The sequence below is a fragment of the Motacilla alba genome, chromosome 6 (genome assembly GCF_015832195.1).
Source record: "Motacilla alba alba isolate MOTALB_02 chromosome 6, Motacilla_alba_V1.0_pri, whole genome shotgun sequence".
NCBI lineage: Eukaryota > Metazoa > Chordata > Aves > Passeriformes > Motacillidae > Motacilla > Motacilla alba.
Window position 1 is genome coordinate 17,171,212 of NC_052021.1, and position 72,089 is coordinate 17,243,300.

Genomic DNA, 72,089 nt, shown 5'->3' on the forward strand with positions numbered 1-72,089 from the left:
AATATCTGCAGGAGGGACTGAGGTGAAACCCAACATCAAAGGCAAGAGGCTGTCAGCACATTTAACTTTACAGAAAACCTTCTCCTAATAAAAAAGGAATGACCTCGTTACTACGGACACTAACAGTTCCCAGGGGAACACCAGGAGACTGCTGCCTGCACTTTTAATATTCACTTTACAAACAAATGGGAAACCTTGAAAGAATTTCGGTGTTGTTCTTGGCAAGTTGTTACAATGCTGTGTCCTTATAAAAATCATTTAAGAATTTATGTAGTGTGAGTTTACTTTTCATCTGCTGCTTTTCATTGCTATAAATCTCCCTCCCTCTCACTGCCTGTGCTCCTGTGGGAAAGCCCAGGATGCCCACGGAGTGAGGTGCTGGCCACGCCAGCAGGTTCAGCAGGAGGCACTGTTAAGCTTGGTTCTGACTGATGAAAGACAGAGGACCCGTTTCAGGAGGAGATGCTCAAAAACTCTGTCTGGATCTGGGCCAAAGAGAGCAAGCCAATTCCTATCAGGAGGGTGGAGGGCAGGAGAAGCTTTGAGTTGGCTGTAGAACTGGGGCAGGGGGGCAGAGGGGAGAGCTGGGTCGCTGAAAGCTGGAAGGATCCTGACTGTGACAGTCCTGCAGGCAGCCAGGTGTGCAGCACTGTGGGGATGCAGGGTGGGCCAGTTCAGAGCTCTACCCCTCTCAGCTTCTCCTGGCAGGGGTCACCAGATGCAATAATGCCAGGAAAGCTCGAGTGGAACAAATCTGTGTCTCTTCCAAGACTCTGTGAAAGAATCAGGGAGAAAATGTTGCTGCAACCCGAAAGAATACTTGCAGAGTGCGAGGCTGTTCAGTCAGCCAAATATCTCTGCAAATTACACGAGCGGTTTCTTTTCACAGGCTAGGCTTTCTCCTCAAGTTACCACAGTCTGAGTGACCAGAAATCTTCCCCAATGTTTCCTTCGTGTTACATTTGCTGTGTGGCACCTGAGGGAGGTTTGCAGAAATGGTTTCATTAGCAGGGGGAAATACTCTGCACTGGAAATAAGCCCTTATAGCTGATGCCTCAAGCTATTCAGTATCTGTCCAGAAACTCTTACCCACACTTATCTGGTGCGCAGCCTGGGGAGTAGCCCTTTCCCTCCTGGCACGTGCCCACAGTTATGTGCAGAGTCAGGCACACCCCAACACACTTGAAAATGCAAATAAGCATACACATATGTAATTTAACTCCCATGTTCCTATCCACACATACCATGCCTCTGTGCATGTCAGTATGCTCTTTTCTCATTTCCATTTACTCATACAGAGCAATCCAACCCTGGTGCAGATTTGCTTCTAATTCTGAGAGTCATGTCAAACACAACTTTATGCTTTGGGTTCATCAGCCCTGACACCAAACTGTGGGAAAGGCAGTCATATTTGAATATCCTATCTGTAATTCATACTTTATCTGGTTCTCTAGACATTTGCTTAGCATCCCTTCATCCCAGACTCTGTCTGAACTCAGGTTTCCTGACTACTCCTGCAAGGCAGAAGGCAGATACCTGCTGCTCCTTGAGGCTTTCTAGTGGAAGGATGAAGTACAGAAGAGGAAAATGTAATGATGGTAAGTAGGTTGTGGGAATGACACCATTCATTGGTACTCTAGGTATCAAAGTACTCACTAACGGGCAATTTACAAAAGACACTTTTGAGCCATTTTGAAGGAAATCGCTGGCTGCTGTGGGCAGGAGAGTGCAGGCGGCTTCACGCAAGCGTGAGCTATCGCCCAGGAGCTGCCCTTCACAGCTGTGAGCTACACGAGAAATACAAGCGACTCTTTCCATTTCCACACTCCTCTGCGGATGTCTGGGAGCAGGAGTTTACCCTTTGCAGAATCCTACCAGTTGCCCGTGTCAAGTGGACTCAGCAAGGCCACAGAGAAGTTTAAGCCAACTGTCTTCTAAAGCCAGGAAAAGGGGAGGCCTCTTTCCTTATTCCAGCAGAATATCTCAAATAGGCATGCAGATCTAGCATTTTATTTGCCTTATCTTCCTCAGAGCAACCAATATGAATCACTGAAATGCTGTTTTGCAAAGGTCCTAGGCATTTCCATAAAGTTGTACTTCACCAGGGTTTTCTCTTCACTTGTTCTGGCATGTTAACTTATTGTGATTAGCTGTTGTGCTAAGTTTCACCTAAACACTAACAGAAATTTGAAGATTTTTATTAAAGAGGAAGATACCTCAAAGTGCAAATGCACATTTGTGCACATGCCCACATATTTGTAAATAATACCACATGTGCTGGTGATCATTTTGCCTTTGGTGGGACACACCAGCACAGCTCAACCTCTAGGTTCACTTTATTGCTAGCAAGTGAAAAGTAGGAGGATGAACTTCCATAGACCATCCTCATCAACTTCACTTGTTCCGAGATAGACTTTTACATGCATATCTTTATAGCACCTTCCAGTTCCTAGAGGCACCTACAGGTAAGCTGGAGACAGACTATACAAGAGCGTGTAGTGGTAGGACAGGGGGGGTACAGCTTCATATCAAAAAGGTCAGGTTTGGATTATATGGCAGGAAAAAATTTTACTGTGAGGATGGTGAGACACTGGCACAGGCTGCCCAGAGAAGCTGTGGATGCCCCATCCCTGGGAGTGTTCAAGGCCAGGGTGGATGGGACTTTGAGCAGCCTGGACTAGTGGAATGTGTTACTGCCCACGGCAGGGGGATTGGAACTGGAGGATCTTTAAGGTCCCTCCCAGCCAAAGTATTCTGTGATCTAACCTGAGCAAAGATACAGCTCGGCAGTGAATTCAAACCCAGTGAGGTGTGTGCCCAGAATTGCAAGTGCAAGTGGTCATACAAATGCTGGACCACAAAGAAGGATGGCTTGTAACTAGTGGTCCAGAGAGAACTAGCAGGAAATCTGGGGTCACTGCCTGGCTCTGCCACAGATTTCCTTTATGTCCTTGCCTCATTCACTTACTTTAGCTGTTCTCCAGCTGAAGGAGACAATAGTACCTCCCTAATGGTCTTGGGAAGGTCTCTTGAGACTGTGAAGAGGAAGGACTTGACTCTGTGAATATACTCCTGAGCAAAAGGAATTCCAGATTAGAACTGCCTGGGTCTGCTGCTGCTCCCTAAAGTAATTATATCAAATATCTGAGGCAATAATAAAAGTTCACAATGTTTTCCCATTTGGGGTTGGAGGACATATTTTGTTCAATAACCAGGAATGCAAAGTTTGGCTATAGTTGTGATCCTTTGTTTCTTTGTGTGTTTGTTTTTTTGAGGTTGTTTTGGGGTTGATTTTTTTTAATGTTGTTTTTGTTTATGTGGGGGGTTTTGTTTGTTTGGGTTGGGTTTTTTAAATGATTTTTGGTCATTGAAGTCAAATTCAAAGTGATTACCTCCTCCATGTTTTACATCAAGAGAGTGCTCCTTTATAAAACAGTTAACAACTCATTCAAATTTTCTTCTGGATAATTTTTGTGTCTTTCTTCCTCTAACTCAAAGTTTGCAGTGTGGCCACACACTTGGCAGAAGTTCTTTAGTTCTGTCACCTACAATTTTCCTGGAAAATCTCCTTGCTGGATAATTCCAGGCTGTAGGAAATGATGAGGCTGCAGGAAAGGACAGGTTTGTTTAGCTGTCTGAATTGGAGTGGAATATTGCCCTCTTCCTGCACTTGTCTGTTGGCTTTAGAAGTGTGGGACACTGAATAACCCAGCAGAGAGGTATGACCTGGGAGCAAGGAGGTAAGAGCACGTTCTCTTGGTGAGATGCTGTTATTCTCTGGATAGATCTTCTGCCTTTTTAGGTGGAACAGTGTGGCCTCTTTAACCCCATCACTGGATCAGTGTTCCCAAACTACACTAGTGTGACCATCCCACTTGAATTAAGCAAGTAGCTCCCGGCTTCTGACTCCACAATCCAGCCTTGGGTACCCCCCTCTTCCTCCCTCTCCCCTGAAGCCCCCTGCTTGTGGGCTCCTTGATATTTTCCAGTCCTTCCCTAATGAGCACTGCAGAATTACAGCTAATTAAGGATGTAAATGATGCTGGAGAGGGAGAGAGGGGGAGAGGATGGGAAGGGGCGGGGGGGGGGGGGGGGGGGGGAGGGCAGCTACTTGCTGTGTGCAACTCTGCAGTAAAGTGTCTCCTACCTCAGCAGAAAAGTTATCACGGCAGACAATGTCAACTTTCCGGAGGGGGAGGGCCCTTTGCACGGCTCCGTCCCCGCCTGCAACAGCCGCGCCTCTCTTTCAGTGTCAGCGCTGCAGATGTGATGTCCTTCCTCCTCCCAAATGCTGCTTTGTCAGCCGAAGCTGTCAACGAGCCCTGGTCTCCCTCTCTGATACTTGCCACCCACACCTGTGTGTCACCTGAGAGGTGAAGGGCTCACAAGACTTCAAAACCTGCTGGTGCTCTGGGTGAGCGACCTGTTGTGTTCCTCTTGCTTGCAAAGGGATTTTGTCCCTCTGGTGTGGGCCAGGCCCACCTCCACATTGAGAGGGTCAGGAAGGACACCAGTGCTTGGGGCAGGAGGGCGGATTTTGGCCATTTCTCTCTGGCACTGGAGCACCTGCCTCTCTGGGCTGCCAGTGCTGGCCCTCAGCCCCTGCTCCCCAGGGGAGGATTAGGGCAAAGTCCCTTGTCTCTGCAGCGGAGGCCAATGACTGGGACAACGTGTGCGGGGTGACAGGTGCCGGCGGCAGCCTGAGCTGTCAGCTCCAGCCACGCGACCCTGAGATACGCGGTTGCTCACACGTGAGCTGGTCTGGCTTGCTTTAGGAAATGCTCCTAAAGGGAGCAGCAGGGCCACTGGAGGAATGCAGGATTCATCCAGCAAGGGGCTGCAAACCCTCCATCCCACCACCAGCCTCGGCTGGCAGCTCCTGCCCACAGCAGGGAGCCAGGAGTCAGCCGGCTGGCAGCCCTGCTTTGGGGGGTGATGATTCTGCTGGCGACGAGCAGCTGTTTGAACCCATTCCAGTCTTGCTGGGTCCTCCCGAGCGCGTTTCCAAACGCTTCGGGTCCCTGTTGGCATATTTCTCTGCACATTGCCCAGATCAATGAATTGCAAAGGGACGCCTGCCCTGGCACCACAGCCAGTCCGTCTGTCTGTCCCCTCTCGGCTGAAGCAGGACGCACGCCCCAGGTCAAGGGGACGTGGCATTGGGTGGCAACAACGGCAGCAGCGGTTTTTGTTGTTGTTTCCCCAGAACGCTGTGCAATATATTCCGATTTTTTTTCTTGTCATTAAGCCAGTGCCTCGGAGATGATGATGTAGTCCCTATGTGGGCCGCAGAAAGCACTTCGAGCCGTGCTGGAGTCGTGCTGGGTGGCTCTGATAGCAGAGCTAATGGGAGCGAATGGGATGCAACGAACTGTTCTAATGACACCAGCCAGGGAAGAGACAACAGTAAGAATAAATAAATGTTAACTATTTTCCTCTTCCAGACATTTGCATCTATTGCCATTAAGTTCATTTAAATAAGAGAGAGAGCGAGAAAGAAGGGGAAACTTACTACTACTCTTAATAACCAGTGTCTAAAAATAAATTAGGATGCTGGGATGCACTTAAGGCATTTTAAAAATAAGTCTGATTTTTCCCCCCTTTCCTCTTTTTTTTTCTGAAGTGTTGGAGGGTTTTAATTTGGGCCAAGTAATTTTGGTACAAACGCTTGGGCGCCTTTCGTTGGGAAATTGGGAGGAATGCAAACAAGATTTCACTTCATTAAACAGGGGCAAACAGTAGAGAAATTGCACTTACTTATGGAAATGACTTTTAAACATGAACAGCATTTACTTGCATTGCCTTGTGCTGATTTTTTTTTAAAAGATTATACATGTGAATAATTCACTGCAGGCCAATTAGATGATGATTTCATTTTTAACCTCCCTTCCTTGCCATCTTGCTGGTTGTCCCTTTCATTATAATTTCCACCCTCTTCCTTCCCTTCAATAAATTAATAAAGATCAAATAATCCCTCTTACTTCAGTGCCATGAGACAGCTTCTTGGAAAGGGTGTAAGGTGAGAAATTGGAGGATCCCCATCTCTACTGAACTGCCCTGGGATGTGGCAGGAATAACTCCATGGGATTTATACAAGCAGAGCTGCACCCATGTGTGCAGGAATAAGGAATGGGAGGAATGAAAAATGGACAGGAATGAAACGGGGAGATGGAGAAAAAAAGATCTTTGTGTTCTTTGCATGCAGAATCAGGTGCTGGAGAGAGGCTGAGCATGCAGGACTCACCCTCTGTGAGGCTCCTCTGATGCTGACAGGATCACACTGCTGTGACTTGGCTCTGGCCAAGCTAAAAGCAGCACTCAAGTGACTCTGTGACGTTGCTGGGGATAGAGTGATGCCCTGAAACTCTTCAGCATCCCTGGGCCAGATGCAGGTAACAAAGATGTGGGGCCACTGCTAAAACAAGGGAAGAATAGGCTGTAAGAGGAAGCCAGAGGAGGGTGATGCTGACTTTTGCCAGAGGCCTGTGGTAGGTGGACCTAACAGCAAGTGGACAGAGAGAGAGTTCTCCATGGGGCCTCACTGTTTTTTCGGTATTCTACAGATGATAGAGATTCTTGCTGTTATTCACACGTGTCAGGGGTTTCCCCAGCTCACTGTGGAAAGCAGTCTGTGGGGTTTCATGCCAGCAGGGTCTGGTCACAAAACTTTCAGGGTGCTGGGAAGAAGGAGGTCCTGAAGACACTGGAGTCCTGGCTCCCTCTGGTCCCTAGTTTTCGCTTCTGCATATCATCAGATGCCTGCCAGCTTAAAGGGGCATTGGCAGACTCTGTCCATGAAAATCCTAGTCATGCTTATAGGAAGGCAACACCTGTCCTCAAAATAGTTTTTTCCCCAAATATTTAACTCCTGGAACTCTTTCCAGTATTTAAATTATGAAATACAGAGCCTAAAAGCCTCTAAAAACATAATAACAAAATACGTAATTATTTCTATGTAAAAAATCAGCTGATCTGCCTGTTTAGTTTCTTATGTGACTTTTACCTGTATATGAAACTGCTATCTTCCTTTCATCTGACCAAAAATGAAGGAGAAACTTGGGTGCCTTCCCAGTGAAACTTCCAGTCCCCTGTCATTGCAAGGGCAAAGGTAAATTGGAATATGTCCCCTCTTTGCATCACCAAGAGTATACTTTTCTTCTTTGCTAAGAAAGAGGTTTTTCCCTGATGCCAATGGAGTCACACTGCAGAAGAGCCACTGCTGATGGGGTCTGTTCCAGCCTGTGGGGTGCCTGTCCTCTCTTCTCTACAAGTGGTGAAACAGAGGCATGGAGCAGGTAGGACACCTGTTTACTCCTGTATGCCCTGGCCAAGCATAAGCAGTAGTGTGATGCCTGGGACCCTGGTCAGAAGTAGGACTGTCCATAATTTCATTTCTTCTGCAGCTCTCACTTAAAAGTTTATTTTATGGAAAAAGGTCTTTCTGGGAAACTCCCCTCCACATTGCTGGTAGTTGTCACAGCACCGTGTCATCACTTCCTTCACCCCTGTCTCTGAAGCCATCACCATCTTCCTTCAGGAGCTCTTATCTTGCACTGTCCCAGCCTGATCCCTCCAGACTGCTTCCCACGATGTTTCATGCTCATTTTGTCAGTGTGTTCTTTCTCACCAGATCAGATTCCCAGCCTTTCTGTGCTTCAGTGTTTTTATGGCTCTTCACTGGTTACAGTTTTATTGGGAAAGAGGTGGCTGCAAGCAATGACCTGTGATTTCCAGGGAAGGGGAGAGCAAGGAAACTTCAAGCAGCATGGCCTCCCACTGGGAGCTGTCCCTTTTAGAGGCCTTGTGTCAATTATTACTTCCCTACTCTATTTGTTTACCCTGGGGAAGCCCAGCATGCTCCCTTCAGGGCTTGAGGCAGGCAAATACCCTGTCCCAGCAATAGCACAAAGGTCTTTCAGCTGAGGCTCAGGAACTTTGCATTGCCTGTTTCTAAGTCAACCTACAGCATCAGAACCTAAGCTCCATGGAACAGATTCCCTAAGGAAAAGGTGTTCACTTTCACTCTGGCATCTCTGTTGTATCTGGCATCCTCCAGCTGGGGCTGAGGAACACAGAGAGCAGTGAGCCCACACGACAACAGCCACTGCTGCCTTATCCCTGTGACTGATGCTGCTGGCTGTAATGTAGAGTACAGGACATTTTCTGGCTGTTCCTGACAACTATTCCAAACCACCTCCAACACAGACTCTTTTATCCTGCTTGCAGTCATCCAGAGACATCCTTCTGAGAATCTTTGTGGAGAGATTAGCCCAGAAACTCCAGCTATGAAACAGCAGTTTGTGTGCTGAGCTCTCTTTGTAGGAGAGGTATTTCCACCTGGCAGACACCTCTGGAATTCAAGGATAGGACCCTTCAGGCTGTTTGGTATCTCTGTTGACCTCAGCAGGTTTATCACTGGGGACAAGGTTAGCTCCATGCACTCATTAACCTGCTTCCCCTGAAGGACCTTTGAGGCCGAGGGCTATGTGGGGTGGGCACCCACATCAGCCCTTCCCCATGGGCACCCTCTTGCTGATCTGCTTGTGCAGCACTTGGAACCAGGAAATGGTCATGGGTCCTGACCATCCCCGTGCCTACGACAGCCATGGAGGTCATCTGCTGGCAGGGCAAGGCAAGGCAAAGCAAACATCCTCTGTGCAGTCAAGAAATGTTGGGCTAAGGAGGACTTCAGATGTGTCTGACTCTGAAATGAGCTTTATTCTTTTCTTCAGCCTCTAGTGACAGAGACTGTCTCTGGGCAGTGAATCAACAACCTCAAGAAGAGGTGAGCAAGTGTCAGGCACCATTATTGACATTCTTGCTGACACCCTCCCTTCAGAGAACGCATCCCTGGGGGCTGGAGAGGTCAGGGCTGGGCTCCCTGAACAGGGGTCAGAGAAGACGCTGGACTGAGACCTCCCAGCAGGATTTCTACCCACAGCTGCAACTCTTGAGATCCCATTTGTAGAGTCCTTGTTTCCCATATGGACTCTACAGAGAATTAGCAGTGGCAGAGTGCTGATGGCACTGGAGAGCTGCTGGTCATGCTGTCAGATACCATCAGAGCTTGAAAAGCAATGTCAGCAGCATCCCCTGGGTGTTATATACTTATTTTCTAAGGCCAGCAGGTGTTAGCCTTGAAGCAGGGTGAGCACATCCATTTCACCCCATCACTGGTGGAAACCATACTATTAAGGACTGGCCAAAACATGACATTTTCCACAGTGAACTTCAAATGATGTTCAGTTTGGGCAGAGCAGGGAGAATTTTCTCTCACCAATATTTCTATGGGAGTATATTTTTGATAGCAGATGAAAAATCCTTCAATTTAAGGAAAAAAAGAAATCTTTTATTTAGCTTTTAAAAGAATTTGAAGTATTGGTAGGTAAGAAAAAAAATCTGGACATCTTTTCCTATTTATTGTATTTAAAATATAAATGTAGGGTATTTTTCTGGAAATTATCTTCAATTTGAGAAAAAACTGCAGGGCCTGTAGGTGGCCTGTAGGGGTTTGTAATAATAGAAGAAATATTTAGTGAAAAGAAGAAAAAAATGGCAGTGTTTCTGGAAGAAGTTTGGAAGGAAACATGGCAAGTATAAATTGGAAAATGTAGAAATACTCCCTACCTTTCAATTCTCAAAGTCTAAGGAGACTTTGGATATTAGTGACTCTGCTTTATAGATACGATGGTGCCATACTGGTACTGTGCCCTCAGTGAGTGTTTCAATTCACATTAAAGGAGCGCACAGACTTCTAAAAATGTATTTTCTTCTCCTTCATCTCCTCCTTCCAAAATACAGATCAATTTATCTTCTTTGTGCGAGTGTGAGAACACCAAGACACAGAGATGGGAGTGGTCTTACCCAAGGTCACACTGCACAAATCATTGTGGCAAGAGTCACTCCTTAGTTCTGTGAGGAACAGCAGAGGAAAATGTTGTCCAGCATCCTGGGTTGGACTGCCACTATGGCACTGTCTTTCAAATCCATCCTGTGATCACCAAATACTCTTGCCAGCTCTGACAAGCAGAAGAAACAGAGGCTGGTCCAAACTGACTCCTGGTGCTACAGACGCTGAAATCCTTGCAAAAGGAGAAACTTGAGATGTCACTGGCTGAAGATACCCCAGGTTACTGTGAAGATATTACAAAACTGAGGCACATGCATATTGTGGCTGTTTTTCCTGACCTTGGGGTCACATGCAAGGAAACAATCGGTGGGAAAGCAAAGAGGAAAAGAACAGTTATTTCTCTGGGGCCCTGACAGAAGGAATGAGAATGTGGGGGCACCTGGGATGGCCACGGAACAAAAAACCTGAAACATCTCTTCACCCATTTGTTCTTATTTTTCCACTCTGTGGGTCCTGCTCCCCTCTTTCCTCACCCTCCCCCAGCTTGCCTGGTGATTCAGGAAGAAGAGGCCAAGGAGAGTAATATTGTGCTGAAGACAGGACTGGAAGGGCAGTAATTTAGACTCAGAGGCTTATAGTATTATTGCCTGCAAAGCCATTCATGGGAAATGATTCCACCCGTCCCCATTCCGCTCCCCCCCGCCCCATACCACTCTCCTTGCTCTGCAATAACAATAACAGAAATGCCTTCAGGAGGCTTTTCTACTCAAAATGCAGGCAAAGGAGCACTTTTCTCCACCACCCCTCTTCTTTCCCTTCTCTTCTCCCTGCACTCGCTTGTCCCCCCTGCCTCTAAGCCTAACTGCTGCTCCCTCCCTTCTCCCCTCCCCCCCCACGGGATAAAAAAATAAAAATAATAATAGGGGTAATAAGAGAGGAGGTAATGGAACGTTCTCCAACTGGGCACATGTCAGAAGCCATTATATGTGGTGCAGATTTGCATAATTCAAGAAGCATCAAATTAAATTTGCATAATTCCTTTGATTACACTTGTTATTAAATGTAAGTGACATTGATTTACAAAATGGCCCAATATAAGGTTAATAGCAAATGTCACCTTCCAGCAGGGTGAATAGGGTGCGTGTGTGGTGGTGGTGGTGACGGAGGAGGGGGAGAGGGGGGCCTGGGGAGGAAGGCGAGCAGACAATTGATTTCTGCTCCTCTCTCCTCCTTAAAGGGCTCAGGTCTCCTTTGCAGAGGAGCCCTCGACTCTCGGAGGGCTGCACTGGGCTGTCATCGAGACACCGTGTCATCAGGACACCCTGCCGAGTGGCATTGGTGCCATGCCTCTGCTGCCTCCTGCTCTGCACCGTGTCACAGCATGGCCACTGAGCCAGTTCCCAATGGGAGCTAGGCTGGGTGGAAGGAGCAGGGGAAGCCTAAAAGTGTCTCTCCCAGGCCCAGGCACGCTTGGTGGGCAGGAAAAGCAGCTTGGATGGCATCTTTGCAGGAAGATCTCACTGAGGCAAGTTTTCTAAAATAGGATGTGAGCTGGATGTGGGCTGTGCCCAGCTGGCAGGACACCCTGTGTGTCTGCGGGGACAGCACTGGGAGGGAGGGAGAGCCATGGTAGGAGCAGTGCCTGAAATGCCAGCTCTGATGGCAGAGATTCCACAGTGAAAACACATTTGTGATTACAGCAAGACCTGTAAGTTACATGAAGAGCTGCTTTCCATAAATGAAAGACTCTGTGCCATACATACAGAGCTGCTGATGATCCAGGCCCATCACCACTGTCCATTTTGCTAACATGGGCCTCAGACCATCTTGAACACTTGCCTTGTGAGTAGATTCCATCTCTGAACGTCTTTTTGCCTCTCTTCATTCTGTGTTTTTCTCCAGAAAGGGCATGTGATTTCATGCAGGGAAGCTGACTGGTAAGTTGTGTGGGCACCTGAGGACTGTAGCGATAAAATAAAGTCATAATATGTGTACCAGAACAGGATGAATATCAGACTTCTAGTCACAAGCAGTTTCAAAGACACACAAACCTAGGCATAACCTGGTTTTGGTTCAGCAGAAAATTTTTTTGCAAATCAAGAGACTGGCTGAAGGGGGAACAGGGACCCACAGCTACCTTTTTGGTTAAACTCTCTCACTCAAGGTGAAAAAGGATGCTTCTTTTGGTGTCTGAGCTCTGTAAACATTGTCTAATAGCATCCAAACAAAATTAGAATTAAATCTATCCCTGAGCCAACTGTCAGAAGGGTTTTTCAGAATGTTTCAAAAGAAGTAGCACTCACTATTTGTAGCAGGAAGGATACGATGATTGGTATAAAATTCCAGGTAGCTGCCATTTACAGCTGATTTTTGAACTCTCTTAAGCCTTCTGAAGCTCTAGTAGTCCATGCCCAGGATGAAATCAGTGCACCCATCTTTCAGATCCCAACATAATCACATGAAGCCAGGTTAATAATCTAGATTATTATCTACTGAATGAGAGACATGAAATGTATTTTACAGGCCTTTGGGCACTCTAAAAGGAAGCTGCAGTATGAACATTTCTAATGCCCTACATAGTGTCCCACATCAGTTGAAGAGCATTGCTTTTCTGCATCCCAAATACCCAATGCTTGCTCCACAGCAGAATTTATTATAACCCTCCTGAACCCAGATTCTCAAAGGTGCCCAGTAGTGCCAAACTTCAGACAGTTGAAGAAAATATCTTTTTGAGGCTAAGCACATTTATAGTGGCTAATGGCTCAGGCCTGGGTTCCATTCCTGTTGTGAGGAAAGAAGATGAAGTGTCTGGGTTTGGTGGACAGACTTAAAAGGGTGAATGGAATACGCAGGACCACTGTGCACACCCCAGATTTCTTGAGAGCATGCAGGAGGTGTCTTTGTGTAGTGTCAAGGGATTGGTCTTTATTTTGAATATTTGTGTCTTCTGAGCAGGTGTTTCCTTCCCTCTGCAAAGCAGCCCTCCCCTGCGGCCTGGTGACAGGCCCCTTAATGCAGAAGACGCAGGTTGTATTCCCAGCCCTGTCAATCCCGTGTTCTCTACTGCATCCCCTCCACACCCGGGCACATCTTGGCTGGTGAGCCTGCAAACTCTTTGGAGTTCTGCTTCAGATCCCTCTCTGTGCTCTCACAGACTGCTCGACACATTGGTTCCCAAGTGTGCGTCTCTTGCTTCCCTTCTGAGGCTGGCAGGGGTGTTTGAGCAGGTCCTGACCCAGACCCTGTCAGGCTGCATCAACCCTTAATGCATCACGTGAAAGCCGGCTGCTGGCAGCACAGGTTTGCAGGGCATTGCAGAGGGGGTTCCTCTGCAAGAGCTCTGTCTTGAAACTCCGTGTCAATCACAGATGGTCCCTGGCCATCATGCCCACTCTGACATGGGGATGCTGACTTGAATGAGGAGAGTGAGAGCCTTGTTTTCACCATGGATTGGTGAAATTTGCTGCCCAGGTTTGGAGGTACGAGGGATCCCAGCCCAGACGTGGCTGGTGCTCACGTGTGCACTTGAATCCTGAGCTATTTTCATGCCAGCATAAGCCCTAACTCTCTCAGGTCAAAGTTGGCATGGGCAGAGGCAGTTAGCACTGGCAGCTGCTCCTGCTGCTTTGCCAGGGGAGAGGGGTCATTTCTTTTCCCTTCCTCTTGCTAGTTTGGCAGCTGCCAGGCTGGTACAGAGCTCCCCGCACCGTCAGAAGGATGGGGAGCCGGGCTGCAGCCTCCGGAAGCTGGCAACAGGCAATCAGGCAGCGGTGAGAGAGCCTCTTATTAAGGGTAACCCTGGCTCTGGCTGACAATTGCTGACATCGTCATATTTAGCACCCGCATGCAGCGAGCCTGAGAGACACTCACGCACTGGGTGAGCCAACTGCAAATTAATCGTCAGTTCATTACTGCTCTGCGCCTTTCATCCTGACAGCAGCCTTTCAAACGTGGATATAATTGGAAGGGTCCATGTGGCAGGAATTTGGTGAGGGCTAGGAGGGAGAGACCTTAGCTCCCCCTCTCCTTTCCTCTCTCTCCCTTTCACAGGCTGAGTTCTGGGAACAAACAGCAAGCTTAGGACAGGCTGATGAAGGAAATTAATCTCTCCTTCCCCTGTATCTTGTCCAAGCCCCCTACATCCCTTGACATACATTGAGATTTTCGTACCAAGAGATCTGTTTGCATCCAGGAGGTTCCCTCAAGCTCTAATTGTCCTCAGCTTGCAAACAAAGTGTACACACTGGTAGGATTGCCTGTGAGAACTTGAATATGTGCATCATTGTTATTGCTGGTGGTGGGTATTTCTGCTATGGTTATTACTGTGCTGCTGGGAGGCCCTGGCTGCACAGGCACAGTGGAAAGTGAATCTGCAGCCAGGAAGGTTTTACAGGAAAGGGCCAAGGCTGAGGAGGAGAGTTTGGAGGAGGGCTGTGGGGAGAGAATTTACTTCTATCATCCTTGGGTATTCATTCTCTGAAAAAAGACACAGACCCTTGGATTTTATTCATTATGGCATGACATGGAGCACCATTCTGTGCCTCAGTTTCCCTGATGGTCAGTGTGATGTGAATATGCTCATCCTTGTGATGGGAGCAGCCACTCCCAGGACACTGTGAAGTTATATCTGCTTCTCTAGAGTGCATGGCAGGAGAAGACTGCTCTGATAAAGCCATGGGGCAGGAAATTACCTCAGGGGTGGACTCCACGGCACTAGGAGTGTGGTGTGGGCTTGAGATTTTGTTCGGCTTTTCACTGACATTAGGAAATGGTATTAAAGGAAAATGTTGATGCAATCCCAATGTCCTGTTTGCCATACTTGAAAACAAAGGGAAGAGGTTCCTCAAAACTCTGGTTTTTTAATAGGAAGCAACACTTGTGAAGTGATGGAGCTGGTGAGGGGCAATCAGGGAAAAAGTCTTTCTTTAGAAACCCCTTTAGAGGGAAACAGCATTGGAGCACTTCTGGGAAATTGTTTTCCTCATTTTTACAACTTTTGCTAGTTGATGTGCAGGCATCTTCCCAATGGCCTGTTCTGGTGGGCCCATCCTCTCCAAGCTCCCTCTGCACAAGGGTCCAGTTCTGCCGTGAGGGATGCAACAGCTGAGGGTCTAAGGAGGGGACCCGGTCTCAGAGATTGGCTGAGGGTCTGTGCTGACCAGGTGCCTACTGGAAAGGACATGGGAAGGGTTAAGCACTTCCAAAACCCGTTTTGTGACTTCCCGAGTTGTGTTAATTTGCTTCCCTCAATGGTCTAAAGGATGAGGCTGTGGTGCTTTTCTAGGAGACAGAGGGAGTCATGCCATGGGGACTCTGGCCCCCCTTCACCGTGTCCCCCCTGCTCCTCCCGTGCAAAAGTTATTGTCGTATTCGGTGGAGTCTCAGGTAGGCAGATGAATGGGAAATGTTCCTCTCCATTACTAGCTGCACTTGACTGGAGTCTCATTACATTACGATGGCGCTTTAGCAGGCGAATGGGCCTTGCGTCTGGGTTCCCAGCACCCCTCATACCTCCCTGATAACGTAAATTACCCTCCGCCTCATTGCCTCAAATGATCAAACATCAAATTGCTAGTAAAAAAAAAAAAAAAAAAAAAAGGAAAAAAGAGAGGAAAAAAGGGAGAGAGGAGGGAAAGGAGAAAAGCTGAACAGAACCATGGGTTGAATCTAGGTGGTTTGTCAGCAGCAAGAGACGAGTCAGTGGCTCTTAAACACTTGCTAAAGATGAAACCATTGAAGGTTCTGAGCACAATAATTTTGCTGACAATAAGTACACCTGTAAAATCCAAACAATGCTTTATAATTCCAAATTACACCAGTCAGGACCTGCTACTTCATTCTTTTGATCCAGGGAGGGGGGACCCACACTTAGCCTGTGTTTCTCCATCAACAGACTTCAGCAAATTCTGAGAGAGACAGAGGCAGAAATATGCGCACAGTACAGATCTGTTGTTGATTTTGTGGTTGAATAATGTGCCAAATCCTCTGACCCCCTTTTATCCCTTGCTTCCTGCCCCCTGATGAATTTTCCAAGCCAGAAGAATAGGTCCAGGATGAACAAAAACAAGAAAGAGGAGAAAAAGAGAGGGAGAGGCATCGGGAGGGGAGGGAACAGAGCAGGTACATGCAGGGCTGGTCGAGTCCAAGCAGAAAAATATGGATCTTGGCAGGGTAACGAGGCGCAGTGGGAAGAGGAGGCTATACGTCTTTTCCCAGTATTTAAACGTGTGCTTAATATGGCGCTCAGTGGAATGGTTAATCTGCTAATGCTGGTAGTGTTTGCTGTAGTACTCAGAGAAATGTTTACTGCAGTATTTCATGGGGATTGTGCTCGGGATGGCACAAAAGGAGGAACCACTCTAGCGTACCAGGAAAATGTTCATTGCAAAATATACTGGAATATTAAGAGGTTTATTTAGTGGCGTACTTAGTATAATATGAAAAGAGTTAAGTACAGGATGTTTTATTAATATTTTTGGGGTGTGGATGAATTTCAGTGCTCAGGAAGGTTATGGAGAAGCAATTCCAGCAAAGGCTGGTTTTATTCATAGATTTATAGATCTTAAGACCATAAAGGATTCTTGGATCAGCTAACCTGACCTTCTGTATAACACAGGTATATACAGTGTGGACATACCTCCTGATTCAGCAAAGCACTTTAAGCACTTGCTTAAATTTAAGTATTTCAGTTGCCCCATGGAAGGCAGAGAAAATAACCCTATTGAATCAATGGGACTATTCATGCTCTTAATGGGAAGTGGGTGTTTAGACATTTGCTGAATTTGGACCACAAGAAGATAATACAGCTAAATGAGTAATTCATAGCCACCCATTTATTCAACTGCTTATGCTTTCTTTTCTGCTTGTGGATTGCTCTGGAGCCAATCGCCATTTCCTGCAATGTATTCATTGTTTGAAGCCATTCACTGAATAATTTCAGTGAAAACTCTTTCTTGATAGCTTGCTCATAAACAGTTCATTGTGAATACAGGAATATATGCACATACATTTTAAGAATGTGTGAGTGCCCGCACTTGTGTGTGTTTGCATTAAATATGTGAACACCCTGGATGTATGTGCACAAATGCAGGGTTGGGATCTTCAGCTACAATAAAAGACACAGTTCCCTGACACTGGTGAGGTTGCACTGACTCTGACCACTTCCCAGTCCCAAGCTGCCTTTGTTTTGAGTGGACTTGTAATGTTTCTGACCTCTGGTTGTGGGCAGTGAATCTTGAAGTCTAAATATTTACCCAGGAAATTTTTAAATGTGTTGTTGTGATTTTTCTCCTCTCCTCTATTCATTACACTCTGGTTTGCAACACATCCCTTACCATAAAGTGATTTGCTGGGAATTTTACAGAAAGTGAAATGGAAGAAGGTACAAAATTAGTTGGAGTGAACTCAGCAAATTCTAACCACAGCCTGTGCCAGGGCCTCCATTCCCTCTATTTGCTCAACTTGTCATTAATCAGCTTGGAATTATTTTGAATGCACTGCATAGGGATTTTCCAAATCAGCCAGGGCATATCTTCTTCAAACAAGTGTGTTTGCAAACTGCTTGTGGCATAGAGTGTGTCAATTAAGTGACATGGCATGTTTTAAATGGGAGCAGAACTGAAGAGCAGGTACTATGAATGAGGCTGGAAGCTTCCTTAGTGGAATTGTGTTTGTGCAGTGGCCAGCTCCAGTTCTCATGGAGACCTTACTGAGCATTATGCATTACAACATGGGAATGATTTGTTTCTGGTACAGGATGCCAAAAAGTCACACTGCTTTTTAGTATTCATTACATTTTCAGAAAATCAAAGGAATTACCATGACATTTAGAAGTAGAATATGAATGTCTATAAATTAAGAACTGAACTTGTCATTTCCTGCATCCAGTTTATTTTTCTATTTTATATTTCCCTTAGCACCAGAGAGGGTTGTGATGGAAACTAGATGTGAGCTGGGCAGTGGCAGCACTGGGACAGTTCATCTAAGTGTGGTTGATCCGTGTGAGATAAGTGAGAGTTTGAGATTTTCCAGCAGTGACATGCAGAGAGCAGGAACACTGAAGACACTGTAGGACACGTGCTGGTGATGCTGCAGAGCTGATGGCATGTTCCACATTCTCCTTTTGGGCTTCCACCAGCTGTGGCATCTGAAATTGCTACTGAATATCCCTATCATTCATTTTCTTTCATTTGTCCAACTGAAAATTAAGAGAGGTTTGGTTTTTCCTGGTTAAACTAAGGTGGGAGTTTTTCAAGATATTCCAGTAAAACAGAAGGACACTGTAATTTTTCCAGCCTCAATGGGATGTGTTTTTACAGACAGCCACTGTCCTTTCTAGAAAAACAGTTGTGTTTCACAATGGGAAGTTATTTCAACACATAAAATCAATTATAATGATTCCTTTTCTAAAATATAAAAGGAAATATTTTGACTTTTCAAAATTACCTCTTCATTTTCTATTCTTCCCTTGTGGGGGATCATTGGCCAAATTCAGCAAGAGCTAGCACAGCTGAGGCAGCTAAAAACACAATTCAATCTGTAGATAAATTTCATTTGGTGAAGTAAAAAGAGAAACTGCAAGTCCTGAGGTTGCTCTCCAAAAAAAGTTTGGTTGTATGGCTGTATCTGAGGTATCTTTAAAACAGAGCATGTGTCCTTCTGCCAATATTTGCATAGCATTCAAAACAACAGGGAGCATTTGGAGCTATTTAATACTGAGGGAATAGGTTGCAAGCATGGGAGGGATGGCATTTGCATGGGCCCTGGCAGAGGTTTATTTACACTGTGGCTCAGTTGTAGCCCAGTCTGCCTCTATCAATGTAGCTCTCTTTTTAATGAAGGGTTTACAACTTGTACATGCAAAGAGACATTTAGGTGTTAGTTTTGTTTGCCAATAAAGACTGTCCATTAGCTATCTTAATCCTCTGTCTGTCTGAACAGGCTGAATCACAAAAACAAAACCTAGGAAAAAAGAAGGTCCATCTAAAATACTGTTGTAAATGAAAGAAATCCCCTTCTCCTTTTTCTTTTTGGTTTCAGATTGAAATAGCTTGTTTTACTCAAGCTTCTCCTTCTGAAAGTTGATGTCGTTTTACTGAAAAAAATGGAAACTTGTGGCAGAGATTTTGCAAAAGCACTAAACCCATAGACTGCTTTCAATATTTTACACAGAAATTAAAACAATTTCAGGAGCTATTCTAGGCTGGGCTTTCAGCAGGTACAGAGATAAGTGGGACTAGTTTTTGCTTATCCTACTCATAAACTTCCCAACATTATTTTGGATGAAATGCAAAATCAAATTCTGCAAGATGTGATCATTTAGGGTACTGTGGCATATTTTGAAACAGTAGGACTGTTAGTTCCAGCATTTTGGCCAAATTCCAGCCTGGATAATTGCATTCTGCCGGCCTATATTCAAGCCTGCAGTTTGAATGGAAAAAAAATTCAAAACAAAAAAAGAACCTCCCCAAAAAAGAGCTATCATTTCTTCTCCAAGAAATCCTGCTGTGTGATGACCAATGCTTTTCCACCATAGAAGTAGCTGTATTTTGGGAAACATTGCCTATATAATCCTACTTCTTTTGCCCATTGGATAAAAACTGCTGTGGAGATGACCAGTCCCTTTGTGGGAATAAAGCAGCAGAGCTGACCAGGATGGAGCTGTGGTGCTTTATGCCAGCCCTGTCATAACTGCACAACCTTCACTCAGTAAAGCCCAGGTCCTGTGTAAGGGCTGGGTGCCCTGTGATCTGATGGCCTCTTTGTCTTTCCAGTAGCCATGAGCTGGGGGTACTGGGAGGATGCACAGCGAGAGGAGAGGGCAGGCTGGCATCAGATGGGAAGAGCGAGGACTCACCAGCGGGCTTGACCCGTGTCTGTAATTTGTAAAGAGCATTTTTACACCAGATCAATGCTTTCCTCAGCATTTTAATGCACCCCATTGGTGTCCTTAAACTCTAATGATGCAGTCTGTGAGAAGCTGCCATTTATTACCCACAGATGGGGCGATAATTATTGACAAGATTGTAACTAATAATTAAACCCATTTGCTCCTTTAAACAAGTTGGTGTGAATTATTTGCAGGGAGTTCTTTAGCAGGCCTGTGGTCACTCCCGCCGCGCGTGGGGTGATGTGTCCAGGAGCAATCCCACTTCCAGGGAGGAGGGCAGGCTGCTGGCAAACCTGGGCTGCTCAAACCTCTGGCAGAAGTCCTTCGTCTCACCTTCTGTAGTGCCTGTGCTCTCAGCTGTGTTAGCGAGAGGTGAGTGAGCACCACCATGCTCCTCCCAGTCTCCAGGGCGGAGCCTTCTGGATCCCAGCTCCTTCCAGGACTAGCACTGGGGACTCGTACAAGGTCTGCTCAAGGGACTTGGGCCAAACACGGAGCCATGATGGAAAAATGTGTCCATGAGAACTTTTCTGATGCTTTGTCAGAAGCACTTTTCACTCTGATGCTTTGTCAAGAGCACTTTTCTCTTCCTCAACACTCTTTCGCCTGCCCCTTCCGCAAGCTGAGGATCAGTAGTTACACATTGCCTGTTGTTAGGTTTATTATTCCTCAGGTCAAAATCCCATTCCCATCCCAAAGCAAAGATGCTGGAAGGGAAGAAGAAGGATAATTTCTCCACGCTTTTGTTCCTTGGGTGAGCTGAGATTAAAAAAAAAACTGTTTAACCCTCTGTAGTACAGTGTGTTCCCACGGTGCTGAGGACTGCAGCACGAGCTGCTGCCCAGCACCCATGGTGGGGTGGTGAGTACACGTGAAGGAGTGAGCTGGGGGCTCCCGTGGGACCGTGCAGGGGAACAAGCGCTGCCCTGTTCCCCACTGCCAAGGGGTACTGCCCAGAAGAAAATGTGAGCACTCCTTCTCTGCAAACCCAGGCATGGCAGATGTGGGGAGCAGAACAGCCTGTGCTGGCCAGTGTGGAGGCCAGTGGGGACAAGGCAGGGTGAGCAGAGAGCAGCTCTTGCAGCACCACGCTGTTGGGAAGGCAGCCTGGGGGAGCTGCCTTCCCCTGGTGTACATTTAGAGGGAGGGTGTAAATCTAATCTCAGTGCTAGGGTCCATTAGCATTAGAGGGGAGTACTGTCTATGCATTCATTCCGTGCTCTCACCTCTGGATGACAGAGTACCCCCCTCTGTTGTCTGCTTTAGCACAGGGAAAAGGCTGCCCATTAATTCTCCAGTGGCGGTGGATAATGCCATCATAAGTCTTAGGTGCCTATGAATTTTGTGAGCATTTTACAGTAATAAATACCCCACACTTGTGCATATAATTAGTTGTGTATCCCTCGGTTGTTCCATCTGCACTATGATCTATCTGTCCTTTTACAGAGGTGGGCCTGGTTCCTCCCCTTGCACTCCTGCTTTAGTAGTGGTGTGGCATGACCTAGTGGCTGGAACTCAGGACCTGGCAGAGCCATTTCTGTAAAGGGAAGCAGAGATGCCTTTCTGGACTCAGGGATTTATTGTGCTTGAAGTGGAATCCTGAACCGAGAAGCTGAATGCAAAGCAACCAATTTGTCCCTATTAAGTCCCACTATGTCTGTATTATCAGTGCCAACTCAGACCCCCTTCCCACGTACCAGTTTGTGCAAGCGATGAAAAGACTGTAAAAATGTACATCTACAAAAGTTTATCTGCTTATTTGTCTTCAGTATCTTGTGCCTTCCCTTTCTTAAGTGAAAAAGACTATGGAAAGACTAATAGCCTCACATCTAAACATTACAGGATTTTGTCTCCCTTTTTAAAAAACTCCACTAAAGCCTCACACCAGCAGAACTTACTGTGCAAAGGTAAGCAATCACCCTGCTGTCTTAAACCTACTGAAGCCTGGATTCAACAGGCGAGAAAGTCAGGCTTTAGGGCTCCAAATACTGGGTCAGAAAGACTGTGGCCACATGACACAAATGCTGATCTGATGTGAAGCTGATCTGCTAATGCAGATCCTTTCAGGGAGTGCTGACAGGTTAACTTCTGACAGACTCAATGTGCATTTGGTGTTATTTGTCTGTGACTCTGACTTTATACCTTAAAATATCGCCTGTCATCCCCCTGTAGCTTGCAGAAAGCTGAAATAAAATTGAAGCTGGCACAAAAGCTTTGCAATGTGTGCTCTGGCTAACTTGGTAAGATGTGATGCTGCAAGGATGCCTGACCTAGGCCAGGTCTGTGCAGCTGGCTGGCCCCAAACTGCACATCTGGCAGCAGCACCCACCAGAGTACGGCTGAGGCAGCCTCAGCCCCATCAGAGGATGCACACAGTGTTAACTGTAACCATCAGAGAGGCTATTTACATGCTTAAAGTTAATCACAAGCCTTTAGGATCAAGGCTGCAGAGGAAACTAAGAGAAGACACTTGAAGAAACATATGTCAGCTGGGGCTGTGGTCAAGAGCTCACTGAGACTTACACATAACATTTGAGAAAATGAGTCCATTTGTTTCAGAGGCATCCTGAACATTGGCATATAGCAATTCTGTAATGGATCTATTCAACTAGTCCTAAAGCTGAAATATCCTTAACAAATATTTCCTATAATAGCACTTAAAGATGGAGTGCAAGGAGAGAAATTTTAAAACTTTATTGCTGAGTTCCAGTTTTGAGGGCTTTCAAAGTACCAAGGTAATTTTTCTCCAAATTTGGCTCAATATTTAACGAATTGAGTGAGATCAGGAAGTAACCTGAGGTCAACAGTTTTAACCTGAGTTGTTTGTTAAATTGTTGCAGCTCTGCAACAGCAACAAGAACAAGTACATGCTGCATTCAAAGGTAATTCAAACAATCCTTGGAAACTTTATAATAAAATCACTAACTGGGGAGCAAGACTGAAACAATGGAAACAAGGAAGAAACCTTTCTGTGGGAGATGGGAAAAGCTCACAGACCTGGGATCTGGAATCAGAAGAAAAGTCAGATTTCAACCTTAGCTGTAGTGATTAACTACCTTAACTGTAGTAATTGTTAATGAGTGTTCAGCATGAGCCAGGCCAAATTGGCATTTGTAGAGAAGCAAGATGGTGAGGTTGCATCCAACCAGAAGCAGTCCAGAGAAGATGGAAGTAAACCATGTAGTGTGGAAGCAGCAGTGTTCAAAGAATTTCTCAGACGCGTGGCAACCTTCACAGTGGTTGCTGGATCACTGGTGCTAAAGAGAGGTCTTCAGGTATGGTTGGGTGCCAGCTTTGATGAAAAGCAGCTCTTTGCAGCCTCCCTCTTGTCGGAGCCACCTGGACCTCTGGGCCTCCAGGATCTGAGAGTGAACATTGTCCCTCAGGTCACTGCAACAATCGCTCATCGTGGTTTAGCAGGTAGATGTTAATCGGGCTGTCCACATCACCTAGCCCTTTGCAGATCACCAGCAAGGGCTCTCTAGGCCACCGGTGGCACACAGCCCTGTTTCAGAGGCAACGTGCTATAATAATGTATCCCTAACCATGCTTTATACCAATAAGTAGGCTATAACCCTGTCAAGGTGTGCTGGTGACTCTATAAACCATGAGACCTGAATGGTCAATGGTCGAGTGGTTTAAAGCTGTCACCAGAATACTGAGATAGCCTTATAAGCCTTGTGCTGCATGGCTGGGGATACATTATTCACTATAATATATGGTAAGAAATACCTGCACAGGGTCTGAAATGAACTGCTTTAGCCACTAGCCAGCATGGCTAGTGATCAGGGAAATCCGTCAGCATTTTCATGTGCAATGGGAGGCAAAAAGAAACAGACACTGGAGGAGAACTCATTTTCTCTTTGTATAGAAATTGAGTTTGGGGCAGAGGATGCAGGTGAGCAGAACCAAGCATGGCAAAGCCTCTCACCTGCACTTTCTGTCATAGGGGAGCACCCAGGGCTGGTGGCCTTCAGAGCTGTGTGGCTCCCCATGCCTTCACAGCCCTTCTTCTGTTTTGTGGAGAACACAGGAGTACGAGCGCTGTCAGTTCAGCCCTGCTGAGGGAAAGCAAGTGGGAACCTGGTGTGAGGCCCAGCCCGAAGGCAGGAGTGTGAGCAGTGGCCAGAGATGTTGTGAGAAGGACCATGGTCTAGTCATTGGCCAGGAGCCTCTGCTTTCTGTCCTGACTCTACACAGTACCATGAGCACTACAGGGAAAGGTCTAAGAGGCAGCTACATCAGTGGGGGAACAGGTGGGTTGCCCCATCCATACACCAAGCTTGTCTTGGGTAGCCCCAAGAGGCAGGGGATGTAGGCAGCTGCACAAATATGTACATGCAGGCAGATAGTCCCACGGCCAGGACCTGGGGCTCTGAGACGATATCCAGCAATTTTACACCTTCATCCCTCCAGCCACGGCCAGGCTTGGTGTGCATGCGTGTTACTGCAGGGGTGAGGTAGGAGAAGACAAAGGTAAGTTTGGGTGAAATGGGGTGAAGGGATGCCCTAAATCAAATGTCCAGAAAATGAAGAAAGCAATGAGAGCTTTGAAGGGGCTCTGGAGGGGTATGCAGCTAAGCCTCTGTCACCAACAACCTTAGCAAATAAAAGATTGCCCCATCATGGGAGCCTATCCTGCTCCAACCACAGGAGACAAAATCCCTGAGAGCATGCCTGTGTGAGTACCCTTTGGCAGCAGGGGGTGAGGGGGGAGAAACAAGGAGGGCTTGGGGGATTTCATTAGGAGATGGGAGGGGAGGGAGGAAACCTCTCCTCCTGAACAATACATGGAGCTAAAATTGCCTGAAGGGCTTGTCTGGCTTGCTTTATTTATTGCATATGCATATATACGTACATATATACATACAGTTATATATGTATTTTTTCCCCCCGGGCTTTATTGGTCTTTGTCAGGAAAGGACCCAGGGCATCCTTTCCCACTGCAGCAGCTAGGAGACAATAGTGCTGCCCGGGAAGCAGGGAAGAGCCCAGCGATTGATTCCTGGGATCAGTAGCTGGGAGACAGGGCTCTGGGCGGAGGAATCCGGGGGCGCCGAGCACAGGGCTGGCCGCCCCCTCGGCTCACTTGTTATGTTAAGAACCCGTCGGCGGAGCGGAGGCTGTGGGTGCAGGGAGGAGAGAGGGACAGGCTCTGAATGCGGCCGCCCTGGCATCCCTCTGTTCTCCATATGGGTACATTGTCTGTCCCCCTCCCTCTGCACTGCCTCTCCTCTCCCTACTGTGCTCACGTCAAATGTTGGTTTCCCTTTTTTTTTTAAAACCCTCGGAGCAGACAGGGGGTGACAGGCACCAGGAATTTGTGAAGGATGGAAGAGGAGGAGAAACAAGTTTGTGTTTGTTGAGTGGAAGCTGTGTCTGTTTGTCCCCCTCCCCAATGTCCCTCGTGGCTCCCCATCTGGGTTGGACTGTGCCTGGGGATGAGCCGGGTTTGAAGCTGGGGCTCACGAGGCGGCAGGAGACACAGTGCTGGGGAGGGCTCTTCCCAGTGAAGTCTGCCCCATCCCACTCACTGCATCCCAAAACCACAGCCCTCTGTCACACCCTTGTCCCTGGTGGGGTGAGGTACTGCTTCCTACCATCCCTCACCACAGACCAAAAGCCTCATCCAATAAAGGTTTCCCCTGTAACATCCATTTGCCCCATCTTGCCAGTAGGATCAGGTCAGTGGGCTCTCAGGACCAGGGAGGGACTCTATGTCTCCCTTTGTCCAGCTCTGGGCAGGTCCCATAGTTTCTAGTTCTCAATATATTTTGAATCCCAGTTCTTCTAAAACCTGCACTGAATAAGATCTCACTTCAAGCCCATGCTTTTCTGCCCTACCTGATTTCTTTTTTAGCAATTTTTTTTTTAAAGAGCTACCATGCCCCAGAAAATACTTCTTGTTATTACCCACCCAAAATTAGTACAAAATACATTAGAAAGTCTCTTCTCTAATGGTTTTTTATATTTGATGTCAGTTAAGATAAAACTAATGGTGTCAAACAATATAAGGAAGGGGAAGATTAAACAAAATCTATCCTCTGCAAAAACAAAACAATCAATATAACATTATGCTGCTGTAGTGTCTTTCAACTTGCTTTGATTTGTGGATCCCTAGAAAGTCTCTCAAGAAGGCTCTGCAACCCCCTAGAAAATTCACAAGCCCTAACCACTGAAGAGCATTGGTGAAATTGCTTTTTTCACCCTCCTTGCAAGGAGTCCATGTTCTACCAGGAATCTGCAGACCACAGGTTGAAAAATACCACTCTACAGGAAACCAGTTCAAATGTAATTAAGACTGACTAAATAAGGACCAACTGAATATGACACTATTGTTATTGTAATACTCTCAGGTCCATCTTTCTTGGAGAATCTGTTTTGCCATCTCTGGGAATCACACACAGGAGCTTCATCACTCTGGTCCCATCTTGCTGGCTTATCTGCTGCTCATAATATCTAGTTCCTCTGTTCACCACATTAGAAAAATGCAAGCAATTATAGACAGCTGGAAAATTTCTGAACATGTTTTTCTCTTGTAGAAAAAAAGGATTTTGATTCCAGATGTACTCTCCCCTCACCTTCAACAACCATAAAAACAAATTAATGTTCAAACCAACTATTCACTTTTATTTCCTATTTTTGATGCTGCTTTGTGTTGTCTGTTCATTTTGCATCTCTGGCTGAAGTTAAATATTTCTGGACAGGGGAATATCCCTTGTTTTTTAACTCACCTAGTACAAGAAAAATAGGAAAATAGGAATAAAAATAGCTTGATATTTAGGTTACAAAATATTTTAGTTCTGTAGGCCATATGCTGATACTGTCAACGTAACACTCACGAGACCTTGAAGAATTCAAGGTGAGAAGTTTAAACAGCTAAAAAACTACAAAACTTCTTCAGAATTTCCTTTTCATGAAAAGAAAATGGAAATACAGCAGTAGCTATGCTTGAAACTAGATCAGACAGCATTCAGAAATATTGCAAAAAATGTCAAAACAGAAAAGCTGGGTTTTTTCCAAGTTGTTCTACAGATCTTTAGAGATGCTGCTCCATGAAATAACGAGTGGTTCATTCACCAACTCATCAGCTTGGGAAATATATGCAACACAAATTCATTTGTTTCCAGCTAATTGCACTTTCATTTCCTCCTCCCATCGTTGCGAGGCTGCGCAGGCTGGGTTCGAAGCGGTGCTTCCCAGGCTGTGTTTCATGCACCACCCCCTGTACCCAATCCCCACCACAGAGGTACCCAGCCCAGCTAGGAGGCACAGTGCCTTCTTTGCTTGTGACATTCTGGGAAAAAAATATTTGGAACCCACAGTTTTAGAGCAGGAAGGGACTGACAATCAGTCCTCTTATGTTTTATTTCTGGCTCCTGTCATTGGCACGCTGTACAGCTGTACTCAAACAAATGAACTTCTCTACATCTTAGTTACCCTTTCTGTAAAATGAAGGTAATAATATTTATCCAGCTGGGATGCTGCAAGGAGTAATTAATGTGTACAAATCACTGTGAGTTCCTCTAACAAAGTGCAAATTGCATTAGTCCCCACAGAAACTGGTAATAGGTTTGCGTCTTCCTTCACTGAAAGTCTGACCTCAATCCCCTGGGGTAATCTTGAGGAAAAACTCTTCCCACTATTTGTATTATAGCAGCTCATAGGACTCCTCCAGTGCCAGAAGCCCCATCATGCTCAGGGCTGCATGTTCATGCAGTAACACATACCCCACACTCTAAGCCCTGATATGGAAACTGAGGAAAGCCAGGAGAAGGGAAGAATTAACCCCATTTCAAAGGTAAACAAACAAGGCACAGAGAGGAAGCCTTTTCCTGGTAATAAGTACCAATATAAGTCTTTTCGGAAGATTTACCTCACACTGCCTTCCTGACTCAAGCTGAGTTTTCACTTTGTTTTGCTGGACATCAATCTTTCTCATTCTGGTGACAGACCAGACAGATGGCAATGGATGGAGCTCACTTCTTACGGGTGCTCAGAGATAGCACTGTTAGGGCAAGTCAAGGCTTGCAGATGGAGGACATAAAGTGGCCTTGGGGACAGGTGGCCACCGGTCCAGTTCTTCGTCTCATGCTCTTTTGGAGATCTGGATACATTTGATCTTCTAATTTCTTAACACTTTCAGGCATCCTTCTGCTACGGGAAAAGGGAGACCAAGACAATCCAAGAAAGACTGGTAAACTGGTTTTGTAAATCTTTGTGCATAAATATACATTGAAATGTGGATCTCCAACAGCTCTCTCAAGTGCATCACTACTAAACCCCTTCTAATGCCAGTACCCAGATGGGTCAGCAGTCTTTTTCGGTGAAGATACCACTGCTGTTACTTCCCCTGCTCTCTGAAAGGGCCACAGGCATTTGTGGTACAGAAGTCCAACCAGCAAGGGGACCCTCTAATTCCCAGAGGCTACTCACTGGTTTTAGCACCAGGATGCAAGATAAGGAGGTATGGCCCACGTCATCTCACAGCCAATGGCATGAGATGAAGGATAAAACTTGGCATGATCAAACAGCTGGGGACATAAATACAGGATTAAAGGCTCTGGTGATGCAAGTAATTCCCATTTCATGGAATTTAGAGAGCCATGTTGCTGTGCACCGGTAGAAGACCTCACCCTCTAGTGCCATTAAGCCATAGACTCCTTTAGTGGCCAAGCAAACACGTGTTGGAAAGGAGCCACCAAGAGAAAGGGCACCTTCCCCTGGGAGATCCTTCCAGAGCAGCCAGCAGAAGCTGAGAAGGACTTTCCTTCCTCCCCTTTCTTCATCTACCTGCTAAGTGCCCACACTGCACGCCTCGCCGAGCTGGGGTTCCTTCTCCACTGGTCAACCTCTGGCCAGAGAACTGGGAACTATACCCTTTATAGATGGTATCCAAAAAGGCCTTTTTGAACATTGCATGTGCAAGGATGGGAGGAGGAGGGGAGGGGGGTGGGGGAAGAGGAGAGGTATAGACACAGCACTCCTTGGCAGTGATTTATAGACTGGGTCAGGCACAAATTGACTCGTATGCAAGAAATGTAAATGGAATCGAGACTTTTGATGGAGAAGCTCATTTTCAGACTTAAACGCTTTAGATTAAACACACTCACACACAAATGCTGGCGGGGAGGGTGTTTTATATAATTTACATTACAAATCAATTCATTATCCACAGAGGCAGGTTGCACTGATTTTCAAGGATCGGAGATTTGATGAAGAGGATTCATTTCAAGAAATAAACCTTTTAAATTAACCGCAAGATGAGGGAAATTTCTTTATTTAAAAAATGCGCCAGCCCCTTCTTTGTTTCTTTTATTATTATTAATATTATTTTCCATCCGGCTCTGGGTCATTAAGGAGGGTCCAGAAGTCACAGATTGCCTTTCTGAGGGAGGAGAGCTGAGAACTTCGAATGTCACACATTTTGTCTAGCTCCAAACCTTTCATTTCTTGCAACACAATTTCTTACCTGTGGTTGGCTCTACACACCACTGTGTGCTGTGTGCCAGGACTGATTTAACAGGGAATGTCCTCTCCACCTTGAACTTGAGAGGAGAAAAATCCATTGAGAGTGGCTGTGGGAGAATCATGAAAGACAGACTTTCAGCAGCCTCAGAAGAGAAATGCCCCTCAATCTCTGGGTGAAGTCCCTTAAGGCTTTAGCCAGGTGTGGGATTCTGAAAAACCCAGCTATAACAAAGGCACATGGCTTTGTAGGGCAACATTTGAGAAATAGCGGTAAAGAAATGGAACAAAAGGAAACTCCAGAATCAAGTCCTCACATCCCATCCTGCCCTAACAGTGTGCAGATCACAGTGGGCAACAGCCACACTGGAGGCAAAGCAGGAGTGAAAATGATTGAAGGATGTGCAGCACATCCTCTTCTTCCTTGGCCAGGCTGCAACATACCACCTTTGACGAAGACTGTTTCTCACTTCCTAAACCTCCTAATTTGCTCCCTTCTAGTGATTCCTGGCTACAGCTCTCTCATAACTCCCAACAACTACCCCTATAACCTGGCTGCAAACACAGCCTCCCAGTTGCCCAGCATTCTGCCTGGAAGAGAGAGGCAAAGCAAGAGTGCTGGATGGAACACAAGCACGGCCTGTCTTTCCTGAGATTTTTTTTTTTAAGATAAGTTCATATCAAAAACCAAATGGTTGGGCATCTTTCCTAGTTGAACAAAAGTCAATCCTCTAGACAGACAACCACTCACCTGACTGTAGGCAATCACCTCAGTTGTGTATGATGGACCTGGGCCAGAGGCTGGTAACAGGTGATGGCTGGGGATGGGCAGCTTTTGGGTCCTGGAGGTACCTGAATCCCGCAGTGCTCCAGCAAGCCTTGCAAGGGCCCAGTGTGGGCCTTCCTGAAGCCATTCTCCTCACCCGAGGACCCTGGCCACTGTGGGAATGCGTGGCTGGCACACCAGTGTCCCAGGAGGTGAAGAGCAGTGTCTGCCCCACCTGAGAGTCCCAGTGCAGGGCCAGGGGAAGGCAGCAGTACCTGGGCTGGAGGGGACCCAAAACACCAGGGTTAACAACCCTGATCTTGGGGAAAAAAAGGCACAGGATCTTTAATGACCACAAATGGCTAAGACTTTTGCTTCATATCTCTTCCAAAAAGCAATTATGTGCATTTTAGCTGGGGAGCTTTTATTCTCATGCAGATGAGGTAGACAGCACAGTGTCTTCTCCCAAGCACATCCAGACCTGGTCAGTACAAGTGCAGAGAACAACATGAGACATGTTTGACCTTCACAACTTTTCCTTTACAGACCAGCAAGCTAAAACCCTGAAGGAATTTTCCTGAGTGAGTTTGTCCAAAGCAACATTCACCACCTCATTCAATATTTGCCTGCAAAAAAAATGCCAATTATTAAGAGACAGTCCTGGCTGGGCATCAATAGGCAGCCAGGTGTGAGAAGTTGAAGAGAAATACATCTCATTAATGTGGAATTGTTTTTAGGTTAATAATCTTGCGTTAATTTTCCTTTAAAATATTGTCTTTGACCGTTAAACGCTCGCACTGTTATAAAAAGAACGTAATAAATGATCTTGAAGCAAATTCTCCTGCCAAATGTCATAATTTATTTGCATAATTAGCTCTTAATTTTAATTCAATATGCAAATCCACGCTTCCTTTAAATTGCAGCAGCCTGTTTCCCAGCCCTGGCTGCCATGAATTTATTGTGAGGCGGCTGTTTGAAAAGGCAGCTTCACTGCCTTCTGGGGATGGCTGCCTGGGGGAGGGGGTACCCACCGCCAATTCCAGTCACTTTTTGTTTGGGTTTTGTTTTGGTTCGCTTCTTATTAAGTTGGACCCCAGCCTGCTTCAATCCCTGAGCATCCCCATTTTCCTCCCAACAAGTCCTGTTTCTCTTTGTCTTCCTTCTGCATTCTCTCTTTTTTTTTTTTTCTTTTCTTCTTTGGAGAAGACAATGTTGATCCTCTGCGTTCCCATCCCCTTGCACCTCCATGAAAGGCTCTGGCTCAAGGCAGCCTGGCAACTGCTCTGCCTTCCTCCCCTCTTCAGCTCTTCCTCTGCAGCCCTTCCTTGCTGCACAACAGCCCCTTGCTCAACGCCTTTTTCCAGTGCCCTCCTCCTCATGGAGGAAGGTGAGGGGGAAAGGCTTGGCCTCCCTGTGTGGTTTAATCCTCAAGTCCCCACCCATGGCCAGGGCAGCTGCAGATGACCAGAATCCCACCTCACCTCCGTGGCACACTGCGCTGCTCTCCACACCGAGCTTTCTGAGCCACTGGGCTCATGGCAGGGGGCAGCCGTGGCTGTTCCCCTACAGAGTCACGCAGTGGCTGCAGAGCCGGAGGGAGGGCAGGGATGCCCCCCTGCCTTACACCCTCCCTACCCAGCTTCCCTCTGCGATTACTCCGAGCCTCTGCATCCCAGAGGAGAGCGGGAGCACAAGCAGCTCGGGCATCAGGCCACACCCAGGCACCGGGCACAGCTTTCCCAGTGCCCTGGGATATGCAGCCATCTGGCACCAGGCAGCACTCCTGTGATACAAGGAAAATATCCAAATAAAACAGCTTACAGGTTTCTGCTCCTTCCCTCTCTTCCCAATCCAAAACTGAAACAGGAATTTCAGCAACCACCAAGTCCCTCCAGGTAAAGAGAGAGACCTGGGGACAGGTGACTTTGAAAGGAAGGCAGAGAGGTGTTGGAGTGAGAAATCCTGCTCCCCTCTGTCCTCCCATCCAGCTGCCCCAGTTGTGTAATCACACTTGGGAGGGTGAGGAGCACAGGCACTGCTCCTGGCAGTTCTCTCAGGTAGCCATGGAGCCAAGGGAGCCAAACCTCCAGAGGTTTTTAGGCACCTTGCCTCCTTGTCAAAGTGAGGGCTGAGGGTACTGAATGCCTCTGGCTTCTCATCTCAGGATTTGACCCTGGCACAGGGAGCAAGAGGGGCACCCAGAGACTCCTGGCCTTGCATTTCACAGCACGGGGAGAAGACTGGGAGAGTTGCGTGATAGAGCAATGTGACCGGAGTTTTGCACACAGGTTAAGGAATGAAATAAAAGGGACAAATTAGCCTAGGCAATAGAAGATCTTTTTCACTGTGGAAGGACTTGGGGGAGAGGGAGATAATGAAATGTTGCTTCATCAAAGCAGAGGCAGTTTGCAAGCTGCTCTCCCTTGTAACTCTATCGCGTTCACCTCCCAGGACGGACTGCAAGGGCCGGCAGCCCTGCGCTGGTATCGGGTGCCTCCCTCCCCTGGGAGCATGGGGGGGATGCTGGAGCCTGTGCAGAGGGAGGGGCTGGCGGGGCGGAGGGTTTGTTTTGGGGGCTGTAGGAAGGAGAGGGTGTTGGTATCCCATTACAGCCTTAGATCTCTGGAGGGGAAAAGAAAACGGGAAAAAAAACCCCTCAAACTCTAACCACAGGCCTTTGTTAGAAATGCTGTCCGGGAAGGAAGGAAGAAGACAGGAACAGCTCAAATTCAGTCCTTCGATAATTAAAGCTTGCAAAAGAATAAAAGGGGAGGGCAAAAAAATAAATAAAAAGGTCCTTCCCTCCTCCCACCTGCTCCCAAAACAGAGCTGCTGTGACTTCCCCGGGGAACAAAGAGATGTGGTGAGAATGGGCTTTTGCTTGATCCTGCAGTGTCTGGGAGGGAGCAGCAGGACTAACGTGTGGCCCTGCAGATGGGAGCCCCTCATCAAAGCTGGGGAAAAATAGGGGGGAAATGTGTTTTTCTGTTTCACTGATCATCAGAGCGGGACTAGGACTTCCTGATCCGAGGAAAATTTGGAAACTGAAGACAAAAACATTTCCATTCCAAAACTGAGCAGAAAGAAGTCAAACCTTTGTGGTTTTCTGCTAAGCAAAAGAAGAAAATTCAGCCACTGGGCAACCCACAGACCCCTACTACCCTGGTTTGGCTGATCAGAGTATCTTTAAAAATGCATGTAAACCCAGAACAATTTGGGATTTGTTTCTGCAACACAGCAGGGGCCTGGGGTGTTGTATGGGATGGCTCCGAGGACCTCTGTAGGGGGCAGGCAAAAGGGATTGGTGCATGGCACATAAAAGAGTTCCCATTGCCTTCAGCTGAGGATACCCCTTCTTCCTGCACCCACCCGCTTTGCGTCTGGGGATCTCATGTACGTCCCTAGGTTTAGTAACATCTTTGTGTCCAAGAATTTGGGATTTTTCCACTCCCTCTACTGCCTCTATTATTTCTTACAGCTTCAGACTTAAAATAATGGTTTTTCCCAAATGGACTCTGCTAGTTTCCAGATAAGAGTGATGCTGCTGAAGCCTGGGCTGCAAACAAGCTCGTGGAAGTTAAGGCAGAAAGGTGTTACTCACAGTTCCCCCTGTGGCATTGAGCAGTGCATATCAGTCGCTCTTCTCTGCCTCAGTTTCTTCACCTCATAACTGGGGATAATGTGCTCTTGGGGTCTGGGCAGTCTCCTGTAGGAACCAGCTCTTTGCTGACAGGCACTAACAATGTGCAGAGCACTCTTGCCAGTTGTGTGCTTTACCAGGTGCCAGGGCAGCACGGATGCTGCTCTGTCATATGGCACCACACCTCTGTGGCTTTCTGATTCCTTCTCCATTCCCAGGCACAGCTCTGCAATCCCAGCTTTTGCACCTCAAAACCCAAGAGACCGGAACCATCCCACTGTGTGTTGCACATCACAGAGACAGGACACACAGCCAAATACAGGTGGCTGGGAGCCACCATGATCCAAGTGCTGGGCTGCAAGCAGCTCATTGCTCTGCGCTCCTGTTCGCCAGGATGGAGCTTTTTCAAGATAAAGATAAATAAAAACCTTTTATGAGCTCAAGAAATAGAAAACAAAAGTGACACAGGGAGACCATTTGAAAACAGCTGATGTCATGACTTGAGGAGGCTGGTTTTGCAAGGCCAGCATGGCCAGTTTTGCAGTGCTGCTGTGAGGTGACGCCAGCAGACTGCTGCAGGAGCTTGCTTTCTGCCCCTGGCACAGCCCTGCTGGGTGATTTGGGGTTCATGTCTCCATGAGCCTTTCACCTGCTTGGCTTATCTAAATCAGAGCTGTTGGGTGAAGATGATCTCTCACTTGCCCAGGATGGGCTGCAGTGGAATCTGTGTCATCTAGCACCTTGAGGCTCTTTGAGAGTGCAGTGATGGGCAGGATTCCCAAAGCTGATGGAGTTGTGTGCTTTGGTTGCACTCCCTAAACAAGCAGCCTTATGCTCTCAAGCTGTGTACCCACTTCTAGGGAGTAGAAGTGTTTGCATCCTTTAAGGCTAAATGAGAAAAAATACCCCAGATCTCTCTCCCCATCCTGCCTGATCCCCACAGGCCAGCCTGGTGGTTCCCTGGTTCTCAGTGTCCTCCAGGTCTTTGCTCTCAGGGGGCTCAGGACACGAGGCCAATGAAGCATCTGGATTGCCTAGCACGCCTTACTGCTCTGTAATACCTGCCATTCTCCATGGCTGAGTCTGTTTGTGATGCTAGCCATATTCAGGGCTTATACCGCTGCACTTCTCATAGTCCATGCTGCCCTTCTGCAAAATGCTGCCTTCTGTCTTGCCTAGTTAATGGTTAAACTGGTTGCCACCTCCAGCCAAGGCTGGCCCTTTGGCTTCCTCCCTGGCTGGCCTAGCAGGAGGGGGCTGGCAGGACTCCCCACAGCCACCCCAGCTCCCCAGGAGCGTTCCACACAACGCCTGTGGAAGTGTACAAAGTGTCAACCTCAGCGTAGTTTTTAACCTGGAGTGATAGCTTTACTGATTTGCCACTTTACTACTCTTGTTAATGAATTTTTAATCTTCTTAATGACATTAAACACGGAAAGTAATTAAGGAAAACAAGTTTGAAACTGCTGACTTAAACCCTTTATTCAGAACTATTTAATGTAGAATTAATTTGATTTTGCCCATTATTCAAATGAACACATTACCTTCCTGTGCATTGGCCTCTTTTCCTTTTTTTTTCCCCTCTGTGTGTGTGTGTGTGTGTTTTGTTTTATTAAATATATCTTATAATGCTTTGTCCTTTTTGCTTAGAGGTAACCAGAAAGTTCCTCCCTCCCAATGACAGCAAGGGTCAGCCTTTGGTGTCTCTCATGGGTCTTGTAAAGTCTCTTTGCATCAGGAGTTCAGCTGTGTTTGGGAATGGAGGTAGCACGCCTGACGTACCAGGTTGCTACCACCTGCCCGATTAGGAGAGAAACAAGCTTTGCCTCTCCAAGAGATTTGCTGGACTGCATCCCTAGCACAGGATGGCACAGCTACTGCAGGGAGCGAGGCCACCACGGCTCACACCAGACTGCCTGGGCCCTGCAAAGGAGAGAGTCTGATGTGAGCACCTGGGGAAAAGTAGCTGCTCAACTTTGTCTTAAAGTGAAAGAGAGGGGTCCTGTCTTCACTGGCATCATAAGCTAGACCCTTTCTTTCCACCTTTCTTAGATATTTTTGCCTCTGACCCACAAGTACAAAGACAGCACATGTTCACTTGGCATTGCCCCCCAAGCTGACCTTTACTTTCTCCAACCTAGCTACAAACTCTGCTGCCACTTGGAGCCTGAGCATCTGGCCTTGTGCACCTGCTTCCGTTCGGACAAGGATTCAATGGAATGAATCAGTTACATTCCTGCAGTGATTCTGCTGACTTTACTGCACACTGTCTCTCAAATCCTGACTCCAAAATGCTGGGAAACTTTCAACAGTCAGTAAGTTTTCAGCTGCCAGAGGTGTCCGGCTCCGCCCCACAAGCAGCTTCAGTTCTTAAAAAGCTCTACTTGCACCCTGTGAGATTATCACAACCCTTAGGTTCTTCATCTCTATTTCTGCCTGCCCCCATATATTTGGAAGCAGTGGAACCCCTACAAGTACCCTGGATTCAACCTCCAGTCAGTTCAAAATCCAGCTGTGCCCCAGGCAGATGCGGTGTTGATTTGACAGCAGGAGCAGACTAGATTCCACCACCAATTGGGCTGAAAACGGCAACTGGTCCTTGTATCCAGAGGTCACTCATCCTCCTTGCTATCAAGAATCCACTTCTGTCATTCCAATGCGCTGTATAAATAAAGCTGTTTTCTCTGCAGCCACCTGCCTGGCAGAGTAGGTAATGTCAGTGGAGCCACACAGGCTAGTCTGCTTCTGAAACAATGAGAGTTGTCCAAATATTTGTGTGCACAGGAAGGATTACTGGATGACAGAGCCAATTTGGGGCCATAAATCCAGCAGATGTGGTGAGAGTCTCAGCTACAAACAAGTGCAGCAAAAGCACACATCTGAATCTCTCTCTCAGACCTGAATTGGGGAATGTCAAGGTTTTGTACAAAAAACTTCCTGTACCTTTCCCTGAGCAGAAAAAAAAACCTTATTGAGCATTGCAGGGGGAAAAAATACTCAATAAAGCTGCATAGAGCACCCAAGTTCTCCCTTCTTTATGGATCTGTAACACAGTGATTACAGGAGAGCAAGCCCCGAATCTAAAGCTCAGTATCTGTTGGAGCAATGGCTTTGTTTTGTGGGTCAGTGGTGGGCAGCCAGGTCCTTTGTGATGTTTGCTTCTCTTTGCAAAGACACTGATTCAGTGTGCACTGGAAGTAATGACATCCTTTCCCTTGGCTCCAGTACATAACTGGATCATTCCTCAAGCTGGAATATTAAACATGCCGGCAGATTGTCATTAAAACCCTCTTTACTTTATTATGTGTTTTTGCTTCAACAGCCAAAACTGGAGGAAAGAAAGAGAGCAAACAATTTCCCTGCATGCTGGCTGGAAGACAGTCCATGAGCACCGAGCTGACTTTAGCAGGACCTTTACCCAGCAAATGAAACAATGCTGTAGAGCACCACGTGGGATGGGAGCATTGTTTCAGACTGTAAAGGGTCCCACCATGGTACCTGACCTCCTCATAGTCATGACCGCACTTTAATCTGACAACAGATGTCATAATCCCTTTGGGCTTTTTGCAGGCAGCAAACTGAGGCATTGGATAAATGAAATGACATAAAAAAAAATCAGCTGGAGAGGAGAAGAGAGCTCAGGTCCCCAGAGTAGCTGGTGACTGATCTCTCACCTTCAGTCTCTAGTGCTCTTTTATTGACATACCAGAACAAACTCAGCATGTCAGAGCTGGATCCTGAAGCATCACAGTGGTCTCCATGCCCTGCTCAGCACAGACTTGGGGAGCTTGCTGAGGAATGAATACCCAGTTCTCCCCACCTCTTGCCTGTATGACTTAAGGCTTTGCATTAATTGCAAATTATTTTCATGTCATATCTGGCATCCAGCTGCTAACCACCACTTGCCATGCCAGATTATGTGCTAGGTCCTTGGGTGATGGGTCTCTTCTCCATGCCTTCAACATCATGTCTGCTGTTTGCTCTGATTCTTCCATGTCTTGCACACTTCCTCTTTTCCTAGTGGCAGGACAGAAACATGAGGACAGGCATGCAACACGTTGTCACTGTAATGCAAATTGCTCCTCTACACTTAGCAGAGAAGCAGTAGAAAGAGAGGGCCACAGATAACTCTTCCCAGACTCACTGGGCCACCCAGACTGGCTGCCTGTGAGTAAACTGGCCTATCGCCACCACCAAAAGGGGTTTCCAGTACTAGCTGATGGGGAAATCAGCACTGGGGGACAAGCCCAGCCTTGGGAAGGGGAAGGTTTGAGACATGAAGAGGGACAGTGAAAAAGAAGTGGAAAGGAGGAAGGATGGAGAAGAGAAGGGTGAGGGAAAGGTTAGGATTTCAGGTGTCCACATACCCTTCCTGGCACCAGGGGCAGCAGCCTGCTTGCAGGGCTCTGGCCCATGCTCCATTTCCAATTTGGCTTGTTTGAGAGCATAAACCTCCCTCCAGTCTGGGCGCCAATAAAAGAGGCAGCTCTGCAGAGTCTGCACTCCGCTGTGGCAAGCTGCCGACTTTCATTTCTTTTTACTACTGACTTTGTGTGTCTCTCACCCCTTTCTCCCATTCTGGGGACTTTATGGACTGAGACGCAGCATCCACTTTCCCCAGAGCAGGGGCTGGCTCCAGCCCTGGAATTCCAGGAAATTTCCAAGGTTGTCAGCAGCAAGCATCATTGTTGCACCACCCAGCCCTGTGCAAACAGAGGGCTGTGCCCCACCAGCGCAGTCATCCCGTGAAGCTCAAATCCCTGTCACAGACCTGCATGGAGCTTCTGTATCAGAGCCCCTCCTTCTCCTTCCAGAAGGGCATCCACACATCCACATTGCCTATCTCAGCTGCAAGGAGGTACCAAGATGCCAGGGCATCTTGTTCAGCCCTGGTGGGTGTCCAGGGTGTGCAGCTCCACACAGCCAAGGACAGCGGTGCCCCACTGCTCAGTGTCCCACCAGCATCACACAGATCAGCTCCCATCCATAGCTTGTCCGATGTCTGGATGGGCACCACTGCCTTCTCTGGCTGCTGTGCAGTCTGGTCCTTGCCTCCATGCCTTAGTGGAGGTGCCCACTGCTCCCCTCAGCCACTCACAGGTACATGCTCGGAGAGGAAGGCCCGTGTCCATGTGAGAGAGACTGTTACCTCACACGCTGATGACTCTGCAAACTGATTAGTCAATTTAAATGTTTCAAAGAGGAGAAGAACAAATGACAAAGAACAAATGAAAGTGAAGCACAGCCAGGAACAAACCTGGCTGGAAAACAGTACCTTACACACAACTCACCACAGTAGTTCTGCATGCCAAACTGGCAGGCAAAAAGCCAACCATCCCTCTGAACAGAAGTTCTGGCTGAGAAATGTGGGTTTTTCAAAAAGGGTGTCCTTTTTTATAGCACTTTACACCATTCTTTTCATAGAAGGTTCAGTCCCTCCCTGTCTCTGAACAAGCGCTCATTTTCTCAGAAATGTCCATGGAAGAACCATTTCCCAGACACAGGCTTGTGCTTTCGTGCTCCAGTCTTGTACCTTTCCTGCCCCAAAGTCCCACTTCTGCTTTGCTCTGTCCAGCCCAACACAGGGAAGCAGGTCCCAGAGAAAGGACCCAGGATATTGAGAAACATGCAATTTGAGTTTACCTTGTACCAAACAAGTGGCCTACTGACAACCCTCCGTATCCATCCACGTTGGTGCTTTTGATGTCCCAAATGCAGCTGGGCTGACACAGCTCCAGAGCAGAACAGGAGGCAAGAAGATGGTGTTCTTTTCTCATACAGGTTGCAAATTCTGAAGTTAACATTAAGTAGCTTTGCAAATCTTGGCCTCCAGCACCCCTGCTGGCTGCTCCCTCCTCTGCTCAGCAGCACACACGTGGACACACGATTTCTGGCGCATGTGTCCATGATTATTGCACATTTCATTGTGCCCCTATGCACATTTTGTAAAACACACTCCAACATGTACGTGTCCAAATTCCCAAGCTGTTGGGGGTGTTCCGGTCTGATTTTGCCATGCTTGTGGCTGCAGTTCAGGACACACACGTGAAGATGCCCCATGGTGATTCTGTGTATGAACATACATGAGTTGGCTTTTGTCTGTGATATCATGCAATTGGGCCCCAAGCCACACATATCTTATGGCAAAATCACAGCCAAATTTTGATATTTATTTTGTCCCATCTATACCTCTACTGTTTGTGTCTGTGAAAGCATTTTATGAAATCATAAGCCATATCCCATAATATCCACTTCACATATAGTTGGTTTGTGAGTAGGGTGGTTCTTTTTATTTTATTTTTTGCATGGGTACCAGTGAGTACATGAACAGCAGAAGAGGAAGAGAGATCACACTGGGAAACCAAATATCTTGGTATTTGTATTTGTGTTTCTTCTTCATGAGTCTTTCTTTGCCTCAAGGAGCCACTTATGGGGCTGAAATACTGCAAGATCTGGTCTTCTTGTAGTATTCCTACCATCCAGGGAGAGAAACACCCTGAGCAGAACAGATCTTACATTATTTCAGCTTCACAGAGTGCTCCCTGAGGCACCAGCGAGAAACATAAGCACAGCTACAAAGGCACAGAAAACGCTTGCAACACAGATGCAAGTGCTAAATTCCAGGAGTTCCTTCCTCAGAGGAACAAGTGGCCAGACGCTTTGACCACCCTGGCTGGGGCATGCTGCAATGCTCGGGTGGGTGTCCTGCAAGAGGTCTGCTTTGAATCTGGGTAGCAGTATTGAGCCCAATCCAAACTACAGGAACAGGACTGTGAGAGTGTTTGCAAGTTCATGGGCCATGACTGGAAGCAATCACTCTTCCAGGGTGCACAAGAGAGCTGGGCAGAAGCTCCCTGTCATTTACATGCTGCTCTTTCAGCAGCCCCTGGATCCAGAAGGGGACTGCGGTTCGGAGCCATCACACACACATCAAAACCAGCTCACCATGTCTGTCTGTGCCAGCCTCGGGCCCTGAGGGTTCCAAGGTGGCTGGTGCACACCTTAGTTGGAGAGTGCCCTCTCTGATACCCCACAGCAGAGTCCTGCACTGCCAGCCTGAACCTAGACCTCAGGGAGGCAAACAGGAGCTCTAGATTTGCACGGATGGTCTTTAGTGCAGGCCTGCTCATGGCTGGGTGATGGAGCTTATGCTTTTGCAAGGCAAGGATGAATTCATCTTTTCTCTGTTACATGTCCAAAACACTTCCATGTACCTCCATAAAAACCTTTCAGATATGTTACAGGTAGACAATTCATAGAAAAACACTGGCAGGAAACCAAGAATACAGACACAACTCCCAGAAATCTTCACATCTCAGACAGCAATGCCCGCACTGGTGGGGCGTGAGGGCTGCAGCCGCTCCCCTCCTGCCATAAGCATCATTGACTGCAGTTTGCCAAATGGTGTGATTGAGACCATGGACTTACAGGGCAGTTCCCTTCCCTGCATGGGTGGCTCTGGAAATGGTGTAGACAAACCTGCTGTGTTTGACCCTATTTTGTGGAGATGGTTCAGAACGTTGCCTATTCTGCAATAACTAGACACTTTTCGATAGACATAAATATTTTCCAAGTAACATCTTCTGCCTTGTCATAATGTTGGGGAAAATGTTCCTTTGCCCCCTAGAATTACTGATCTCTAGAAATGGATAGAAAAGTAGAAATTTCAGCTTACAGGAAATTCTGTTATTTCTACATTTATTTTCATCATGAAGTGAAATGAAAAATGAAGTGGACAGAATGGGGCAGAACAGAATGTTAATTCTGAAGGAAATTCAATGCAGAGGCATGAAAATAATGTTAAAGTTTCTGTTTTGATAGCATTGAAAAAGCAAAATAGCTTATAAATATAATGAGAAAAGCAAAACCAAATAATCCATTGCATTTTGGGTCAGTTCAAACTTCTGCCAAGAATTCCAGTCAACATTTAACATTTCCAAAAATGGTTCAATTTGGAGGATTCTGCATTTTCCAATGGAATACTGGTTCATCAAAATTCTTTTTTGATCAGCTCTCTTGATTATACTATGCTACTAAAGAGGGATGTTTTCTGCTGCAACCATTTTTTTTCTAGCTGCAGGCATGTAATTTACACTTATATTTCTACTGACTAATACCACATTAAGCATCCTCTTCAAACTGGACTTTCATTATCGGAGATTACATAACAAAAAAAGAAAGCAGCTATAATGGACAAAAACCTGGGGTGTGTGACAGGGGAGCCTGTGATGCTGTGCCCTGCAGGAGGCCTGTGCTGTGCAGCCTGGGGGTGCACACCCACAGGTGTCCCCACAATGCTGCAGCACCACTGTGTCACACATCCCATGGCAGAGCAGCCTGTGCCCCATGAGCTACACACTGGGCTAAGCCTGGAGAACAAACCACTCTTGCTTGTGTTTGAATCAGCTATAGTCAAATGGAAAAGCCATTAAGCTCTGGCACTCTGGTCTTTCTCTTTTTCTCAAATTATTTTGTCTTTCCTTTTTATTGGTTTTTGCTTTTCTTTCTCTCTTTCTCCTTCAAACTCTCTCCTTCTTTCTTCCCCATGATTATGTCTCTTTTTTCCTTAGAATGTCATGGCAGACCTTGCCCTGTCTTCAAGGCTGCATGTTTGCACTTCTCTGGGCTGAGTGATTTTGCATCCTCCTCAGCTAACCGGTCATCACTTCCCCAAAAGTGGGCTTGTTCCTTCCAAGGCCTGGCTTTGGAAATTCCAAATTTCCCCTTCCAGAGGCTCTGGGCTTCAGCACTCCAGCAGGGATGTCATCCTAAACCCACCCTTTGAGTGACACAGTGGGCAGCACCAGCCAGAAGCTCTTCCCACCCGGACACCCTATTCACACAGTATTTCATCAGAAATAAAAAAGACAAGTTAATCTGTTTGGGCTGAAATCAAAGGAAACAATGGGGGTAAAAAAATGGATGGAGAAATGATATTTCTCTCCTCCGGCAAAGGGGCACGTTGGGGGTGGGAAGGAGTGGGGGGGGGGGGGGGGGTGGGTAGAGGGAAGGAAGGTTGCTTTATTTTATTGATTTAAAAAAAAAACACACACATATCCCACAGGCGCCAAAAAGCACAGGGCAATGATTAATGTCCCCTCAGAAAAAGAAATTATATAGAATAAATTAAACTACTGTGGCAGCAAATTGAAAAATAAGGATGTAAATGAGGTTTGAATACTTAATATCTGAGAAGGGGAAGCGAGTCCCAGGCACAGAAAGAATGGTGAGAAATTGTCAGCGACCCAAGGGAAGACAGTCCCTTCCCCTGGCTCAGGAGCCCCTCTGCTCTGGGCAGGAGGCCAGCAGCAGGGAGCCAGCACTGGCAGCAGAGCAGGGTGGGCTCACACCTGGAGATGGAGCCAGCCACACTCAAGCCTGGGATCACACCCAGCAGAGCCTTGCACAAGCATTTTTGCACCACACAAAGACCAAAATTTGGCCCAGCTACTTCAGGTTACCTCATAAGCAGCATTTCATGGTACAGGTCATTCAAGGGAAAGCTAGGGAGCTGCAGGCATTTGCCTGCATTTGCTGCATGACACGCAGCCTTTTCCCTGAAGAAGTGTGAATTGACATCTCCTTGGCATCCAGGTCACCTCCAGGGCAGTGGGGCAGCATATGCCCCTCTGCATTGTGGACAGAGATGTTTGCTATCCAAATGTACACATTTAGTCTGTCCTGGATGCTCACATTGGCAGCAGCCTGGTTAAAAGCTGGAGCATACAGACCTCCTGCTGTGATAAGCCAGCCCAACATCAGCAAAGGTCAGCATGTGCCAGGACTAAGGAAGGGAAATCACATGAGGCAAGTGACAGAAAAGCCATGGCAGACATACTATCCTCACACTGGCCTTGTTTGTATGTAAAACTCCTGGCCACAGCCCTTATTCCCCAGGCTCCTTCAGCTCAGCTTGGCCAGGATGTAAGGGTGATCACATTCAGATTTGCATGCAGGCTGCCATTTGCCATGCAGAGCTGCAGCAGCTCTATTACACACGCTAGCTGTCAGCTTGCATGTCACCCAGTGTGTGGTGTGGTCCCTCTGGATGACACATTAGCAGGTCTGCAGAAATCAAACTTTGGCTCCCATCTCTGGCAATGATTCCTTGGGTCACCACTGTGAAGTCACTTCCACTGCCCCAAACCTAGTGGTGGGACAATATGGTGCAGTGAGATCTGGCACTGGAAAGCATGGAGGAGGTTCATGTTCATGTATCAGGGCTGTGGAGCTGGTGCTGAGTGCTGGGACTGACAAAGGATCTTACAGGAAACCTGTCCTGCTGCTGTGTCCTGCCATATGCAGCTGGCCCTTGAGCTTGTTTGCCATGTTATAGGTGCAAGTGAAAGATCCTGACTAGAGATTAAACACGTTAACATCAAAACAAAACACAAAGCACAAAAATCTTGCCTTGGAGCTCAGTTCTGGGAGTTCACTAGGCAGCAAGTGTTCAATGAAAAGGTTGCTGATATTAAAGACAGAGAAGATATATAGTGGGGTTCTGGGGATACCTTCCCTACACTAGCACTGAAATCTGGGGATATCAGAGCCCTGCTGGGATCCTGCTTCAGGCTAAAGGCTGTATTTTGTCCATCTGCCAATGATGAGAGAGAAAACCTAGTTACTCACAAAAATGGGAGGAAAGAACACTGCCACTCTTGTCCCACTGGAACTGAGCACAGGAGGCTCAGCCCAGGAGCCACCCGTGCAGGAGCCCTGCAGAGCCAGGTGCAGCTTCTGCTCCTGGGACCTTGCTCCTGATCTGGGGTCAGGAGCAGATCTGACTGCAGGAAGGACTTGTCAAGCAGCAGAGAGGGAGAATGACAAGGGGCAGAGTACAGGGGTAGCAGCCCAATGGGGGTGCCTGAGTTTGGGCTGAGGGCTGTAACAGAGCAGAGCACCTTCACCTGCTGTTTCGGCTTAACCTCAGGCACAGCCATTCGTCTGACCCGACGGGAAATTAATATTCCCCAAATTGCCAGAAAGCTGCTCACTCTGGCTTATTTTCTTTCCATCTGGCTGTGGTGGAGGAGAGCCCGTCCTCAGCTTGCTGTTCAGCTGGCTCTTTCTTTTTTATCTCTTGTCTCTCCATCTCTCATTCAGCCCCCTCTATCTCTGCATGTCCTCTCTGCTTCCCTCTGCCAGTGCGGGTAAGTGTGTGTGCGTGTGTGTGTGTGTGCGTGTCCCTCTCTCTTCCCTTCTGTCTTTTTTGTTCATATATATTTAGTATTTATTTACAAGCTTGATTTTTTTCCCTCTGAGTGAAGCCAGGCATGCACAGAAATCCTTAAGATGCTATAAAGCCGCTGAGGTATAAAATGGAAAGTGCTTAGCCTGCCTGTACAGAAATATCTCACTGCGCCGCACTGGAAGCCACCGAAGCTGGGCACTGTAAATCTCACAGAGTTTAGCTTGTTTGTTTACACCATGACGACGATCTAAAGAGAAAATGAGAGACAGCAAGAGGGAGAAGCTCTCGGTTCCCCTGTCAGGCCACAGCACAGATCCCCAAACCATTTATTGGACCTCACGAGCAGGATACCAGGCTGGCAGGGCCTTCCCTGCCCATCTGCAGAGACTGTTCAACAGTGGGAGGGGAAGAGGTGGCCTCTCTGATGTTGTCCTTCTGAGGACATGGGCAAGGCAGTGTCATTTCCCAAGGCCACCCTAAGAGAGACATTATGAGGATGTCCTACTCCCGGGACACAGTGGACTTTCTTACTTCTTACTTGGTCTTTTTGACTGTCCAGCCTTGGTGGCCTTCTGAGACCACCATGAACAGTTACCAAAGGTCTTCCTAAAGACTTAGAAATTATCCTTGCTAGAAGCAAGGGGCCACAGAAAAGCTGAACTTGGAGGAAATAGGCTCAAATTTGGACTCCTTTATTACCTTGCACAAATCAAGGTCCCTCTTCAAAACCTGTCATGCCTGCATTCCTGAAGCATTTCCCTACCACTTCCCTTCCTATCCAGCCCATCTCTATGATAGGGCTCAGGTGAGGACTCCATGCACTAACCTCTGGTAGGGACCTGGCCTTGCTCCCACTGCCTCCAGGCGGGTCCAGCCGTCATTCTGAGGTGCAAGAGTTTCTCAGCATGCCCTGCCATTTGGTGCTGCCCCATAGAGTGACCCACCCACTCTTCTCCCAGGTGGCTGCTCTGGTAGGGAGACTGACAGAGCCGAGTCAGATCTGCATTCCCCCCCTTCAGATAGGAGCTGTGCATGGCCCTGGAGAGCAAATAGCAGGAAACCCCTGTTTCACAGGGCCCCACTCAGATCGTGGAGACCAGCCTTTGGAGCAGCCAAATTTCTTCATGTGTCAGACACAGTGGTCTCCATCTGAGCAAAAGATGGAGCCACAGTAGCATAGAGGAGATAAGATTTGAAAAGGAAAGGAGAAGGAAAGGAAAGACAAAACAGCCTAAAACAGAAATTATAGGAGTTATATATATAGTACAGTAGAAGAAAGACACTGTGGAAAACATGACAGCCTGCAATGATGGCACTGTAAAAACATCTCGTGTTTAAAATACCACCAGGCTGCTACATACTTGCTCTTACATCACATGTGGAGAATTTACCCTGCAATGTTGATGTGACCTGACCCAAACCACACAGGGAGTTTGCTGTGGATCTGGGAGCTGAACTCAGGTCTCCTATGTCCTAGACATCGGCTTCTTTCTAACATGAGGATACAAAAGCCTTGGACACAGAAAAAAATAAAATTATCAGAGATTGTCTCAGGTGTCGGTGGGAAGAGAGAATAGGAAGGAAGGAATCCTACCCTCTCTGTGAGTATCTGCATTGTGCTGAGGGTGCCAGGTCTTCCAGGCTGCCTCCCAGCCTTCTGCCAGCTTCAGTACCACAAGGCATGTCCATGGAAATTCTTGCTGTGCTGTGAGTCTGCAGAGATGAGCTCTGTCCACATACAGGGGTGGAAGAGAAAGTGGGAGCTCAGTGCCTACTTGGCACATTGTCGGATTTGCACCTCTTTCCATGAGCATCCATCGGAAAGATAACTCCATCCATCCTCTTCCCAAAAAACCTGCAAGCATGAAATCTATAGACGAAAGTCGCAGGTGGTTGTTGACTCAAGCTCTTTTGTACCCTGTTATTCCTAAAAGCTGCTATGCTTCCCAGGCAAGGGGAGGAGAAATTGGAGGGAAGTGTAGAAGTCATCGCTTGGGGTGCCAGCCTGCCACTGAGGTGTGCAAAGAGGGTGCAAGAGTGCTCCCTGCAGGAAGATGACTCATTCATGGTGTTATGTTGGGCCAGAGCCACAAGATCTTTTTGCTACTGGGTGCCAGAGAATAGGATCTTGAAGTTCTGCCTTGCAAAGTATATTTGCACTGAGGCACTTTTTGGGCATTTTTTTTTATTTATATGATTATTTTTTAAATATCAATATATTAAATTATATCATTTTTATAAGACCTGTAGAAAAACAATAACTTTGTGCATCCCAATACAACCCCCCTCCTATGGATTCATGCATGTTGGAAAGAACTTTTCACCACTGCAGGAGGAGAAACTGAGTCCTGCCACAAAGATAAAGACCTCACTCACAGTAAGGCTGTATTAGCCTTGAAATCTGTCCTCCATGATCTTTTGCTGAAATCCTTCTTCTATGTTTGTTTTTTTGTTCCTTCCCAAATGGCTTCCTGGCCTCTTCTCTAAGGGGGCATGCCAGGGCCCAGAGTAGGGGTCTCCACAGCGCTCGGAACAGGCCCCCAGACAGCTGCAGTGAAAGGGATGCTGCAATCCTAAATGCCCTGTGCGCTCTACATATTGTGGAAAAAGCTGTTGCATTCATCAATGTCAGATGCAGAGTTTGAATAAATTTGAATGCACTCAAGCGTGCTCCCTGCAGTTTTTTATAATATCACTTTCCAGTTTGAATATTTCACTTACTTTTTTTCAAATTTCTTTTTATCCACCAGTTTCTCCTCCTTTTCATCCTCTCCTCCCTTCCTCTCCTCCTTCCACTCTTACCTCCCTCTCCAGGTTTTTACATTTGCAACCCAAGCAATTGGACAAGGAAGCCATGCTGCAGGCTTCCTCTCAGCAGTGCCCTGGAAAAGGCAGTCACTTCTCACACTGTACCCATGGCTTCCCAGCTGTTGGCCAGTTTGAACACCTTCCTGTGACAGAACAACATCCAGCAGGACACTTTGGCTACAAGAAACAATTAGTTTGCACGGTATCAGTGCAGGATTGGTTTGTAAGGGCCTCACAGGTGGTTCTTGGTTGTCCTGGCTCACTGGATCAGCTCTGTGGGGCTCTGGCTGTGGAAAGGGGACAACATGGTCAAACAGTGTCATGAGCCATCAAAAGGGTCCCAGCCACTCCTGTGTCCTGAAGGCCAGCAGTAGTCACTGAAAAGCAGCAGATCTGCAACTGATCTCCTCCTGCCATTGCATGGTGGTGTCCCAAAGTTGCCCCAAAGCAAACAAGGTGAACTCAATTAATCCTTTCCTTCCTCCTCTTTGCACCTGCCTGGAGTAACCTATCACCCCTTTTGTCTCCCCACACTTCGGTTTGTCCCCTCTGTAATGAGAACCATTTTTGTGTTCACAGACCACCATGTAAGGCAAACTAAACAAAGCTACAAAAAGGTTACCTTGAGCAGCCAAAGAAAAGGAGCTGTTGTTTGTAACCCCGCTTTTGGGCTATGTTTCCATGACTTCTGTACAAGTAGGAGGGGACAAAGAAGACAAATGTCACTCACCATTCTGACCAGGCAGGCAGATCCAAGATGGCCAGCCCTGGCCCAGGACTTTGTCCTTAGGGCAGGAGGTTGAGCTACTGGGGACGGGCAGGGAGAAAGGGCTGATGGCACCATAGAATGAATGGATTCTGCTGCTTGTATTGAGAATTCACTGCTCTCCCTTTTAGTGAAAACTCTATGATCTTGTGACTAACCACTTTCCCCTTTCACTGTTTTTGATTTATATCCCATTACTTCGCCTGTTTGTGCCTTGCAGACATGAATTTTTTCCCTGACATCTCCTATGCAGCAGCCACGTCAAAACCTTTGATAAAATAATAGTGGTAAGACGCTCACATGGCTGTTTTTATGTTTCCAGGGATATAGACATCAATTAAAACTCTTCATACGATCTGATCCGTCGTTATTAAAGGCATTAATACTGGCACGCCCCTCAGATTAGGGGCTGCTCACCGGGCGATGGAGGAAAGCAGGGAACATTGTCTGCATGCATCCCCTCTCTGCTCTGCTCCCACAGGAACCTCACTTGGAGGACAATGAGCACAGGCTGCCGAGGGCACCAGTGCCTGCATGGAGCTGGCTGGGGGTAGGACAGGGCAGTGTTATCCCATGTGCCACCAAAGCACAGCACGGCCCTCCCGCAGCACCACACGGCCCTGAATCACTGACCCCCTCCCAGACTGAAGGTGTCTGAGCTGCCCCAGGGCATGGCCACAGAGGAGAGCTGAGGTTGCAGCCAAGGGGTGCTTGGTGCTGAGCATTCACTTAAGAAAAGGCAAGCTTCAACAATATAAATAAAATGGGGAGGGAGAGTTGAAGCACTGAGAGAACATGTGATTTTTTCCATGGCAACTCATAGAGCATTTCCTCATCAAAGATGTCCAAAAGTTATCAAATACAAGAAACATAACCAGGGGGAAACTGAGGCTGCATGGAGTATATTATTAAATATGCCAATGCTGGTACCTAATTGAAGGAAGAAATGGGCACTGTAGAGGTCAGCCTTTGAAAAATGTCAGTGTCATCACCCAGCATTTCACTTGCTGAGGCAAACCAGAAGGTCTGAATTACAGCTTCCTGCAGTTCTGTCCAGACCCATGTGTGTCCAGCTTTTCTCATTCAACACAGCCCAAAGCAATTCCTGCTGGAGCTGGAAACATTTGGTGTCCCCATCTAACCTTCTCACTGCCTCCCATGGGGGGAAATCTGGATTTGCAGTGAACAGTTTCGGAGGCAGGACCTTTCCCTTTTTCTCCAACATCTCCACTATTCAGAATTTGTGTTCCCTCCTTTTTGACACTTTTATGATACAGCCAAAGACTCCCTTTGCTGATGATGCCTTCCATGATACAGCCAAAGACTCCCTTTGCTGATGATGCCTTCCACAGTGCTGTTAGGAGGCTCTATAAGAACAGCACTCTGTGTTAGGACACCTTCCCTCCATGTGGATTTCCAAATCTTCATTCAGTAAAGCAAGAAGATGTAGGAAATCCTGCTTAATGCATGGTAGCTTACAGGCCACTGCTCTCTATGCTGTATTTACGTTATTTAACTTTTTTTATCTCCTTCTCTTTTTATCATCACTTCCTTTCCATCCTTGTCCATCAGAAGGAGAAAACTGGTCCTTCTGCTTGTCATCTGTAAGAAAAGGCAGTCAATGAATGACAGGTCATGGCCACAGAATAGCTCCTGTTCTCTCCCACTCACACCAGTTACCTTCCTTCTGCCTCCCAGAGGGCCAGGCAAAAGTGGTCAAGAGATGAGGAAGAAAGATGGGGACAATATCTTAGGAGACAACCTCCACCAGCAGTGACAATCCCTCCACACAGGTGCCAAAGCTTTGAGATACACCAGGGCTCAGCAACACTGTGGGCTCTTGGATGGGATGGCTGGATGGCTTTTCTTTCACCTTGTCCAGGCATGGGAGGCTACCAGTGCACCAGGCACTTCCTTAATGGCTCACCAAGCATGATAAAGATGGGGAAAAGTGCCTGGAGTATTGCCTCCCCCAGTTTTGCCCTGGGATGGGAAAGATGTCCATGGGAGGAAAAGCTCCCCTCTCTCATCCAAAAGAAACTCGGGCAATTACCTACTTGCCAGGCACCTTGGCACATCCCAGTGCAGCCAACTCCTGCCCCACCAGTTTGTGCTGTGGGCCTGCAGTTGAGAAGAAATGAAAACCACCCCCCAACACAAGAGACAGCAGGCAGCAGGGGAACAAGGTGTGTGTGCATCCTCCATTTTGGTGTCTCTTTTTAAGCACTGGCTTTCCATTGCCCCAGGGGAGCTGAGGGGAAGCGTGTGTCTCTCAGGCACACAGCAGCCCTGACTGGGTAACGGTGCAGAACGTAAAGTGTTGTCTATTAGGTAGGAGACTGGTTAATACAAAGAGTTGTTGGTAATAACAATGTCCTTTCAGCAGTGACAGAGACAAAGTACCTGCATGTGGCGTGTACCACTGCGTGCAGCAACTGATGGTCACAGGGAAGCTTTGGAGATCATTTGAATTTCACATCCAGGGAGAGTCGGCCTATCATTAAAAAACCCTAATTTCAGTGTCAGGTGGAGTTCCAGGTAATCGATCATGGTGTCAGCTGGCACAGGCTCTCCCTGCCTCCTTGCCTTGCCTCCAAGTCAGCCTTGTTTTTTTCCAATTAAACTTGTTGCTGGGATCCAGAGGGAAGTGCAGGAGCACAGGAAAGGCAGACCACACATCCCCCCTCATTACTGGTGAGGTGGGGGCTGATGGGGCCAGGAAGGTGGGGCTGAGGCTGGTGTGGAATGACTACAGCTGGGGGGTAAGGAAAGGGGATGCCCAGAAAATGATCTTTGCTGCAGCAAGGTGCAAAAGGGACTTGCAGGGAGGGAATCTCAAAACACCACTGCATCTTGGGGAAGGCATTGCATGAGACCCTCCATGCATACAGATGCTGCCAAGCCTCTACAGCCTCCAACATCATCTCTGCCCCTAGCAGTCTTTCCAGCCACCTGAGCCCCTGTGAGTCTTATCCTGCACTCATTGCTCTTGGCCTCTTCATCCCACACACTTCCTCCCTCCTCCTCACGAAGGCATGTCTGGCACCTCCAGCCCTTCTCAGCCATCACCAGACAGCTCTCCAGCGTCCACCCCTTCCCCTCCTGAGTCAGATTCTCTTTAACAGATAGCGTAAGGATCCAGGCTGCTCTCTACAGCATCAGTTACCCGGGCAACATTTTTGGCAAGAGAATTTTTTGGTTACAAAACAACCTTCTTCTTCCCCCAGAAGTCAAATCTGCATGAAGAATTGCCATCAGTAGAAATGTACTCTGTTTTCCATCATATTTAACCCCAGTTTTAAAACTCCTATCTGCAACCAAAGTTGACTGAAGAGGCTTCATACTTCTATGAAAAATACTTCTAAAAGGAGAAAAAATACTTCTAAAATAATGCCAATAAAAACACACTTTAGAAAGCTGAAGGAATCTATTGGAAAAAGAGCTTTTAATTTCTACACACATTCTTCAGGAAATCCCATTGCAACCCTACTATACAGAAATTATATTGAAACTGAAATACTTCTACAGCATTTTCTCAACACCTGCACTAGTTCTGCTTGCAGCTGTGACTGTTTTGTAAGGTTTAGGCGCAGTAACAGAGTCACTATTTATTGCTGCTTTTACCTACAGATCAGAAATATCAGCCCTAAGCATGATCAAGACTCTGTCCCATGCACCTAGTGAAAGACAGCCACTAAACCAAAAGAGGACCAGGACAAACCATCAGGACCAGGCTTATCCTCTGAACTGAGAGGCAGGGCGTGGACTCACATGGAGAATTAGATGCCTTGTTTTATGCAGGACTGAGGTGCATAACCCCAACAGGATGGTTCAGAAGAAAGGGGCTGCAATAGGGTAAGAGATGAGGAATGTGGGATTTGGGGCACAATTGCCCTGATGGACTTCCTGTGCCCAGGGCTTTCATGCTCAAGTGATTTCTAAAGCCACAACAAAGCAGAGGGAGGTGGCTCTGAAGGTCAGTGTGGGGTGAGCCACGTCTCATGGCCAGAGATCAGCAGGGGCCAGCTGAATGGGTCATTCAGGGTTGACCACTGGTGTTTGCAGTGTGAGTTGGAGAGAAAACATAACCTGACCTTGACTGTGGGTGCAGGCAGAACTGAAGAGCAAGCCTTGAGGAAGTCGAAGGTGGAATGGTGCAGACAATCAGGTAAATGGTCTGTTTCTGTGGTGTGAGGACACTGCCCATCTTTGCCCAGCCCCCTCTGATTTATCTGGGCATCCATATGAGAGGGAAAGGTCAAACAGGTCTAACTGCAGAATTGCAGAAATGAGATCTTCTTTTCCAAGAGAGAAGCTGGGCAGTGGGAAAGACATTGCTGTAACGCTTAACCATAAAGCTGGGCAGGGAGCCCAACCACAGAAAGTTGAGGTTAACACCATTCACTGTTGGAACAAAGGTCATTGTGGATCAGGAACATTCAGCCAAGACTGGAAATCTCTCATGCGTAGCAGATTGGCCATCCCATTTATGCCAGTGCTGCAGAGGGACAGTGCACCCAGGGCTGGAGGAGACTTTGCTAAGCTGCAGCTGCATCCTGGACAAGAACCCAGGGAAGAGCCTTGCCTTCCTTCTTCCTGACAGGGATTGCTGGGCACAGGGCCACTTGTGAGCAGCAGAGACCTTCTTGGTCTCTTCACAGTGGATAGAGCTTTCCTCCCAGGCACCCAGTCCTGCCAGGACTTGGGACCACTCTTGATCTCGAGGGATATTGATCAGGAACAGGTCTCCTGCAGCTGACAGTTTTGCCTAGATGGTGACAGTAGCTGCAGTGACCATGTTGAGACACTTCTAAATTCTCAGTCTGGTTAGCCAGACGCTATTTATAACTCAGTTGGTTGCAGAAGGCCTTCAGTGCTGAGTCTGGGCTCACTGCTCTGGATCCCTAGTAACTGTCCCAGACAAAATGTGAGCACAAAAACTAGTATTTCATTTTTGTAGATGAAAGAGACATGAGGAGAAGCATGGCCTGGTTCTTGTCTGTAAGATGTGTTGGTCACTTCTTGCAACTTCTGGGTGTGCTGATCTGCAATTGGAGAAGTTAGTTTCTCATCTGCTGTGGGGTAGAGGGAGCCCTGGCCTGAACTTGGCCAGGTAAGCGTGACAGTCCCAGGCCTGCCTTCTCTGAGATTTGATCCTGGCTTGTCAGAACAATTGGCAGCTGCTGTGGCTCTGCAGGGGTCTGGAGCCACTTGGATCAACATGATGCCCAGAGGAGAGGAGAAATCAATTGCCTTTGCTTCAAGGACACTAAGCAAAGCATAAAGAAACTATGTGCAAACTGAATGGGAGGCATTAGGATATACCTTTGGACAGAGCACAGGCTCCATCAGCAGTCATACTGACTAAGACTGATACATCTGATTTCTCCCTCTCCATCTCCCTCCACCCCTCAGGTGGCTCTTCTGGCTGCCAGCTGAAGGGAAAGAACCATCCCCAATATCTCAGAGAAGAGCTGGCAGTGGCCATGGCTTGCTGAGGTTACCTCTGCAATGCAGGTCCCTGAAGGATAAAGCTTAGTGTCAGGGCCGAGGAACCTGGTTTTGTGTCCTCAGTGGCTCAGAGCTGTGGCAGTGCTGTGTTCCCTAGCCAGGTACACACTGAGGTGTGAAACCCCACTCATCTCCCCACTCCTGCATGGATTCCTGAGATCACACAGAGGTGCAAACTAGGCTCAAGGATCGGGGACTGGAAGGGGGACACTTGCAGTCTGAGGCTGGTTTGCAGCTCAGATGGTGATTGTCTCAGACTGGTCTCAGATTGGGACCGATTGTGGGACCTGGACTGAAGCACCTCATCTTTGGGCTTTGGTTCCCTCCCTCTTCACTAGGTGTATGGCCTACCAGTTCAATTTGCCCTCATGATCTCCTTGGCACTGGGAATGGCTGTCCCTGTAGCCTTGCACAACATCCCAGTTCAGTCCATTTGCTCTGTCAGGAGCTACTGCAGCCGAAACAGCAAAGCTGGAATGTGTAATAATACATAATGGGAGAAGGTGAGGCCAGAGCTGACATTCTCAACTCCTAAACTTACGGTAACAGTGACAAATCTCTCATCATTTGTTCCTCCCTTGCCTGGCACTTTTGCTTCTCTTTAAACAGAGTTTATCATGGTGCAATGGGCTTTTTTCCAAGTTAATGTCTGTCGGCTCCAATTTGTTCAAATGACCTTCGTAGGCTCAGGGGAATTTTAAAAATAAATAAGGAAGGGCTTGCTGGAGTGCTTAGAGGGCTTCACCCGACAGCCAATGATAGAGACACCTCAGAGCCTGCGAGCACCACATTGTCCCAGGACCATGCCAGGGGAAACAGGCTGATTAGGAAAAAATCTTTGGAGCTCCAGGGATGTCTGCATTTTGGAAGAGAGGACAGAGCTGAGCCATAGACACAGGGCTTCTGCTGGTGGGAAAGGGAGCCATGAAGCACTCTCTGAGTCCCCAGAGCAGGCACTTCACTGGGGTGTGGGTTCATATGATAGACCCCAAAGAACCCACAAAGGGTACAGTGCTCTTATCTTTGCTTCTCTCCCAGAAAGACCTTCTCTAATAATCTCTTTTGAGCTCTCATGCTTGAACCCAGGAATCAGGTCCCCTTATCTGGGTTGGTTAGGCTGAGGTTGGTGCTGGGGAATGACCAACTTCATGCTCTGCCTTTACAGGGAGGTGGATATAATCCTCTGTCTCAGCTTTGCCTTCTGGAAAGGCTAAGGCCATTTTGCCAGAATTTACTTCAGCCAGAGTGGGTAAGCTAGGTGGGACTGGGCATTGATATGAGTGTTCAGGAACGGGGCGGGGGGGAATCAACATGTCACTTGAATAAATCTAAAAACATAAGAGAACAGGGAAGGAAACAGTGAGAAGGTCAGAAATAGTCTAAAACAAATCTCCTGGTTCCAGCTAGTGGGGACAGACTTTGCAGGGTTATCCAACCTTCCCAAGCCAGCAAGAAGTACATCAAAATCTGTTTGGCCAAAACCTGAGAGGATGGGAAATCTGGAAGCATTTCACAGGGATGCCCCAACTGGAGCTGGACTGAAACTGCAGCAGGAGCCCAAGAAGATACAGCTAAATCTGTTCCTGCTGGCTTTGTCATTAGCAATGCTGGTAGTGTGGCATGAGCCAGAAGTCCTGTGCATACACAGGCTCACAGAGAGCTGCATGGTATTGTCATGACTCAAAAGTCCTGCTCAAAGTGCTTGAAGGCACACAATGCCCATCCCTGCCTTAGCAAGAGCAACTTAGAGGTTTAGTTTATATTCCTGGACCTGACATTGTCACAGTATGGAAACTCAGGCAAGTCAACATGCATTTGTTTATTTTCTCCCAGTGCATTTGTACAGTGCTCAGCACAATAAGGGTCTTTGTTCTGAGGTGTGCTAGGAAGCAAATGGTAATAATAATAATAATAATAATAATAATAATAATAATAGTGATAATAGTGATAATATGGGCTGAGCTGTTTGGTATTCTTCATCTAAACAGTTCTATACCCAAAACCTTTGAAGAAAAAGAAAGTGGTCATTCGGAGTATCACAACATAAGAACAAGCAGAGTCAACTGAGATTTAAATTAGTGAGACCTGTTTATTGGATTTTCCTCTGATCCTTCTGCACATCTGAACCCTTTCCCATCCTGTGCTGGCAGTGCCTACAGCAGCTCTCCCCACCCAATCTTCACTGGTTTCAGTTCCCGGCCCTTTGCCGTGTTGCTGTGTGGGCTGTGAAGCAGGCTGTGGAAACCAGGAGGCCATCAAGAACTACTGAACATCCATCAGTTGACATTTGAGCATGAACAAAGCATATGATGCATAAAGATCCATTTGGCATGGTAAACATTACTCCATGAAGGCAGAGTTCAATGATAATCAAGGCTTAGAATTAGCATTCTGCCTCCCGGAATGGCACAAAAATCCAGGTCCTTGCAGGCTGTTCTCCAACCCAGTCTTCCCTCCAGACCTTCCCTGAGTCAAAAGAGCTGTGCACAACCCTGAGGACTATGGCTCCAGGGAAGATAAGGAGGATTCAGGCCAAATCTGTAGCTCAGTGTTCACAAGGGTTTGGGGCGATGGGGGGGGGGGGGGGGGGGGGGGGTATTCTTTTGTTTCAGGTAGGTCCATCAGAATACAAAATATCATTATTTTCTTATTCATTCTTCTTAAGCTTGAAAGCTTAAGGCAAGGAACACAGATCAGCTATTATTTCACACATACACCGAAACGCCCACAACCCTAGAAGGGTTTTTTTTGGAGCCAGGAACAGGGCAATGGAAGTGGGTTCCAGCACTTTGTGTTCAGATCCTCCTGATCTAAGGTAAGAACCAGAAACTGGGCCAAAATGAGGGGCTTATTGGCATAGTCAGTGCAAAGAGCCTTGGGGGCTCAGTAATCTCCCTCACATGAATATGTTGGCTTAATGGCTGGACTGTACAGCTTGTGTGGTAGTATGGGATTTTTACTTAGTACATTCCTGCTTTACCAGAATTGCATCTTTAGGACCCAAAATTGAATATACTTGGAATGACAACACACCACAGACTCATAGGACCATATAGGTGGGAAATACCTTTAAGATCGTGGAGTCCAATGTTAAACCTAACACTGCCATGTCCACTGCTAAACTATTTTCCAATTACAAATATGCAAGTATATTTAATTAATATAATATTTAATGTCTGCTGCTCTCCATTTACAATCCTAGATGCATTTTTGATGTGTAAATGAAAGACTGACTTTTGTGTCAGACATTCCAAGGCTGTTAACAAGACTGTCACAGGATTTGTAGATGAGTCCTTAGAACTAAGCTTTGACACTATCCACTTTCTCAGTGTAAAAAAAAAAAAAAAAGTGGATGGAAGAAAAAGAAAAAAAAGTATTGCACTGCTGATTTGTTAAAGAGGGAATTGAACATAAAAACATACAGCAATGTCTGCCTGAGTCTGCAGACAGCCTGGATTGCAGCTGAGAAAGGCACGAGCTGCCTACACCCATCTCAGTATGTCAGTTCTGAATCCTAAAGCTGACACTTTAGAAAGAACGACTCAGATGGCTTTCCTATCTGCAAATTTTTGCGGATGCCTGCAACTCTCTTAATTAGCCCCCAGTCCCAGGTCATTTTCTGCTTCTCTCAAGAAGGCAAAACATTCAACTGTCTTTTCTTCAGCAGCCAAACCAATCCATATCTTTCATGTAACAGATATTTATGTTGCATTCAGAATGAGGGACCATCTCAAAGTGTAGGAATGGCACAGAATAAAGACTTTACCATCAATTTCCATAAGTTTAGGAATCTTGGAATGATTCTACTGTTCATGATTCCCCTTAGTTCATCTCTCCTGGCACATAGATCATGCTGCAGTCCTGCCTGTGTGCCTCCTTTTCCTCAGTAGCAGGGATCACACCATTGTGCAGTTCCTCTCAAACTCAGAACTGCAGCCACTTGGTCAGGAGTGAAAGCTGTGGTCTCACCAAGGGGAGGCACTGCACACTGGGGACGAGGAGGAGGGATTACTGGACATGTTCTGGTGAGCTTTGGAGTGGCTTTCAGCTTTGAAAGGCTAGGACTCCTAGTGGGTTTTTGGTGGGGTGTGTGTATTTTGTTTGGTTTTTGTTTTTTCAACTAATAAGAACAGAGTTTAAAGCCACAAGGATTGCAAACATTTCCGTGTTTCTCGTCATGTTCCCAGGTTCTTGTTTTTCTTGCATTCTGGTAGCAAAAATGAAATAAGATCAACCTGAGTTTCAAAAAACCCCTCCATGAGTGTGCCTACTGCCCTTAGTCTGATAAGGCATGTCCATCTTCAATCCCACCTTTCTTAAGTACCAGATCCAACCAGTGACTGTGTGTCACTGATTCACCACCTCTGACTATGTTCCATACAAATCCATCTGAATGTCCATTCCCACCCACACCTGTCCATCCATCCATCCTAGCCTAGCTGTCTGTCTGTCTCTATGAACTGACTTTCCAGAGTGTTTAATCAGCACAGCAAAGATAGCGGAAAAATCCTTGAGTCATGTGGAGCTCACTAGCTCTGAGAAGCTGATCCTTTCCCAGGCAGCAGCTGGTGGGACATTTATACTGAAAGTCCTCCTCAGTCCTCGTCATCCCCTGTAAGAAGGGGACAGCCCTGCAATGATGAGAGAGGGGCCAGCAGACAGCACCCCACAGCAGGGCTAGGAGTACACAGCAAGACAAACCTCTGTGCCAAGGGTTTTCTCCCTTCGTGCTTGCTCCTGGGGAGCCGATCTGGCAGAGCAAAGTCCACTGCCCTCCCTCTTGTCACCCTTCCTTTCCTCACCAGCAGCCCCCAGCCCGACAGAGAGACCAGGCTGGATGGAGAGCCTTTCTCTCCAGTGTGCCGCACTATGACAGATGATTGACTCGAAACAATATCTAAGGCGATCAGGATAAAGTACCGACCATTTCAAGGCTCAGCAGAATTCAAATTCTAATTAGACTTCTCACCACATTCCAAATAAAAATTGTTCCCCTGATATCCTTTTTGCCTATCAGGTGTCTCTCCCTGATCGCTGGAACAAAACGCATAAAGAAAGTGATTAAAGCCATAACAAAGGCATAAAATTGAAATTATCGCTGGTATCACATCTGGGAGCAGAGTGTGTCACCACACTGCCCCCCTCCCCTCGAAGCGCTCCCTCCCCAAATAGACACACACACATCCCCCCATAGTTCTTGCCTCAAATGTGAGTGATAGGCTGGGGGACAGGGGGCAGAGGGGGATGAGAGAAGGTCTTGTTCCAGGTTGGAAGTCATCCATTCCCATGGCATGGAAAAGCATCTCAGCCCCGACCCCTGGACCCACTGCCTCCAGCCCAAGGCTGTGCTGGTGTAGCAGTGGGTGTAAATTGCTTCACAGCCTCTGGCGCTGCTTTACATCAGCTGAGGATGTAGCCCATATCATCTGCAAATGCAACACATGCAGGCGCCTGAAGCGTACACACCCAGGGAGAGGAAAACACATAAACACAGAGGCCTGCTCACTGCCAGGCGCTCTCTAATGAAGGCACAGACAAACCCTTCTCTGGGGCATACACCCCCTGCGCACACGCACACACACATGCACACGCTCACGCTCAGAGCCAAGCCTCCAGTGCACCACACACATACCAAAAGATTTCTTGTTCCCACTGCTGCCTGTGGTACAGCCAGAAACCCCACCACACACCCCCCACACAAACACAGAGTCTGAGCCTGTTACCTCTTCACTACACACACAGACACAGGGTTATAAATCAACATTCTATCAGATCCTCTCTGTGTTCCCCCAAACATGTATGAAACATACATATAGACTCTAATCTTGAGCACAGCAATCCACAAAAACTGAATATTGCACACCCTAATTCCTACTCCATGTGCCCCCCCAAGCACCTGCAGTCCCAAAACCTATGTGTAGACTGGCTACATATAATCCTTATGCAGCTTATTGCTATTTTATTTTTTTAACAATTTTATCCATTTGCACTGTATCTATATATCCATAATGGCAATTCACACACAGGTGTGTATATATATCCATTTAAAAAAAAGATCTATCACTACTGCACAACCCCCTGCAATGTCGCGTGGCCCCCGACACATGGAGCTCACACACACACACACACACACACACACACACACACACACACACACTCTCACAGGCATGTGCACCTCCTGGCACACTCATTCTCCGTACAGAGGTCACTCTGCCAGCACAACCCTCAGTGGTGCAGATGTGAGCCTGTTCAGACAGAGTAAAAACACACGTGAGGCAGGGAGGGGACAGCCTTGTCCCTCTCCCTCTTTTAGCAGTGATGCAGTGCTGTAGGCTCAAACAACCCCTCTCCTGATGTACAGGAGCTGGGGGGAGCAGGATGCCCCTCAGCCAGGCACCCAGGGGTTCATTTATGGCAGCAGGTGCTGGGCTGTGGTGGTGGACACCCAGAGCCAGGGCTGCCCTTTGCCCCTCCTGGATCTCTGCCCTGCCTCAGCTCAGCTCAGGATGCCCTCAGGAATGGCCCATTTCATTTTTCAGCTGCATGAGAGGCCACTCCAGAAGAGAGTTAAAAAGAGAGAGAGAGTGAGGAAGAAAAAGAAAGGGACCAAAGCGATATAAAATTAAAAGGTAAAAAGCAGGAACGCAAATGGGAGAGAGCTCTTTCAGCTTTCACATTATTAATGACTCTTCAAAAAATCGGCGAGTTTTCCAATCTTCTCCGAGAAGCGCTTGAAGGAGCTCACAGATGAAACTGACCTTCAAAATGTTCTTTGGTCTTTAGTTAAGAAATTCGCTCGCCATTATGGCATCATTAGGGAAACAAGGATAAAATTACTCCATGGTTAATGACCTATAGTATCTCCCCACCAAAATTTGTTTCAGATCTAATAAAACTGTGCTTAACACACTCGGATGAGTTATGAGGACTGTTCTGCAGGGTATTAAAATGTGGAAAATAGATTTTCCGAAGCTGGGGGGACTGGACTTTTCGAATCAGATAGCAGAATGGAATTTTCTGGGCAATAAATTCTTCCATGTCTCAATTTCATCTCGCTCTCGCTCTCTCTCCCTCTCCCTCTCCCTCTCCCTCTCTCTCTCTCTCTCTCTCTCTCTCTCTCTTATGCTCTCTCCCTGAAATGCTAAAGCAACGTGGAAATCTTTAAAGTGCAGAAGCATATATAAACTTTACCCCCAAAACCCCAAAATAGGGCCCCTATCCTTTAATGCTCTTTTGTCTTGCATCTGAAAAGTAGGCACAATCCCTCGTCAGGAGAGGGTTGGTACCATTCACAGAGCCAGTTCAGCTGTGAAGTGTTTTGGTGTTGCAGCGTTGCAGTTTGGACTTTGCATCAGTCCAGGAGGCTGCCAGCATCCCTGCACGGGTGCTGGTGTGCCAGCAGGGAACAGGAGCGGGATGGAAACTATGCAGGGCTGCCCAGGGTGCATGGCCAATCTCTCCCCGCTGCCCCACGTGCCAACCTGAGGCACTGGTGGGAGCATGCAGGGACCACTGCCGGGTGCTTCATTCCTGGGGTGCCCATAGCTCGTGTCTCACCGAGGAGACAACAGCAGTACCCATGGAGCACACATCTGGGGCGCTCGCACATGTGTTTTGGCCCCAAGGTGACGTGTGCGCTCGTACGGCAACCGGCAAACACATCCTTGCCGGAGCCACAAGCCCCGCTGCCATCACTGCCCACGGGCAGGTCACCGGAGCCCACAGACGGGCAGCTCGGGGCAGAGCAGGGGCCCGTCTCATCTGTCGTTGCCTGAAGCAGGAGCCAGGGACTCCAATGGTGCTTTTAGGTTAGTGAGGGCTAGTTACTGCCGCTGAGAGAGGTGGCTTGCGAGGTAATGGCATTTTGCTCTCTTTAAACTTTAATCTTTCCTATTAATTCCCTGCAACTGGAGAATGTATGAGAGTTAATGTTCCATGAACGTGTTTCTCAGCCGACAGTCTCTTCGAGCTAATTACCTTCAGGTGCTAAATGGAGGGAAATTGCAATCCATTTGGATGTGAAAAAATTTCGCCTTTCCAATCCCCTGTGCAACATTCTTTTTCCTGAGTGTTGCAGAAAGAATGCACTTGGCTTCTTTTTTTTTTTTTAATGTTTTCCTCCCCTCCCTACCCTCACCCTCCTCCCTCCTTCCCCAAAACCCCCATCCTCACCAAGAATCTGTCTTCCCTCAAAGACCTTGGGTTCTCCAGGAGACTCCATGGCAGACTCAGCAGAGGGGAGCATTGTCCTCAACACAATCAAATGGGACAGCACATCAGTCAGGAGGAAGGGGAAAAGTAGGCATATCCATGAAATCCAAACACGTGGTGAAAACATGGAGGGCAAAGTGAGGAAGACAGCAAGACACTTCCTTTGGAGGTCTGAAGTTAAAGTGTATTTACACGCTTAATAACACGCTTATTACAGCCATTTCCCAGTTGTTGAGTTTTGAATACAGAGATAATAGAATTTTACAAGCTACATAAAGCCATTATGCTTTTGGATCCGGGACTGGGGAGGGAGTTCGGTAGAACCCATGGAGAAAAGAAAAGGGAAGGAAATCAAATCCAAATGTGTTCAGACTGGGCCTGGAAGTCAGTGTCTTCACACAGGCTGACAGAGCCCGTCAGAGTATATGTGACCAGGCATAACGGGAGGTTTTGGATGAACATCTCTCCTATCTGGAAACCCCATTGTCTTATGCCCCACAGATGACCACCGGAGATGATGGACATCTCAAATAAAAGCCCTTGGTGATAAGAGGTTCCCTGTTACCCATTCAGCTACCAGAGAGCCAAGACAAGTAGTACCAGACAGATTCACCAGACAAAAAAACCCCAGTGAGAATAGCTACGCTAAATTCAGAGGGTTCTGCGCCATGACTACCACCAGTAGGTTTTGATCTAATCTGTCTTTGGTGTTTATGACAGACTTACTGCAGCATTATCTGAAAGGCTTCATGCAACCTTGCCTCAGAGTCAACCATGGCAATTACCAGGAGCAGAAGTCTTTTCCACAATAACGTAAATATGCTCCAACTGGGAATGGTGTCACTTGAGAAAAATCCTTGGAGCTTTGCTGAACCAGCAAGATGTTCTTGCAAGATCATTCAAATGCCCCATTTTTATGGCTTTCCTCATAGTCCAGATGCCACTGAGAGATAAAGCTAAACCTGCACTTTGTCAGTAGACTGAAATTGAAAACGTTTATCAATCTCTGTAGACTAAAACACTTGCTGAATTCTCCTAGCATCATTTCAGCCATTAGTGACTGAAGGTACAGATGGTTTGCTATTCGTCCCACTGGTTCTCTCCAGAGACGTGTTCACATTGACGTGGGTGCTAGGGAGCTTGTCTACAGACTCCGTCCAAGAAAAGCAGTTCAGAGATATTCTGTCTCTGGACTTTGCTCAGTCTGAATTACCAGCATTGACCAACTGCCTTAGAGACTGTTTTAAACCACCTTTATTGAAACAAGAATAATAGGGCAATAGCAGGTCCAAAGCTTCCAAAGAGTGACAACATTCCAGCACACTGGGAGAACTTGTTTGGAGCTTGGCTCTAATAAAGGTCACTGGTACCTAATGTGTGAGGTAGCAGACTAGGAGGGCAACTTACATCACTGCAAAGATCTTCCAGAGTATCCTGGCCACTGTCCATGTCCGTATCCCCTCTGAAGTGTTTGGCTGAGCCCTATTACTGCAGAATATGAGTATCTCTTAGTCTCAAAGGATTTCCACTGAGACTGACTGCCACCTGTGAAAGACTGAGTGATTTTACTCAGGGCCATCTGAAAGGTGATCACAGAACAGAGTTGTACTAGAATTCTAAAGTATCCTTTCTGCCTGTCAGCCCAGTCACACAAGGGTACATTCCTGTCACCTTCATGTTCAGCCACCCCTCCAGACACCTGTGACACACCTATCCATCTGCCAGCCCCATATACCTGTGCTCTAGTCAAGTCTGCTTCCCACTTTTCAACATCCAGCCCTTTGAACATCCAGACTTCAGCCTTTCTACATGGCTGCTCCATCCATACTGCATTTTATGAGATTTGCAGAGGAAACCAAATAGGTTTATTTAAATTGGAATCTTTCATAAAAGTGGGGCTTCCTCTGGTGGATTACTAAACCCTCAAAACTTTATTGTTTTGGTTTCATGTTTGTTTTTTAATTTTGTGAGGAAGAAGGTGGGGATGGTAGTGAGACTTCACGGGGAGGCAATAATCTCAACAGCACTGTCACAGCATAGTAAGGTTTTTATCATTTTTCATGGCCATGTCTAGGGTTTGCTAGTCAGTATGGCTGAGAGGACTTCACTGGCTACAGCCAATGGGGTATACTTGATGCTTCAGCCTCAGTCAGAATTCAACCACTGGCTGAAGGAGAGGGTTTAAGCCAGCAGCGAGCCCGATCTGTTGCCTTATGCATGCACAGAAGCACACACCGTCATGAGCTGCATAAAATAGTTTTTTAATATACTGTGCTTGGGATGCAGGTGGAAATGGGCTACAAAGGCTTCTCCCTTCCACCTTGACTATCTTTTTACACAAAACTTGACTTTCCTACTCCCGACTCCCTTGTTCCACATTTACTATGTTCTTGCCTTCTTTCCCCTCTTGTTCTCAAACTATATTTTTCTCTACTTGTTCTTCTTTCCTTGTTTTCCTCCTTAATTTCAACTTCTTTTTAAATAAATAAATATATAAATATAAATATATATATATTAAAAAAAAAATATATATATATCTGGAATTAGAAATACTGAAAAACTATTTAATTCCCATAGTGGGCTGATGAGAAGGCAGTAGAATTTTCCTGACTCACACTTGATGCTGACTGTGCTGCAGAAAATGTTGTCTTTTTTCATTGGTTGCTTGCTTTTCAACTTTTCTTTTTTCTTTTAGTTATGCTGCAAGTAGTCTAAAATTGAGGGAGTTTGAAAAAGCAGAGCAATAGCAAATCTTTATTTCCCCTCCTTCTGTCATCCCTATGGCTCTCTGAAGCTAGAAAAGCAACTTCAAATTATAAAGAAGGGAAGAACAAAATTAAACGTCAGACTGCACACACTATTCACTGCACACACACTTGTTAAAAGAACAAAATGGGGAAAATGAAGAGGACAATTAGCATGTTTGGGATGCAAAACCTCATGTGTCTGTATGTATGTCAGTACAGAAAATGTGAAAATAGATTACAGAAAGACTGCTGCTAGGAACTGATGTACATTACTAGTTATGGTTTAAATACTATCTTTTAACTTCCTTAATCTGCTTGAAAACCCCATGGCTAAATCAGTATAAACCTTTCAGACTGTAAGCACAGTTGTACTGGTATCTGTGTACCTAATACCTGTGTAGCTTAATTTCATGCCTACAAGAGAATAAAGTTAAACTGTTTAAAAGCCTATTTGTGTCAGTGTAAATGCTAGAGGGAAACATACTGTGTTTATCCTGCTGCCACAGTTAAAATTTCTTATACAGATAAAACCAAAATAGCACTCGTGACCATCCACTGTTTCTCTCCCTTCCCTTCCCTTCCCTTCCCTTCCCTTCCCTTCCCTTCCCTTCCCTTCCCTTCCCTTCCCTTCCCTTCCCTTCCCTTCCCTTCCCTTCCCTTCCCTTCCCTTCCCTTCCCTTCCCTTCCCTTCCCTTCCCTTCCCTTCCCTTCAGCCCCATTTGTGTCAGCCTTTCCTTCTCTCTAGAAATTCCCAGCAAACATATTTGTGGGGCACCTTGGAACCCATGCTTAAATCTCTCACTAAGGGACAGTTCCATCTCCCTGCAGAGCCCCATGAGGATGGATGAATCCTGAGCCCAGCCTCTCTGCAATGGCAAGTGGGGGCAAGGGGAGAATGGTGTACATCTCACAGTAGCAATGGGACTAATTTTCCTTCCTTCTCAGCTTTTCCTGTTTGCTGCTTTAAGATCAGGAATAAGCCTGAATTTTGTTGAGGAGGAAAAAACAAACAAATGAACAAACAAACAAACAAACAAAAAAAAAGCCAAAACCAAAAAAAAAGCCCATTAAAATTTAGCAAATAGAAGAACAGGTGTTTGTAAGAAATTTACTGTGTGGGAAAAAAGAACCAGGGAGGCTGAAACTGCAGGAAAACAGAGACTACTCTGGGGAATGTGCAATTCTCCATTTAAAAGCTGGACTGCTAGCTCATTTAGTCCCCACACTTGTCCCTCCTGGCTATTTAATTTACAAGCTTTTGGGTGCAGAGGCTACCTGTACTGCTCCAACAGAATTCCTGGGAGGTTTTCACTTGGCTCTTTACAGTTGTCTGGGGCATAAAAAGGAAGCTGCACTTTAACAACACAGGTGAAAAAAATATCAGCTGGATTCAAGGAAAGAGAGATTAAAAGGCTCTGCCAAAGTCATCCTGTTAGACATTGGTACAATTGAGGCATTCTACTTGCCCTGTCCTATATCCTGTATGTGAAGTAAGAGAGTCATGGAGAGACAAAAACAACCTGATAGAATGACAGAAGTAAATAAACCTATCATTTGGAGGACTGGGTATCTGGAACAGCCCAGAAATGTGTGTTCTTTTTGCACCAGCATCAGGTATAAAGCACTGCGACATCCAGGATCAGTTCACCATCAAGTGATTTGCTCATTAATTTCATCTATAAATCATGTTCCTGCTTTTAAAATGGCAAGGGCAATAAAACACACAGTAAAAGGTATGAAAGACACACAGATCCATACGGTGAGGGAAAATGTTTGCAAAAACAACATTCTAGGTATAAAATAAAGATAACTTCCAAAACTGTATGGAGGACATGTACCAATCTCCTAGGGAGAGCAGTCAGGAAGGGATGATCAGTACAGCCATGCAAACTTCATGACCTCAGGGACTTTAGAAGAGGTTGGCAAAATGCATTAAAGGACCACCTAAATCTCATCACTGAACTACAGTCACTTCTGGGGAAAAATTCAGCATCTTACTTACCAGGGGCACTCAGCAATTAAAATTCCTCATTAAGTACTCTGCACCTAAGTATGTCCTGAACTCCGAGCACATGCTTAAATCCTTATCTGTTCAGGAATGGTAGTCCATGACTAATGAAATAAAAATATAATTTACAAATGTTCAGTCCTTCATTGGAAGACTAGAGTTAAACATGTAGCTCTCATACTAATTCTTTCAATATTTAAATGCAAAAGAAACCCCAAAAACATTTTCACTGAAGAAGTGTTAACAGTGATAAGAATAGATGTATTTGTTGTCTCCATGTTAGGATTTACAAAAGCTTTATAGTCATGAAAAATGGAGCTAAGCCTGATGAACAAAATAACAAAATTCTTATTATAATTTACAGGAACACACACACATAAACATGTATCTATCTGTGTATCTGTAATACACAGTGCCTGGTATATAAAAATTTTATTGCCAAATTGAATACCAAATAATAAGTTAAGCTGACAGAAACATAAAGATCTACATTAGATGGCACCCAAAGGAAGGCAGAATTTCCAGTAGGAAATTGCTTGCTACCCCATTGTAATTTGGGGGGAATTTGTAGGATATATGACAATTGCTGGGACATTTTGAAAGTGTGGCTACATGTATCCTCAGGAGATCTGGGTCCTGATAAGGGATGTGGTCTTTCTATTTTCAGGGCATACATCCAAGTTAAACTCAGTTCCAAGTGTCAAGTGGGACACTTCTTTGGCTTCCTAAGAACTCAGCAGAGGAGAAAATAGGTTTCTTGGTGGTTGAGGGGAGAGAAGAGAGAACAATAGGCTGTTTTAGGCATGCTGCTGTAGTGCTGCTTTGTAGCACTACAGAGAAAAGGAACATAAGGCAAGAACCAGCTGTGATGAGGAGCAAGGCTGCAGAAGGCCTCCTCTGCACAGGTCCAGGGTGGCTTTGCTTGGCAGAGCATTCTTCTGCCTCGGGGCTGGGGCTGCCCTCCCCAGGGTGCATCAGCCCACATGGACGTGGTCCAGTGGCTGCCCTCAGACTGCAGGACATGAGGAATTACAGGGACTCAGCTGAGACTTGGATGTCTGGGGACACAAGGGGTTGGAAGCTATACTGGGAGGCAGTTTGGAGAACACCTCCACAGCATTTGAATGGTTTGGCTGATACAGTGGAGCCGTACGGTGGATTACTGGTCTCATGGTTCATGGGAGATGCCAGCTGACTGGGTGCTCACTTCCCTTGGCTTGTCACTCATCTTTAGGTCATTTGGAGTGCAGGAAGTGTCTCCTGTCAGAGGCACCCCTCCTCCCTCAGCAGCCATGCAGCCTGGGGCAACCCATAGCAGTTTCTGCCAGTGGTGCTTCCTTGCCAGCTGGCAGGAGCAACTGATGGGCAGAGACAGCCAGAGAAGCAATCAGAGACAGGTGGCATCACCACAGACACAAGGGACACCTTTCCCAGTGTCCTAGGACACTGTGGCCAGGAGGGGTAAGAAGCTGCTGGTTGGTTGGAGCTGCCCAGCAGCCAGAGGAAACCCTGCAGACAGCAGTGTGCAAAAGACTGTAGGCATAAGCTCCATTGATAGATGTAAGAGCCAGAATAAATCTGATTATGGACAAACCACTGATTGGCCTCACCTGAAAAGATAGTCCTGACATCTCTACTTGTGTAGAGAAAGCAGTGCTTTAGACTGTGTCCGAACCTGGGTTAATCTGATTCTTCCATGGACAGAAATGTTCCATCATAAACTTTGTCTGCCATGTTACTTTGCATAGGCCCCACAACCTCAGAGTGTAACCTGATGGTTTTGCTCAAGGGCCTTCGTTGCTCCTGCCCATTCCTGATGCGTTTCCTACTGACCCCTCCAGAGGTACCTGCAGTGCAGTGCACCTGTGTCTCCAAAGGGAAATACACACATTTCTATGAAAAGGAATCTAGATATGAAGCGTCTCCTTCATCAAAAGGGGAGGATCAAGTCCGATGAGCCTCATGTCAGTCTGTCCTGGACAAGATGCTGAAATCAGCCATGGAACTTGTACTGCCTCTCCATGTAAGTTTTGATGCCTCCCATATTGGACTGAAAGCACTCATGGGGAAGGAACAGCACTTTATTCAAGGGCACAGGGAGATATCCTATAAGGGGGAGATGATGATTAACACCATGAGCAATACAAGGCCCAGGTGCTCTATGCCTTGAACATAAGCTGTTAAAAATGGGCTTTTCTTTCATTCCAGAGGCCAGGAATTTCAAAAATTGTAGAAAACATCTTGTGCTTGTGCTGCCACCTCTGCTTGCAACAGACAGCTCAGGCTGTGAAGACACAGTGCCGAGGTGAGTGAGTGTGTGTGTGTGTGTGTGTGTGCGTGCATGTGCACGCCTCTTGGTGCGATTCCTCCTTCCTTGCCAAAACATCTCCTGCTGTTTATTTATTTATTTCTCTCTGATAACGGAGGGGATCGTGTTTCCGGAAGAGTGCCAGCAGATGATACGAACCCAGGACTGATACTGCCAGCAAACTCATGCCAGCCCTTTCTGCCGGAAAAATTTCATTTTTTCCAGAAGGAAGCCATGAGTGTGAAGCAGAATCCAAATCCGATTTCTCGGCATTTTTTGTTATCGCTCAGCAGCCCACCAGGTGGGGCAATGGAGGGAGCGCACTCAGCTGCAACTCAGTGCCTTAATCCAATTTACAGCTTCTCTTGGAGAGATAATTACAGCCCTGAAACCAGTTAGCACTGTACAAAGAGGCACTCGAACCAAAGCCCCGATCCTGTCTTTCAAATATTCACCTAGAGTGTCAGGGATGCTTTGGAGAGGGAGGGGGGCACTTGAGCTAAGCCACTATGTACGGAGAAGTGTGTACACAACGCCCCTTCCCAGACACGTGTGCCTCACTTGTACACTCACACAGGTTCCCCAAAGACCCACAGGGAGTGACAGTGTGAGACCGCCAGCCCCTGATTCTCCAGCTCTGGACACCATGGCAGCAGGAAGCTGCAAAGCCTTCTCTTCCAAGCACTACTGGCAGATCAAGGGGCAAGATGATGGGAAACCTGAGATGTGGCAGGGGGGTAGCCAAAATGACCAACCCTTCCCCTAGTCATGGACACAGTAACTCTCCCATTAAGGTCATTCCTGCAGCCACCCTGAGGAAGCCAATCCTGTTAAATTTTTCCCCAGTGATCAGTGGTTTAATACTGGTTTAATACAAAGATGCAATGTCTCTTTCCAAAGACATATGGGTGTCTTTGCACCCACGTGCAAAGGGTGCAGCGTCTCACAAGCCCAGCAGGCCACCCCTGCAGGTACTGACTTCCTTGCAGCCCACAGCAGCTGGGCCTGAATTCTGCACAACCTGTTATCCCTCTGCCTGGCCCTCATGCAGCCACTCAGACATGTCCCTAAGCTGCAGGGCTGCAGAGGGATTCCTCATCAGTGATGAGAAGGAGGCTTGGGCACTGTAGCAGGGCAAAAGACATACAAAAGACATACAGGGGCATTTATGCTCCATGCAGACCTCCAAAACCCATCCTTTTCAGCACCACAGCTCATTCTCATCACAAGACACAATGGCTGATGCCTCTGCTGTCACCATCACATCATGGCCTTGAGAAAGAAGACATCTGAGAACCTGACTCAGGTAAAGTCTGTGCAAGTAGATAGCTTTAAGATTTCCTGTCATATTACCGCAATGAGGTATGGGGACATGCAGACAGGCGACACTTGGTGATGGACACATTGGATTCAAACTTGCAAATTATCAAGAAGGAAGCCTGGGGCTTCAGCGGGTTTCCTTAAGCTGCATTAAGTTACTCGTAAACTGTAAATTAAACTCCTCTGGCTTAACAATTTTGACCTTCATCACTCAGGTGTGATTCTGGAAGATCTGTCTTGCAGGTGATTTTCACTCCGATTGGCATAGTCAAGAGAGGAATCCAGCCTTTGGGACTGAAGTATTAAAAAGGAATAGAAAAGACAAAAATATAGATTCTTGCTGGTAGGAATGCCAGCTGACGTAGGAGCAATTTGAGATCAAAACACATGTAAGTAATGCACTGAATATGGAGACCACTCCCTGATGCCTTGGTTCATAGCAGAGACCAAGTTCTTACCACCAGCTGACCAGCTGAAAGTTCTATTCTGGAAACTCCTCCTTTAGGTGTGGGTCTGCCAAATTTCCCAGGAAAGAATCAGCCAATATAGCTGAGACTGCATTTGCCGCAGACTACCAGCTCAGAGGCTGAAGTGGACTTTCCTTCCTTGCCTCATGCAGAACTGAAGGAGTCAGGCTGGCTGCCTGGCAGAACATCTTCTTCCAACAGGCCAGAAAGGCCACAGCAAGTCGGCAGTGACAGAGCTTTCTCTGGTAAAAAACCAACCTTTTTGTTGTTGTTGTTCAAGCTTTCAGTCATAAACAGTGTGTGCTTGGTTGGGATCCAGGTTCAAGCCCTCACTCTTCTACTCCTTTCCTCTGTGTCCTTGGCCAACTCTCTCCACTGAGCATCAGCAGTTGACAGAAGGCACTGTCTCTCTCTGGGTGTGCCTGGGCTGGCAGGCACACTCAGAACTGAGCTCTGAAGCATGGCAGTATGCAGGAGAGGTCGGAATTGGCTGGATTCAAGAGGCATGGCTTATTTGTTCATGTTTAGCCTGGGAAGAATGTATCCAGACACAGAAAGCTGGCACAGGCTGAACCTCTCTCCTTGCAGACCGAGCCCTGGTTAGGGTCTTCTGCAGGGCAAATATGCCTTGATATGGGCTTGTATCTGAATGGATTAACGATGGATGTAACTTTAATTGGAACCTCCTAGCTATTACCTGGACTCTAGGAGTCAAACACATGGAAATGTGTCTCTAGCAGGAAAGGAAGTGACAGAAATCAGATCTCAGAAAGAGACATTCCGTTTAAAAAGTGTTTAGGCTCTGAAGCATTTGCAGAAAAAACTTTATCTTGTAACACAAGCCCATTGTAGGCCTCAGATGAACATCTGTCCTGTATCAGATACTCACACACGGGACAAGTGTATGATTCCCCAGCTATCCTGTTAGGTACTCTGACAGTAGTTGCAATGTGAGGACTATAGATATAATCCATGAGAACAGTTGTTTTTGATTTTCTAGCAGTGCATTAGGATCTAACCCTTCTCTGCTCCTTTTGCATAATATTGTCCAGTAATATGAAACACAGAAGCCCTGCTTTGAACCATCATGTTCTGCCTTTGATTCAGGTCTTTTCAATCAATGCTGTAGCTGTGGTGCT

At 46.8% G+C, this 72,089-nt stretch overlaps 1 long non-coding RNA gene across 2 annotated transcripts; it reads left to right on the forward strand.

The window, feature by feature from the left end:
* Positions 1–4,146: 4,146 nt before the first annotated feature.
* Positions 4,147–28,996, forward strand: LOC119702870. Of its 2 annotated transcripts, XR_005257474.1 has the most exons (6): positions 4,147–4,414; positions 5,249–5,406; positions 6,206–6,392; positions 7,173–7,295; positions 27,886–27,936; positions 28,918–28,996. It is a non-coding gene; the product is annotated as an uncharacterized LOC119702870 (long non-coding RNA). The 2 variants fall into 2 exon arrangements; XR_005257475.1 differs by lacking the exons at positions 27,886–27,936; positions 28,918–28,996 and adding an exon at positions 9,802–13,447.
* The last annotated feature ends 43,093 nt before the right edge of the window (positions 28,997–72,089 follow it).